The sequence below is a fragment of the Ailuropoda melanoleuca genome, unplaced genomic scaffold, assembly GCF_002007445.2.
Source record: "Ailuropoda melanoleuca isolate Jingjing unplaced genomic scaffold, ASM200744v2 unplaced-scaffold11384, whole genome shotgun sequence".
Lineage (NCBI taxonomy): Eukaryota > Metazoa > Chordata > Mammalia > Carnivora > Ursidae > Ailuropoda > Ailuropoda melanoleuca.
Genome location: NW_023179820.1, coordinates 2,525,172 through 2,597,260, shown reverse-complemented (window position 1 = coordinate 2,597,260; position 72,089 = coordinate 2,525,172). Strand labels below are relative to the sequence as shown.

Sequence of the window (72,089 nt, the reverse complement as noted above, 5' to 3'; positions counted from 1 at the left end):
AATCAGTAGGCTATTCCAGATTCCTCTCCATTTTTCTAGTTTTACTATGTAACACTTCCTGCACATAATAAAGTTTTGCTTAAATACTTATCCATAGTTTATGATTCATCAGGCAAATACCAGAGCTCTTCTCCAATTGCAGTACAATAAATCATTGTTGGCTGTTTTTTTGTACAAAGCATAAATATTATAGACCATGGTGACCTCTGACACTGATATATAGAATTTTTTAATGGAAGAGAAGTACAGCAGCATGCCTTAATCATCTGTGACTAGATAGACAAATCAAACCTAGTACTTCTTATTCCTAGCATGTCAGTAAATAATGACTTAAGCTGAAATCTTTATTTGAGATGAAGATGGGAAATCTGAATTAGAAAGATTAGCACTAGAGTGTGAAATCAAGCAGGAAATTGGTGTAGCTAAAATTCAAACCAGGTCTCAGTAAAACCACTTGGAAATCCCTAATAAATTAAATAAGCTATACAAGTAAAGAATAATAGCCATAGATAGGTTAGATTAGATTAGACTAGATAAGTAGATAAATACTGTTAACAAATTCAGCTGTGGTAATCCTCATTAGTAATCTACATTTAAAAAGTGGATTTCAGGTAAAAAATTTGCCAATACTCACTCTAAGTAGAACAAATGTCAACTAAACAGTGACGTGCATGAATTTCTCAACTCCAGTATTTGCAATTATTTTTCTTTTTTGTTTTAACAAAAATTGCCACTGTAGTTCAAGCTCATTTCTACCCCCATCTGAATTTCCTCCTCTTTGAAAACAGAAACCAAACAAACTTTTGAAAGCTTATATCATTTCGTGTAAGCAGCAACAAAAAATAGTAATCAAATACCAAAGAAATTTTAAGAAAAAATAGAGAATAAATATATCCTGACAAATAAGATCATTCCTCCAGCAAAATATAGCAATAAAGTGAAAAGTGTAACCTGATATTTTTAATTACTCAAAAGAAATTGACATTTTAGAACTTATGAGAAAAGGACAAATCAAAAAGAAAAATTACTTAGAAACTAATTCATTAATGAATGTCAAGGTGTGAAAAGAAATAGAGCTCAGGTAAAAGATTTTAAAGATTAGTGAAATTTTGCTAATTAAATTATTAAATTAGAAAAAAACATAAAACCATTAGGTAACGCAAAAATTGTGGCAAGTAAAATAGATGGAAATAAAAACAACTGAAAAGAAAAACAGAAAGAAATAAGAAACTTTTCAGAGAAATTGGATTGCATAGCAGAAAGACAAAAGGTCTCCAACATTCATATTTTGCAGTCCACGAAAAAAACAATGCAATGGAATAAAATGAATTTAAACCGTATATTTGTGAAATCTTTTTTTTTTTTTGACAGAAAGGAAGACTTGAATCTATATTTTGAAAGCACCAACTCTTTTTATGGAAAATCATCTGAGAATAATCAACATTGAGAAAAATTCCAGTAAAGTTATTTTTGTATAAAAATAAAAAGAAAATCCTTTGGGTAACCAGGCCAAAACATCAACTGAGTCATTCATGAAGATGAATGAAGGAAAACAGTATGAATGGCCACAGAAACAACAAAATTTTATATCAGAAGACAATGGATCATTATATTTAACATATTTTAGAAAATAAAATGTATGGCATAGCCTTATATTTAGAAAAACTGATAGAAAATATAGCTAAAGACAAACAGAAAATGCAAGGACACAGAATACCAATCTTATGAGCAACATCAGACAATCAAGAAACACAGTCATGTACTAGCAAAATTTGTCAACTGGCTTTCAGGAGGAAAAGTGCCAATTTGCAGTATTTGCTTATATTCATGGTGTAAATATTCCCACTGCGATTGACTACGCTAACAACTAAATACGAAACCTGGAAGAGATACTAACAATCAGCTCTCAATTGCCTGTATGAGATGGCTCCAAGTTGCCATGGGCAGGATTGGTGATAGGAATTAAATATAATTAGCTGCAGAACTAGATAAAATTATGGAGCTAAAAGTGACAGAATGTGAGAATGTTGAAATTTTCTTTTATTTTACAAGGTTCAATTGATTTTAAACATAAATAATTATTCTTTGTTTTTTTATTTAATTTGACTTTTCAATAATTCCTTTTCTTCCTTTGAAAAAATTTCATAAGATTTTTAATGGCTGACAACATTTAAATACCACATTTTATTTTTATAGTTGCTCTCTGGGGAGCCTAAATGAAAACAGAGTAATCAAGCAACAGTATTTCAGGTCCATGGGTATAGGTTTATTATCTGTCTTCCATATGTCAGGACTGTTCCAGACCGACAGCAAAAAAAGCAAGCAAGATACCATCACTTATATCCAGAAGCCAAAGCATATTTGAATTCTTCCTGTGTGCTTCGTACTACGCTGAATACTTTGGGAATATGAAAGTTCATTTATATGTACAGACATTTTAATTTTGTTAAGGATAAGAAATCAAAGATGCAAAAAAATTGAAAAAAAGCACAAAACAACATACATTTGTTAACAGCATTCTTAACACCATTTTAAAAGTGTGTGTGAAATAAAGAAGCTGGTGCAAACAGGGAGAGCACATTGATGAATATAAAAAGGAAAGCATTGAAAACAATTTGAAAAGGGGAGATAGGAAATGTAAAATTTCTCCTCAAATATAAAAATATGATCTGCCTCCTGGAAGCTTCCTTTATTCCTTCCTCCAAACACTATTCTGGTTGGAAGGTAAACACTATTCTGACCAGTATTCTTTTTTTTTTTTAATTTTATTTTTATTTTTTAATGATTTTTATTATTTTATGTTAGTCACCATACAGTACATCTGACCACTATTCTAATGACTATTCTATTAGATTTGCCAATTTTTGTACTTCATAAAATCAGACAATACAATACAAATAATTTTGTGTCTAAATTTTGTGTCAGGGCTTCTGGCTGGCTCAGTCAGAAGAGCATGCAACTCTTGTTCTCGGGGCCGTTAGTTTGAACCCCACGTTAGGTATAGAAATTACTTTTTAAAAAAGAAAAAAAATAAAAAATAAATTTTGTGTCAACATTGTGGTCAACCATTCCCATTTAGCGATGGCATTACAATGGTTAAATATATCACAGCTTACTTATACACTCTACTGTTAATGTGCATTTGATGAGTTTCTAGGCTGGGGTTATTAGGAATAGAAATGAAATGAATATTATAGATTGTGGCTTTTTGTAATAATATATATGAGTTTACATATTAATGAAATCTGGGTAATAGTGATCACATGTGTTCAGTTTTTAAAAAATTTAAGTACATTTCCACTGATTTTGACAAATATATACACCTTGTGACCACCATGCCCCTTCCAATAAATCACACCTATGCTCGGCATATGGAAACCACTGCTCTAGTTTTGTCACTATATTAGTTTGCCCACTGGAGATGCCACATAAACAGTACAACTTGGTATATACTCTGTTGTGCCTGGTTTCTTTTGCACTGCATGAAGTTTTAGAGTTATCAGTGTTGCACATATCAGTGTTTTGTTACTTCTCATTACTCAGCGGCAGTTCATGGTATTTCTATAACATTTCATGTTTATCGCTTGGAAACATGCTTTGCAGTTACTCCAACTTTTGGTTTTTATGAAGTTGTTACGCACATTCACGTACAAGTCTTTTTGTAGATATACGCCTTTATTTATCTGGAGTAGAATTATTAGGTCATATGGCACTGTATGTTTAATTTTATAAGAAATTCTTCAGCTTATTTTGTTAAGAACACAGTCTTCTCTATTGATATACTTTAGCTCTTCTAAGAAAAATTAAGATAATGTATGTTTAGGTCTATCTCTAGGTCTATTTTGCTCCATTGAGAAGTTTATCTATTCTTACACCAATACAACATTCTCTTGATTATTGTAGCTTTCTGGTTCTTGAAATTAGTAAGTGTAAGTCTTCCAATTTTTTTCCTTTTTTCAAGAATTTTTTTTTAGAGACCCATTCAGAAAGTTTTATAATTTCCATACAAATTGCGGAATCATATTGTGAACCTCTAAGAAAGTAATCTGAGGGATTTTGATCAAGATTACATTGATTTTTTAACCACTTTGGGACAATACTGAATCTTCTAATCCATCAATAAAATATACATCTTTTTATTAGATGTTATTTTTTATAAATGTTTTCAGTGTAAAGATATTACAAAAATTTTATCAAATTAATTCTTATTCTGTTTTTCATGCTACTGTAAATGGGAATTTTTAAAATTTAGCCAATTTTTTTATTGAATTTTGTATTTAGACATTTTAATCTCTTAATTTATTAAATTTATTTTTTTCTAGGTATTTTTTCTGTATTAAGATTTTCTACATAGACAATCATGTCATCTATTAATGGAATTTTACTTCTTCCTTTCCATCTTTAAATTGAACTGCACAACATTTAAAACTTTATTATGAAAAATAGCCATTAACAGGATAAAAAATCAGGATAAATATTGGGGGCAAATAGTCCCAAAGTACCTGGCACAGTAGTCATATCTAGAATATGTAAATAACTCTCAGAATTCAACATTAAAAAAGCAAACAAACAATCCAATTACAAAATGGACAAAAATGATGAGTAGACCCTTACCAAAAAGGATATAGCAAAAGCAGATACACACATGAAAAGATATTCAAAATCATTAATCATTAGGGAAATATAAATTAACACCACAATGAAATATCACCTATCAGAAGTTAAAATGAAATAAAAATAGCACTGACAATAGATGGTAATGTAAAATGGAAAAGCCAAACTGTAAGATAGTTTGGCAATTTCTTAAGAAGCTGTACTTATCAGATGATGCAGCAATCACAGTATGGAATGATAAAGGGAAACTTAATTCTGCATAAAACCTTCACAAGACCATTCATATCAGCTTTGTTTGTAATAACCAAAAGTGGAAAAAAACAAAATTTGTCTAATGAATAGATAAGCAAGCTGTGGCACATCCATACCACAGAACCTACTAGCAATGAAAAGTACCTAGATGTTCATGCATACTAACCCGGATGGAGTTTTCAAGGGCGTTTACACTCAACAATAGGAGCCCACATGAAAATGTCACATATGTATGATTCTATTTATATTGAGCACTCTTGAAATGACAAAATTAAAAAATGGAAAACTGAACAGTGGTTGCTGATGAATAGGGATTTGGGGGGAAAGAGTCATGTGAGACTCTAATGAGATTGTAATGGAGTAGCCCCAGGGAGATCTTTGTGGACAGAGTAGATATATATCTTGATTGCAAGGGTATTTCCGCAGATCTATACGTGTGACAGAATGACACAGAACTAAGCACACACATTATGTGGATTTTGAGTTCCTGGTTTTGAGATAATCATGTATGGTGTAACCGTATTGGGAAACTGGGTAAAGGGCATATGAGACCTCTCTGTACTGTCTTGGCAGTTTCCTATGAATCAAAAATTATTTAAAACTAAAAAGTTAAACAATGCAGAGGCAAATATATTCATTTTTAGTATAACATTTTGGTTTTCTTTCTTTCCATCACCGTCTATTTAGATTAGGGCTGCATGCTCCTTCCCAACCATAGCCTCCTACCTGCTCTTGGGCTCATGTTCAGGGACCACTTTCTCACTATGACTGGGAGACCTTCTGACCACTGGTGGGCCAGCACCAAGGTTGCTAAATGTCTTGCATTTAAAATTACTGACTTTCACTTAATTCAACACAGTGACAAGATCAGAAAACAGCATAATGCTCAAAATGCACCAGCTGACTAGAGGACCATCTGCTATTTTCTTCTTTGAACACAGAATCTATGTCTTATTTCTGAAACTCTTTCCATCCTTCTGGGATTGTCACAGCTGTGTGAACTACTTCACCACCTTGAAGCCATGCCACCCACATTTTTCGTACTGATTCCCACCTTACTTTATATTGATTTTAAAGTAGTAGATAATTTGGTAATGCTCTGTTCCTTCCTAAGCTTTTTTCTGCACTACAAATTCTTCTTTCACAGCAGTATTTTGATTAAAGTGTAGGAGGGAATGCTCTTATAATTTACACTTTCAATTCTCAGGTACCTTGAAATGAGACATCTTTTAAAGTATTCGTATTATACCTTCAGTTTTCAACCTGTATAATTTATAATCTGACCTTTCATGTAATTAACTATTGTATATCTTTCTGAAGCCACGGGTTAAAATGCCTCATAAAAGATGTTCACATTACTAGTTTCATTTTAGTAATGGGGAATTGCAGTTTTGTAACTACAGTGTACATGCAGAATGTATTGTTAGCAATAAAACAATTCAAAAACTGTTCCTAGGGTGGTTTATTTCTGATTATTTAAATTTGCATAATTTTGCAATTCTAATTCTACACTGACATTCAAAAGTTGTGTTTAATTTCAGCACATGTTGATTTTTCTCTTTTTCTCTTAACAGAGCTGTGTAATGTATTTCTATACTTTAAAGAATGCAGAGTATATTTCCTTGCAAACTGAATTATGATTATGTGTTCATTATAGACAGAATAAGCTGCAGATCAATATCAGTCTTGCAGAAAGTCCTCAAATCGAATATACCATAAACTCTTCCAGGCATTAATGGTTTCATGTCTTTCCTGATTTCCTAAAGCAACAAACACTGACTTCATCAATATTTAATGAAAAGATGCATATTAATATGTATCAAAAAATTGTAATGAAACAAAAACTTATTCATCTTTCCCACTCTTCTGTCTTCTGGCCCACATTCCATATACTTCGAAAATACACCTGGTAATAAGTTTTTGCCCAAGTGAAGGAATCTCCTGATGGTTTTTTGAATGGATTTTCTGGTTGGTGGGCAATGGAGGGTAGGTAGTAGAGGAAAAGAAACTGAGGAATCTGGCCTAATTTAATATTCTCAACTTTCTTACCACACTTAGGTTATCAGAATGTAAAAAGAATCGTGATCTTTTAATGTTAGATAGAAAATTTAATGTAAATTTTAAAGAAGACTGATTTAAAGAATTACAGCCTTTATTTTAGGGACTCTTAAAATGAATCAAGTAGTTTGTACATGCAGTACATGCCTCAAACCTAACTTATACATATTTCTATATTTTTAAAAATTTTCAATTAAAAATTAAATTATCTTCAGTAAGTCCAGGTTGCAACATCTCATCTAAACTCCTGCAATGTTATCTGTTGTGATTAAAGTAGAAAATCATGAAAAAATTTCCTTCACTTGTATGTCAGAGAACACAATAATGTGCCTAATCACTTGTCTCTCATGAGACTCAGAAAGGGAACACTATATTTATAAGGTAGTAATTTTTAGTGTAGAGTGAATTGTTGGATATATTTATTCTTTCTTTAAAACACCGCTTTAGGTTTCTATGACAGCAAATATGTTATAGTTACTGAGCACCAGTCCCTACTGAATTAGCACCAGCACCTGATGAACGATGATGATGCTGAATTTTGTTAAGGCAATCCATTTTAAATTAATTAATTTGCTTTAAAAATTTTTATGGACTATTATGTTCATTGTTTACTTTTGTCAAACATTAAATATTTTCAATCTTCATGAAATGTCTAATTTGGAAGAAAGTCTGTATAAATGTTAAAGAATACATTATGTAATCTCATTTAGAATATTTCTGCATTAGGTTGTGTGATATTATGAATTTGCCATTTAATTGGCTTCAACCTAAGGTGAGTCAATCCTACTAATCAAAAATTCATAGTACAGAGATGGTTAGCTAGTATTGTATCAGAAAACTCACATTCTAGATGATACTAGCAGAGAATCTAAACTTGACTATTTCAATCACCACTTGACGCATTGCTAAACCACAAACTGAATGTCAGAGATAGATCTTCATTGATAAATACAGAAGTTTGTTCACTGGTATGATGAGCGTTAGAATGAACTTTCATTGCTGAAATGAATGGTAGGAACTCAAGGTACCATGGATAATTGAAAGGCACCCTCTACTTCTGTGTGAACAAGGATAAAAATCAGCAGAGGAAATTATGGATACATGAAACAGCCTTTTTCAAAAGCCATAGAAAGCACAAAGGAGGAGCCTTAATGTCTATAATTAAAAAAAAAAAAAGTCATTTAGGATGCTGAGGAATTCCAGGATGTAATGCAGATGTGACAAAGAATCTAACTGTATTATAAATGTATGAAACTACATCACTCAAGGTGAGGGAGGTGAAGGAAGGGGCTGACCGAAGTAGCATAGGAAATGAATGTAGTCTAAAAAATTACAGGCTAAAGAAAATCTATAACCACTGTAGTGTAGTTGATAAAGTTGCTTCCGATGAATTGTTATTATAGTGTTAATATATTAGTAAAATAATCAGGTAAATGGATCACAGATGCTGGAAGTCAAGTTTTTCATTATTGGAATGGGAAATCCTAGACAAACAAGGGGAGGAGTCTGGATTGGTTCATGTAGTCCAAGATTAGAGCTGTGTATGACATTATGAACACCTGTGTAGCCTAACATAAATAGAGATGGCTACACATAAAAATATAAGCATGTATATCTATATCTATATCTATCTATCTATCTATCTATCTATCTATATATATATATATACATATATATATCATAGGCAATACACATGTATTTTCTTGCTCTATCAGCTGGAAAGATCTATAAGCAATGACACCACAGCAGATAAATACATCTATTGTACATATCTTGGCTTTTAATTTTTTTAAAAAAGTTTGAGAGAGAGAGAAAACAAATGGGGAGGAGGGTCAGAAAAGGAGGGAGAAGCAGGCTCTCTGAGGAGCAGGGAGCTGGATGTGGGGCTCAATTCCAGGACCCTGAGATCACAACTGGAGCCAAAGGTAGATCTTAACTGACTGAACACCCAGGCCCCCCCAAATCTTGGTTTTTATTATCATTCACCAATAAAGGAAACCAGGGTTCTTTGGAGAAATAGTTGACTTGAGACCCATCTGGGACAGAGAATATACAAGATGATTGTGGACTACCTTGTACCAGAAAGTAAGGCAGTAAACAGACAAACAGAAGATGGATTGTGTCAAAGAAACATAGGAGCCAACTGAAAGAGCTCCCAATGGAGAAACTGGAACATTTTGAGAAAGGAAAGAAGGAAGGAAGGAAGGAAGGAAGGAAGGAAGGAAGGAAGGAAGGAAGGAGAAAGAAAGAAAGAAAAGAAAGAAAGAGAAGAAAGAAAGAAGAAAGAAAGAAAGAAAGAAAGAAAGAAAGAAAGAAAGAAAGAAAGAAAAAGAAGTGAAGGAAGAAAGAAAAAAAGAAAGAACTATTGGATTATAGCACAATGTATAAAATTAATATTTGTTGGCCCCTACTGACATAAGTAATTGAATAAATAAATAGGGACAAAAAGACAAATCTCTCATGCAGAAGAATGCCAAATAATTTTCGCCACTATCACTAAGGGGATTATAATTCCCCAGTCCTAAGGGTGCGCTGCACATAGAGACTCCTTCCAAAGAGAAAAGACACGGACAGAGAAAAGCTAAGAATGACTTACCAGTGGAGAAGCCTGACAAACACTTCCCCAAGCTGATCAAGGTCAGTATCAACAGTGATAAGTCATGCAGATAGTGTGTGCCCTTGATACGTGATGAAAATGCACTTTACCTCTGTAGTCTTCAGCTTAAAACATCATAGCACCAATATAATTATGAGAAAATCATCAGACAAATCCCCTTTGGGAAACATTCTACAAAATACTTTACCAGTACCCCTCAATACTGCTAAGCTCAACAAGAATAAGGAAAGCCTGAGAAACTGACAGTCTTGAGGAACCTAAGGAGACATGATGACTAAATGTAATGTGGAATCCTGGATGGGATCCTGGAACGTGCCAGTGACACTCCATACTTTATTCTCGTTTCCTTTTGCTGTTCACTTGTCTTTTTCATTGATTGTGGCAAATGTGCACGCAATGTGCATTTTTATGTTAGAAACACAGGAAACTAGGTTTGGGGTATATGAAAACTCTCTGCACTGTTTCCACAACTTCTCTATAAGTCTAAAAGTGTTCTCAGATAAGAAGTTTAAAAAAAATGCCTAAATAGTACACCTTCAAGTTTGTGCCTGAAGTTTGATCTCTGAATTTTTCCATGCTAGTTCTTACCATAGTTCTGACTCTTGTTTTCCAATGTAACTCTTAGAGTCATAGAATCCTGCCCTGCGGAATTCTGTCCTGTCCACCTCACGTGATTCTTCTTGCAAGTGATGGTTGGAACTTGTAAAGGAAAAGAGAACTTGGGCTTCAGTAAACTTATATTGAAGTTTTTATGAATGGCTTGTGTGGGGGACTAGTCACACAATCAAGCAATACACTGTTGTATTCAGTCACTGAAATTCTAGGGTACTTTTTCTGCAATATAGTCTGATAGACCTCAACCAAACCATCCACTGGACACCTTGTGATATGTAAACATGTCATCTATAGTAGCGAGAATAACTTTGGATGGGATGGAGGATCTTAAATCCTGTCCATTTTAGAGATTTTCTGTTTTTGTAGAACATGCAAGAAAATATTTCCCAAAGACATGTGGTCATTCTGTTATGGAGGTTAGAGAAAGGTTTATACTGGAAATAAAGGATTCAGGGGTCCCTGGATATATACATTGAAAGAACAATCTTCAGGAAAGTAATTTTTTTCATCAACAAACCGGAGTAGAGGAAGTGGTCATATATATATAGAAGAGAAAAGAAATAGGTAACAATGTTATGTCCTCCCCTAAAAAGTGACCTCAACATGGGAGTAGGTACTTGGCATCCACACACTGCAACAGGCCTTTGAATGCATCAGTGGTGTTTATTTTCCAGAATTAGATTAGACTAGGGATACGAAACTCTGGTGCTCATTTTCTACTCTATTTTTCAATTTATCCTAGGAAATAGAGTCTTGCTTTCTCATAAATGCTTTTTTCTAAAACAACATTATCACCACAGGTATAGAAAATTAAAATGAAGAAAAAGTGAATTTCTAGGTACCTTATTAAAAGATAGAGAGTAAATCTCTGAAATTTTTCATGAGGTTTGTTGGTGGAGAAATTAATCAACAACATGGAAGAAGTAGGATACAGTGTTTTCCCAAAACTTAACTTATGTGTTCATTACTGCTATAGAGCCTGCTAAACTTGTGGTGAGAAATGTGTCTCTCAGTTTGAAGTACTTTGTCTTCTATGACAAAATTGACAATTGTTTGAATTTTTAGTCAGAAATTTTGTAAGTATAGATAGAATCATAATTCTGCACATTTTCAAAAATCTGAAGTGAAATGACATCTACATGTAAATTCTTATAAATTTGTAGCACTGTTTTGTTAATAATAATATTCAATATATTTCTATTCACTCTACTTTTACAAGTCTAATATAGATTTTGTCTACTTATGGATATTTTCATAATTTAGTAAAAGTCAAGTATCAGTATCAGTTTATACTGTATAATTAATTTACATAAAGTATTTTATATTGTTCCAAAAGACAGAAAGGCATTTTTATTTTACTTGTTTTCAGAATATTATTATGGGTTTTCCTTTCGAGCAATAAATGCTGGTGAAATGCTGACATGACACACAAAGTATCTGTATTCATGGAAGGCAAATGGAAAGGCTCACTCAGTTAAACATTCATAGTAACAACTGATTAGGACATGCACAGTGTAGGGGAAGAAAAATAATTTCCTTCTACCCTTCCGAGTTCTCAGCTGAAATCTTCCTGTAATAACAGACAGATTCACAGGAGGGAAAAAAATAATTATGTATGTATAAAAGCCTTGCAAAGACAAGAGACTCAAAAGGCAGTGGATGATTGAGACTTACATACAATCCTGAGCTAAGGAAAGAGGAGGGCCTGGGTTTCAAAGAGGGGAAGGCGATTCAGCAAGATGAGAAAAGTGTTTGCTAAACAATGGTTGCAGGTCTCACAGGTAAGTCTCTCAAAAGAAAAAGTTATCTCTGATAATAGCTCTCTCCCTTTCTAATGTAAATTCCCTTTATAATTGTAGATTTCCCTTACAAAAAGGTAACTTCTACTCTGTTTTAAGAGCTTCTTTTGAGTCTGTGGTTTCTTAAAAAATAATCATCTCAAAATAATTCTTATGCCAAGCAGACAAATTTTGGGGTGGCACAGTCTGTTCCCCTTTGATGGTATATTGTCCTCTGTCTTTAGAATATCTTTTTCTTGAGTGTGGTAGTTATATATGGCACAGTTTGCCCTATGAAACTTTCATCATATAATATTATTAAATATTTTAAAAATACTATGCTCTGGATCACAATCCAATTAATTTCTATTACTTCTATTTCTATTAATTTCCAGTTATATGAGGAAATATTTACTAGAGTAATTAAACATTTTTTAAATGATTATCAGAGAACAATTTTATGGGGAAATTAGGAAAGGTATAAAGCCTATAAGAACAGATTTTATTAACATTTTCTTAGCCCCTGCCCATGTTTAGGTTATAAGAAAACCACTGATATTTCTTAAAATAATGTAATTTTCCATGTAATGCAAACACAATGAAGATAAAACTTCCTTTGCATTTTAATGCCTTCAGGCAGAAACCTTTAGAAGTTTTAAAGAATTGATCTCACACTTGCAATTTTATTTTTGGAATAGGCTGTCCTTACTGGGAGAGGTGTCCTATTGATATTCTGCCTAAATATAGCCACTAGGAAAGAAAAACGCCTTCATAGAAATGTAATCAAGTATGTCATAAAGAAAGATCCCTAAATCTCATTTAAATCATTTAACAGAATTATTTTCTTATTTCTTTCCATAAATCTTTTTTTACAATTAATTAATGTGTTTTAGACACTGCTTTATCAGAAACACTGAGATTACTTATATCATAGTCTATAATAGATAAGTAATAAAATGTATATTAAATACTGTCCAGAGTGAAGATGTAAATAGAAGAATGACTTCTTATCTATATTTTTGGATGATATAACGGAGGATATAACCGATACACTTTTTAGCTGAGAATTAAATGTTTTTTGTATAATTACATCTTGAATTTATTCTCTTTTTTTCTTATATATTTCTAAGATTCTGAAGAGTACATGACTATTGTATTGTATGTCATGAAATTGATAAGTCTTTATAAAAATATGTTTTTTTCTTTGCAATTTAATAGGAAATCAACTGTTTAGCTTCCATAGGTGACTAAGTTTGCAAAAAAATTTCATATTCTACATTAGATTATAACAGACGCCAATAGGAAGGAGGACAGGCAACTGGGGGACTTCTGCTTCAATGAGCTAATGAACATGATAGTGGCTTGAGAGATTTTCCATATTTGGGAGTCAATATTGTTGTTAGAACAATTTTTTTCTTATAACAATCCAATTGTTTTTGCAGTTTCCAAGACTTCATTTAAACATTTGAAATTTTATTCCTAGCCACCTACCAGCAGAATGCAATGTTAGAAGGGATGCAGGGAGCATGAGTTTTGTTTAGCAGCATGATAGTGCACAAACACTTTTGATCTAGCTTGAGCAGGGGGCACAACAGCATGACTCTGGGTTACTATTGATAATATAATCCTCAGAATCACCCAGTGACAAAGAACGGAGAGTTCAGACCATATCACTCCATACCGCAACTGGAAAAGAACTGTCTGAGCCTCCAAATCTCACTGGTTCAGGTTTAGGAAAAGAAGTCCAATCACTGTTGGGATAGGCATGGTGAAAAATAATATGAATTTTAGAAGCCCATACTCTAAATCTTTGGTGGGTTTGAGAGTTTAGGACTTCATTCCACAAATGACATGGAGACAGAAAAATGGGATAGCTGTCCCTGAGCCTCAAGCAGAGACACTTTGGTCCTCTAGGTTGCTCTTGCATGGCATGATTTTTGATTCCGATAGGTTAACTTTAATGCTATTGGATGAAGAATTTGGGCATAAGAGGAAAAAGCGGGGAAAATATTTTATGAATATCTTTGGCATTTCCAAAATGTAGTTCTTATCTACTCTGACTTATAAGGAGGATGCATGATGATCCAGGATACAAGTCTCATAGAATGTGTTTGCCAGTGATTCTTTCTTTCCATAGTTCCTCCAGTAGAAAAAAAGCTTAAGGCCTAGTAGAAGTCAGATATCAGGATCCTCAGAAACAAGGCAAACTGCATTTCAGTACTGCCTTCAACATTAGCTAAAATGCCTTATTAGAAAAATACATTGCTCAAACATAATTTAAGATTTAAAAAGTATCATTAATCAAATTAATTTTTCTACTATTTGGCTTGAATTGTTTCTTAACCAATACTAAAGAAAATGTAAAAGCCATTTCTTGTCACGGTAAAATCTATTACCTGAATTAGTAAGAGAGTTTGAATAAACGTGTAAAATTCTTTTGAAACTGTTAGGTTAATCATGGTTGCCTATGGCTTTATTAACCCATAATCTAATCTTATTAACATATAATTAAAGTCTGCTCTAAATTGCTTTAGCACAAAAACAACTGTTGGGGAGGAGGGAAGAAAGTAATCTCTACTATCAGAAATTCTCATCTACTTCCTCTGAACATTGATTGAACCTAGGGTGGAACATGATGCAACCATTATTTGCTTTGTTTCCAGGAAAAGGAAAAGAAAAAAATAAAACAAAAACCAAAATAGTTTTAGGCAGCATTCTTCAAAGTGATTGCATGGAACTCCTTTATGGTTAATGTGGGGAAGCAAATAGGAAAGAGACAGATGGACAAGTGCAGGCTCAGGCCACCACATTTTTTTCCTTCTGTTGAATAATTTGTTTTGGAATATTTTGTTTGGAAAAAAAAATCTACATCTATTTTTTTTATCTACATCTATTTAAAAATTTTTGCCAACCACTGATGAAAACCATTATATAGTATCAAATAGAAAGATATTTAGTTTTATTGGCCAAAAAATATAACTAGATCTCTTCTGCTCTCTTTCCAAAGGTGAGGGGATTCTTTTAATATCTTCAAAATAAATAACTATGACTCACTTTTGAGTTTCAATCTCCCAAATAAAATTGCTGAAATGTTCCTTGTAACCTTTTGCAAAATAAGGGAATTAGTTGTGCTTTCTCATAGTTCCTCTTTGGGGAGCCGGAAGGAAGAGTGCTGCAATCATGGGCAAAAAAGACATTTCTACAAATTGCATTTTTCCCTCTAAATTCAGTTGGTTATGAAAATGTCAGTATCAATGCTAATTTCAAATGAAATATATTCCAGATCAGGGATTTTTGTTTTATTTTTGCTTCTGGGTAAGAAGTAATAAGGTCAATGTTTCCACAAACACCAAAGAGAAAAGCCAGATAAATTTAAAATCATTTATTTGAAGGTTTTATTTATTATTTATTTATTTATTTATTATTTATTTATTTAATAGAGAGAGAGAGCACAAGCAGGGAGAGGGGGAGGACAGCAGAGGGAGAGGGAGAGGCAGGGCTTGATCCCAGGACCCCAAGATCATGGCCTGAGCTGAAGGCAGATGCTTAACCAACTGAGCCACCCAGGAACCCCTTATTTGAAGGTTTGGAAGAGCTTTAATAGTTATAAAGACAAGATAGACTAGATTATAGAAAAGCAGGAACTATTCCCAAGATAAACTGAGGAGACAGCATCATCAATACCAGGGCCTGAGCTAAACTGCAAGGATCAAGAGCTGGCCCAGAAAAAGGACCATTACTAGAGAGAGGACAAGGCATCCAACTTTTTGAGGTTATGTAGCCGGGTGTGAAGATTTGAGGGACCTCTACCACAGCAATGGTTCTCACCATAAAACATTACTGCACTCTGAAGCTGCACAGAGAGCTTCACTGCTGTCCTGAAAACTTCCAAGAATGAGGAGGCTCCTGTGTTCTCCTGATTGTCAGAAAACAAAGACTTAACACAAGCATTATCCTAAAATAATATAAGCAAATCATGGAGGAGTGGTGAATTGTACAGAGGACCTATAGTTACTTTTACCAAGAGGAACTTAAGAATTCTGGGTGCTGCTAGAAGATGCAAGATGGCTCTCAGCTCCTAGAAAAAGGCACCCCTGCAGGACAGAAAAAGAACAAGGGTACTGATATTCATCTGGGCCAGAGTGGGAAGCTCAGACACTTAAGGAGGCACAAATGTAACCAATTCCCCACTCAAGACAATTGGAAAATTAAAGGCTTTGTGGAATAGAAGCATAAAGAGCTAACTTAAATTTCTCTGAAAGGGAGAACAGTTTCCTCCATGAGCCATTTAAGACTCATGAGACAAAACTTGACAAGCTTGCAACTAAAAGACCTGAAAGGCTACATTATAGAATCTAAAATTATTGAAGACAGACTGAGTTTTAGCAAAACTGCTAGTGTCTCCATCCAACCAAGTACATAATTGAATTGAAGTGATCAGTCCCGATGGAAGAAGAAACCAGGCATTAGCTACTTGAAGCACCTATAGATATTATACACAGTCTAGCATATAAGAGAAAAAAGTAATAGACATTAAAAGAAGCAAGACCATGTGATCAACAGTAAAAGAATAGGAGGAGTCACTGATGATCTGGGTGTCAAAGTTAGCAAATAAGAACTTTAACTATAGTTAAAATCTTCAAGAAAAAGATAATATAGATAAAAGAATGGAGAACTTAAAATAATTTGAATCTATAGAAAAATCTAGAAATAAAATATGTTGAAATTGATTTAGCTAACAGATGGATTTAATTACATATTGAACATACCAAACCCTTCTTTCTAAGAAGAATAAATTTACAATCACAGTGGAACCTTTCATATAGCTAATAGAATGAATAGAAGAAAAATATAATTAGGAAGTAGAAAATAATGAGTAACGCAATAAACACATAGACTGACTAAAAACAAAGAAAAAGATAAAATGTTAACATCAGTCGGATAAAAAAAAGATACATTATACACTGAGAAACAATGATACATGTTTTAGTTGATTTCTCACCAGAAACTGTAAAGGCCAGACAATGGAATAACATCTTTAAAGTACTGAAGGAAAGAAACTATCTGAATTCCATATCCAATGAAAATGCACTTCAAAAGTGAGGGTTAAATAAAGACATTTTCTGGTAACCAAATGGAGATATCTTTTCAAGGAACTTACAATACAAAAACAAAACAAAACAAAAAACAAAACCTGAAAGATGTTTTTGAGGTTGAAGGAAACGAATTTATAGGAAGAAAAAAAGATCACTGGAAATAAGAAAAGATTTGCCCTTTTTCTAATTTCCCCAGAAGATATCTGACTACTGAAAGCATAAAACAATAGCATTATGTGCTCTTAGTTATAATGTTGGCAGAAGTACAGGCATGCCTCATATTATTGCACTTCACTCTCTTGCGCCTCACAGATACTGTGTTTTTTAGAAATTGAAGGTTTGTGGCACACTTGCATTAAAAGTCTATCAGCACCATTTTTCCAACAGCATTTGCTCACTTATATGTCTCTGTGTCACATTTTGTTAATTCTCACAATATTTCAAACTTTTTCATTATTGTTGTCTTTGAATTGCTTCAAACTCATGATAAAACTTTAATGGAGGAGGAGTTACTTCTTATGAATGAGTAAACAAAAGTGGTTTCTTGAAGTGGAATCTGCTCCTGGTGAAGATGCCCTGAAGACTGTTGAAATGACAACAAAGGATTAAGAATAGTAGATGAACTTAGTTGATAATGCAGCAGCAGAGTTTGAAAGGATTGACTCCAATGTTGAAAGAAGTTCTACTTTGGGTGAAATGCCATCAAACAGCATCACACACTGCAGAGAAATCATTCATGAAAAAAAGAGTCGATCAATGTGGAAAACTTCACTGTTGTCTTATTTTAAGAAACTGCCACAGTCACCCCAATCTTCAGCAACCATCTGAACATCAATATGGAGCTAGCAACCATGGAGGCAAGCCATCAACATGGAAGCAAGACCCTCCACCAGCAAAAAGACTACAACTGATGTTGGTCAAGTTGAAGACAATCTCCCCAAGAACAGTGATCTGTGAGTGTGCCCTTCTGGATTCCACAAAGGGTATAAAAGAACTAATTTTTGAGGTTAATAAAATGGACTCCACTGAGTCATTCTACAGTCATCAAGATATAAGTAAAGAGTTATGGAACTCAGAATCTACATTAAGAAAATTAGGGACAACCTTGACACAGTAGCATCTGTGCCAACTTTTGGCAAAAAAGGTAAAAACATGCTGATGTCAAAGCTAACACGCTTTGGCTTAAGGAATGGAATGTCACCCATAAAAAGGACAATGCCGGTGGAACCACTGTGTATAGCTCTCTTCTGCTTGCTGCCACCAGTTTGTCCAGCCACCTTCCCCTCCATCAGCCTGTTTGGATATCTGCCAAACTGGTGGTATTAGACTGTTCCTATGGGCTAAGTGGAGACAAACCTGTGCTTTTATGTGTTCAACCTATCATATGTGAGAATGAAAATGCACATGTTATGCATGTGTTCTTAAATATTTTTCAAGTTGCGATAAGTCAACTAACTGTTCACATTACCTAAATATAATGTCCTGAATCAAAATGTCTGTTTTAAAAGTTTTTGATTGAATTTTGTTACTTAAAATTTGTAACATTTGTCAGTTAATATTACTCTTTTATACTTTAAACAGAGTACTTTTGAAAAATTTTTGATGTAAAGATTTTAATAGAATCTCTTATTGGAGGTGACCACTAGTTAAAATTGTCATACTCATTTTAGGATGTGAACACAAAATTCATGTTATTACTATTAAATAGCTATCTGCCAGTTGAATCTAAGGGTTCATTATTATTAGCATCTGCACTTGGAACATTGATGAAATTTTGGGAGAATTTCTTTCAATAAAGTTTGCTACTTCTATTACAATAGTAACTTCTATCAATAAAACTTACCTCTCAAACTTTCACTTGTAACTAGTAATGTAAATATAATTCTTAGACATTCCAAGAGAAATAAAGTTCAGTCAACATTTTTCCATTTAGTGATAACTGACATTATACAACGCAACATTAAGAATAAGGCATTTTTCTACTTTTACCAATTTTACTGTCAGGTTAAGAGTTTTGACTTTGGATAGGAAGACTTAGCTTTATCTTTCAGTACAGTTTCTTTTCAAATTCTGCTCTATTTGGCAAATTACATAATCATTCAGAAATTTAATTACTGCTCTATAAAGTGGGGATTTGAATACTTAGTACAAAGTGTGACCAATAAATGAGATAATACCTTAAGTGTCACAGTCCCCCTCCCCTCCAGGCAGTAAAGTAACAGAACAGGGAGTTATTAGAGAATGTGCTTGAATGACCCTGACTCCCTCTTTAACTAACTGTGTGGCCCTAGGAATTATTTAATATCTCACTTTACTTATCTATGAGGTGGTTAAAATGATAGGAATTACTCACTGATATTTTTGTGCGAATGGACTGAAAAAAATGTACATAAAACCCTTTTAAATTGCTTGTCAGATGACCAGTCTGTAAATGCTAGCCATCATTGGACTACTAGCTAAATGCTTATCAGAGCAATGTGCAGTGTATCTGCTACATACTGTAAAGAATAATAATAAAAAAAAGAATAACAGAGTAAAAGAAGACATGTTTTCTTCATTTAACAGTTAGAGATATTTTAAACACTTTTTCTTAAATATCAGTTGAACTTACCCAGGTATTACATTATTATGTATCGGAAAAATTTGTTCTAAAACTGTAAGTATGAAGTTTAAAATGTGATAATTAAAGCTCATACACATCAATTTGTAAAATTGCCTTCTGTGGATTTCATCAAGAAGTTGGCTAAATATTTTACAATACAATTTAAGAATGTATGGATGATTTTCTTATCAATAATCATGAGGCAGGGTTATTTGTCAAAAGCAAAAGATTTTACTCAATTGGCTTTTATTTCCATATAATATAGTCAGACAGATCTATAAAAAATTTCAATACTTTCCTTATTACAAAACTTACTAAATAACATATATTTATTTAAATATTTATCTTAATTTAATAGTAACCTAGAGAAAAAGAAACTAAGGTGGCTATCTTGGAAAGGATTTTAGAATGATATTTACTCAATTTCTGAATAATTTAAAACTAAGTCTGATTTGATTCAAACTATTGATTTGAAGCTATTATTTCCTTTTTACTATGTAGTATCCTTTTGGAGTATATTTCTAAATATAGAAACCAGAAAGATTAAATTGCAATAGATAATGATTAACACTCCAACTAAGGTGATTAGTAAAGATTTGGATGATGTCAGTGATTATACATAAATATCTCTCTCATTTTAAAGGTTATTTTAGGAAATTACATTCTGATTTGGCAGAGTTGAAAGGGTATTTCAAAGTTTAAAGATAAAAATTCCTTAAACAACAGTAAACCATTAGTGGAAGTAATTTATTGAGTTAGATGGCTTCTTTTACCAGACAATGGAATGGAATCATTAATAGGTTATATATGCTAACCAAGGCAATATATATAAAAGTTATAAAGTAGCACAAATATTCTGGGAAAGAATATACAAATCAGTGCTCTATCCTTCAATAAGGTCACAGGAGAAGACATGCAATACGACTCACTTCTTCAAGCAGAACTGCATATATCCAAACCTGTTTGAACTTTCCTTTAGGACATTATCTTCAGAGTCTATGGATAATTGTATGAATATTCTAAATAAGAATAGCTTTTTATATTTTGGATAATTTCATTTTGCAAAAGGTTTGCTTCAGAAGAAACTTGGTATCTTAGCTTATCAAGATAAATGTATATGAGCACAAATAGAACACTGTGTTCTTTGAGTAACATATCACAGACTGAAGGCAAACTTATATGTGAAGTTAGCAAAATTATTTTATTATTTTATTGATTGTTTCCTCAGACAAATATAAATTCATTGCCTACAGCATGCTGAATTGTATTTGGTGCTGACAATGCAGGGGAAAATAAATCAGTCATATTCAGGCCCTCATAGCTGAGTCAGGGCATGAGCTATTTAACAAATTAATCATTCAGCAATAAATACGTATTTACAAAATGGGATCATTGCTATGAAATTTAATTTAGATTGGAAAATCAGTGAGATGCTCTTTGTAATTATGACGTATAGTTTGAAAGAAAAAGTAATTAATGGAACTTCATTTTGTGAGAATGTAGGAAAGGCTATTATAGGGGAAAAAAAAATAGGAGTTGTGGAATCCCAAGGGTAAGAAAGAGTTTGCTAGAGTCCCTGAAGTGCATAGCAGACTAAGTAGTAACTAAGGAGCTGATGAGACACATGAACTCAATCACAGCTCCAGCATCATGATAGGAATTGTGGACGTTAACTCTACTCATTGGGAAGTCAACACTATTGTAAATTTTCATTCACCAACAGTCACAGACTTAAAGACATATTTATGTTTAGTTATTTGTTTAGGCATGTATTTTTTATACAACATTGAAAAACCATAATTCAGTTATACACACAGAAGTATGCTCTATAAGATGCTCTATAAGATGGATTGAACTGCAGATAAGAAATACATTGAAAAATTATAAATAATCCCTTTCTCAAGAAAACTCCAAGGTAAAAGCTGTAACTATTTGTGGGGATCATCCCAAAATGGAATTTGGCAAATTATACAAGCATAGAACTGGTTAAAAAGAGAAGTGGCACTGGGACAGTTGCCAAGATTCCTTTTTATCTGATATTACAAAGCATGTTACGTTTGACAAAAATGTTATTATTATATAGATCAAGTCTCAGTCATCAAGTGTGTGTTCTATTAGTCTTGAGAAAAATATCCAAATTCTAATGAAGAATTCAATATTAATTATAGTGTATTATCTCTATAATTGTTTTAATATTTCTTTATCAGGATTTTAAATATCTAAGCAGAAAAAGATCAATTAGAATATGATAAACATCCAGCCATGAGTAGCACCACTTACATATTAGGCTGGAAATTTTACATCCTGGCTTCTAGCTATACCTAAAATATCTTTTTTTTTAAAGATTTTATTTATTTATTTGACAGAGATAGAGACAGCCAGCGAGAGAGGGAACACAAGCAGGGAGAGTGGGAGAGGAAGAAGCAGGCTCATAGCAGTGGAGCCTGATGTGGGGCTCGATCCCATAACGCCGGGATCACGCCCTGAGCCAAAGGCAGATGCTTAACCGCTGTGCCACCCAGGCGCCCCTATACCTAAAATATCTTGTGACATTCTCACTCTGGCAATTGCTCTCCACCTAATTAATTTTAGTTCAGCTTTTGTGTATGTGCATATAATATACATACATTCACATATGATCTTATACTCATGCATGTTTAAATTGTACATTTTTTTATTTTAGTTTAAATTACACATATATCATGTTATGGGCATTGTGAACTCCCAAAATTCATACATTGAAGTCCTAACCCCTAACACTTCAGAATTTGAAAACAGGGTCTTCCAAGAGCTACTAATATTAAAATTAGGTCATTAGAGTGAGTCTTAATCCAATATGACTGGTGTCCTTATAAGAGGAGATTAGGACAGAGACACACTCAGAGAGAAGACCATGTGAAAACACAAGCAAACTAACACATATTCCATTTCTTTAAAAAATTATTTGAAGAAAAATAAAAACAAGAATCTATAATGATAAGTGAGATGGAAAATTATTTAAGAGTTATTATTAACACAATAGTAGTATTTATCAGCAATTCTGTTTAAATCACCAAAATTTGCACATACATTTTAGGTATTTATGCACCATACATAAAATTTTCCAATTGTATTGGATTTTTACTAGTCAGTTTCAATTTGCTTTATGGCTAAACACAATATAAAACTAAATAGACTCTCTGGCAATTTCCTGTCTGTATATTCATTTCCAAATCCATTTATTTATTAATATATCTCCAGAAAGAACTGGATATGTTTAATATTATATAAATATATAGGTGAGATCAGATTCTGTTGCAATGCAAACATACCAAACTGATGATTCTGGAACATTATTCCATCCATCATTTTACACAACTATATTCCTCTAAAAATTGAATATGTAAGAATCATGTAATTGATAATATTCTGAACAAATTGTATTCAAACAGGTAATACAAGTTGAAAGAATAAAACACAACACAATGATAATATGACTGGCTTCCACACGAATGCAGACGAGTTGAGTGATAACGCTCCATTCAAATGTGTTTCAGTATGAGCACTTTTGATTTATCCTCATTGGAGCTAATTGAACTTCTTGCACTGGTTTGTCCATTTCCTTCCTTGAAGTTAGGAAGTTTTCAACCACTATTTCTTCAATTTCCTTCATATTTCTCTCTTTTTGCTCTCCTTAATCAGTAACTTCAAATGATCTGTTTTTAAGTTTGTTGATTCTTCTGCTTAATCAAGTCAGCTATTAAATACCTCTAGTAAATTTTTTAATTTAGTCACTGTTTTCTTTTTTTTTTAAAATTCTGTTTGGCTCTTTTTTAATTGTTTCTCTATGCTGATATTCTCTTTTTGTTCATGCACCATTTTTCTAATGTCATCTTGTTGTCTATGTGTATTCTCTTTTAGCTCATTGAGCATCTTTAAGAAGGTTGTTTTGCACTATTTATTAGGCAATTTAAAATCTCTATTTCTGTAGGACCATGTTTTTTGAGGTTTATTTTATTACTTTTATTGGACCATCTTTCTTTGTTTCTTTTGTCTATTTTGTGATTTTTGTTGAGATCTTATCATTTGAAGGATAGCTTCCCTCCTCAGTCTTTATGGATTGCCTTCACACAAGTAATTACTTTTGTTGGTAAGACTAGCTAGAGATTCTGAAGACCTCTCAAACCTTTTCTGTGGGTATATCTTCCCTGGGCTTATGCATGTAATTTCCCAGTGAAGGAGTTTTGTTTCTGTTCTCAAGTGCCCATAATTTCTTGTTCCTTCTCTTGTCTCTCTGAAGTACCGTAATCTTTCTGGTGCTATTATAAGCTGTCACACTTACCTTTGTTCTCAGTGCCCCCCTGCCCAAACCAGCTAATACCACTATTCCCGTAGTGTTCTGAGTCAGGCAAGACAGAAACGAGTCCTTCGGGCAGCCCCTTTAAAAGCCAGAAAGTTGGATGCACATTCCACTCTTCTCTTTCCCTCCTGGGAGTTGGGAGTTTTCTTCCAGTCATGCCATATTGTTCCAGGGAAGAGGAATGGGCCCTAGCTGGCAAATGCAACAAACTTTCTTAACTACTTTGATGTGGTTTTTGGTTTTGTGTTTGCCTGAGGTACTGCACATTCTAAACTGGTTTTTGGAAATGTCATAAAGATAATTTGTCTCATATATTGTCATTATTTTATTTTCTCCATGGGGGTACAAGGGGCCTGGGCTTCTATTTTATCATCTTACTGATGTCACTCTCATTTTTTTTAGAGGAGGGGTAGAAGCAGAGGGAGAGGGAGACTCTTAAGCAGGCTCCACACCCACAATGTAGTCTGATGTGGGTCTCAATCTCATAACCCTGAGATGATGACCTGAGCCAAAATCAAGGGTTGGACACTTAACCCATTAAGCCAACCAGGCACCTCTGGTTCTTTTGTGTTTTAAATATCAAGTCTTAACTCTAAGACATTGACAAAAGTTATTGATGAACATATAAATAAATAAGAAGATAATTTTTTCTCATAGATCAGAAAAATAAATAATGTTAGAATGTCCATAATGCCCAATGCAATCTACAAATTCAGTGCAGTATCTACCAAAATCCCAATGGCACTTTCACAGAAATGAAACATAATAATTCTAAAATTTGTATGGAACCACAAAAGACCCCAAGTAGACAAAGCAACCTTGAGAAAGAACAAAGATGGAGGTATCATGCTCCCTGATTTCAAACTATATTACAAAGCTATAATAATCAAACACAGTTCAATAAAACATAATTGAGAGTCCCCAAATAAACTCACACATATAGGGACTATTATTTTATGACAAAGGAGTCAAGAACATACAGTGGACAAAAAACAGTCTTCAGTAAATGGTGCAGTGAAAACTGAATAGCCAAATGAAAAAGAATGAAACCAGAGCACTCTCTTTCACCATACACAAAAATTAACTTGAAATAAATGACAGACTTGAATGTAAGACTTAAAGCCATAAAACTCCTGGAATAAATTCTAGACAGTAAGTTTTAGTGATGTGTTTTGGATCTGACTTCAAAGGCAAGGGAAGCAAAGGCAAAAATAAACACATGGAAATACATGAAACTAGAAATCTGCATAGTGAAGGAAATGATCACCAAAATTAAAAGACAACTGACTGAATTAGAGAAGTTATTTGTAAATCATACATCTGATAAAGGCTTAATATCCAAAATATATAAAAAGCCCACAAAACTCAGCAATAAAAAAAATCCAATTTAGTGAAGATGTAGAGAAAAGGGAACCCCGTACACTCTATAAATTGGAACAACCAGTAGGGAAAACAATACAAAGTTTCTTCAAAAATAAAAAAAAAATATTATACAATCCAGTTTTTCATTTCTGAGTGTTTATCCAAAGAATATGAAAATACTAATTCAAAAAGATATTTTCACCCTTATTTTCATTGTAGCATTACTTACAATAGCCAAAAGTTTTAAATAATTTAAGTGCTTTGATGAATGAATGGATAAAGAGGATGTGGTATATAAAATGGAATACTACTTAGGCAAAAAGAAGAATGAAATCTTATCATTTGTGACAACATGGATGCACCTTGAAGGTATTATGCTAGTGAAATAAGTCAGAGAATGACAAGACCATATTATTTCACTCACATTGGAATCTAAAAAACAAAACAAAACAAAAGAACAAATAATACGAAAACAAAATTGCAGATACAGAGAGAGATTGATGGAAACTAGAGGGGAAGAGAATTGGGAGGTGGGTAAAAATGGGTGAAATGAGCCAATTATATGGTGATGGATAGTAATTAGACTTTTGGTGGTGATCTTTTTATAGTGTACACAGATGTTGAATTATAATGTTGTGTACCTGAAACTTATGTAATGTTATATATCAATTTTATCTTAATAAAACCCTAAACCTAAAAAACAATGATTATGTCTAAAAGGAACCAAGCAATAGACCTTACATAGTAGGTCTGAAGTGGAAGGAAAAAAGAAAAAATAAACATACATCTGTTATAATTTATATGAAAGTTGTCTTGAGAAGTTTTGTTATATTTTCTTTTATCTTTTAAAAAACTAGAAAAAGCAGAGGTAGATGAAAAAAATGAACATAAAATACCCACTTCTGGTAAACAACAAGTCTTAATACTAACCACGTAATCAAGATTTTCTAACATTCATGACTTTAATGAATTTGGGATATATGTCACAAGGAAAATCACATAATTGTAGAAGTAGAAGAAAGCTTAAGAGATATCAAGTCCAATCTTGTCTCTTTAACCATGGAGAAAGCCATTTCCAAAGAATGAGGTGAAAGTGTTACATAAATTCAAAGCTGGTGCTCTTTTGACAATTCCATAAACCCACAATTCCAAAATCATAAAATTGTCAACTTTAAGGCATATAGATTGCTTTGCTCCTCTATTCAAAGGACGTTTATATGAAGTTACACCTTTGATTATCTAAAGTGTAGAGATTTTTAAAAACTCTTGAGTTTCACGTTTGAAGCATTACAAAATACAACTTTAAATGTGGCATTTTGTAATTACAAAAGTTATCTTTTCAAAGGCATTTTAAGTCATCTATTTAAAAATAATTTTAAAACTTATTAAGCATAAAACATGTTTTTAAATGTGTTTTTAATATGTTTAGTTTTCTTTATGTTTTTCTTGTAGTTTAGTAATACCAAGTCATTCAGGTGGAAAATAGAGAGGTCAGAATTTCATGGTCTAAAAAAGACCTGATTAATAACCTGGTTTTTAGTCTTTGATCATTATTTCTAAATGATGGCATGTGATAGAATAAATAAATAAATAAAACCAGCAGCTTAATTTTAAGACACCTGCTTCATTTTTGACTCTGCAAAAACCAAATCTCAAAAAACATAGCTAGTAAAGACTCATCTGATAATCATGAGAAAACATAGTAACATCAGGTTATTAATTTCTGATAATATCCAAGTTTATATTCTTAAGGAAATGTGATGAAAGAATTTGGGGACAGTAAACTTGGGGAATATTTACTTTAAAAATTTTGATTATGCATAAAACTATTAAAAATTCTTACTAAATCCAATGGGAAGGAGAGAGTTTACAACCTAACGTCTGCTCTTTTTCATGTATCTTTTGACGGCCCCCATGGAAAGCAGAATCAATTTCCACTCCCATCTACTTAAAATTGGCTCAGATGTCAAGACTGATGATGTCACATCTAAACCAGAATATATGAAAAAAGGTTTATTACTTACATCAGAAGGCACTCCATGGAAAACACAGTGGTACCCACACTGATCAAAACTGGCTTGATGAAGAAAGGTGCCAGTCAGTGGCTTAATTTTTTTGGTGAGGACTGTACTGACATTAGGGTTCCCAAGCAGAATTTGCATTATTTGTAGTTCCTGTCCAGCATCAAAGGAAGGAGTTCTTGGGCTTTCTAATCAGCCTGATGAGTTATGGGGCAAAAGGGAATTGGGGAGACGTTGGGCTTGGAAGTGTCAGTAGTCAAACATCAAAAACAGATTTTGTCTTATGTCTTGTATTCTATCTATTTCACTCTCTGCTGGCTAAATGTTTTTGGTTTATCCTCCAATCTAGTGATTTGCTCCTCATTAGTGTCAGATTTCTATTTATTTGCTTATAAATTTAGTCTAGGAAGCAATTACAATTTAAAAAGTGTTTTCTAAAATAGTGCTTTCATTGGAAGATTTGTTCAAGGTATCTCATTCATAGCGCTTTTGAATTTGAAAGCCCATGTGACATTTCTATAGAGGCTTCTCCCTTAGGAAAAGGCGTGTGGTTGCCCTGCTTTGCCTGTAAGAAGTGCTACGCTTTCCTGATTCTGAGGTATTTATTAGCAATTCTCATTGACTAAAAGACTTCAGTCTATATTCTCCTATTTAGTTATAGAAGTTATAGAAATGAGCTTTTGCTTTCCATCTATTTTATCTCTTTGCATCTCTCTACGTATTCAGGCTCCAGGTTTAAAAAAAGGGCTATTTATTGAGGCCTCCCAAATCTTGTGTGTGGGTTGGTTACACTAAATAAGAGAAAAACACTGTCAGGTGGAAACATAATGCATGTGGAATGATAGAAGTTTCCATTCAGCCAGAGTGGGTAATGATTTTTTCTCTTGATGCATGTGAGAAGGCCATGTACAAATGTCTTATTCCAATCAATTTTTTTCATTATTATAATAACAGAAAAATACAGAAATATTGTTGTGAATGCTTTAAAATAAACAGAAAACTTAAATGATAATCAAAGGAAAATGGAAAAAGTGAATTTGTTTTTGAGTGCATTTATTCATTTGCCGACTAGAAAAAATATCTATAAGGTCTACATATTGACCAATAGAATTATAACAATAGTAGTTCTCTGATTTTTTTCACTTCTGAAAGATATTTATTTTTTTAGGTCTAAAAGCCAGTAAAGTTGCAGAAGTTGAAAAGGAAGAGAAAAACATTGACCACAGATTATCTAAATTTTTCTCTTCCCAAATATCTAAAGCATCCCATACACCACTGTTTTCAATGTGGCTTGTGAAACACAAAAATTCTGACCTCTCTTCACTAGTCTGAAATAAGTCCGGTAGGGCTTGTACTGGAGAGGTACAAATTCTGTTTCCTTCTTGTATAGTAAGAAATTCAGTTCTTTCCTTATCAAATTCCACACTTGGTTCTAGATTCTGTTTTATTTATTCCTGATAATAGTTTCACTTTCCAATGGATCTTACCAAAAATTAAACTATCCATATTCTTGATTTTCACATTCATTGGGGTCCTCAGGAGGACTTTGGCATGGAGTCTTTGCCTGAATTCTTAGCTGCTTCTGTGAACTGTTTATTGTTAACAGTCTGGAATCATGACCAAATATTGGGTGAAGGTCCTTTTCCTTCAGGTCCTTTGCTGGAAAAAGCAGTGTCTGACTTTGTTTTGGTTGAGATGCAGTGTGATTTGTATTGACGTTAGAAACTTGTACAGATGCCTGTAGCTTACATGCGCAGTGATCTGCCCTTAGTTCTTCTAAGTCATTTTCATTTATTATTAATTTATGTTCAAAAATGTCAAGAATGCATCCCTGTTCATTTTTATGTGGAGGAAGATTTGTAAAATTTTGTTTTGTATCATGTTCTGCTAGATTTTTAACATGGAACATACACTGGTTCTTTTTCATCAAGTCCTCTCAATTTGCTTATTGTGAAATAAACACAAACTTTTTTTCAGGTTTCCTTGTTTCTTCGTGCAGGAAACTCTGCTCAATTACTTGTATATTATTTCCTCTGAAGTCTTTCTGAGAAATATATTGCAATTCTAGCTTTTCTTTTGGTTCAGGTTTTTTTCAGGACAGTTGCAATAATACGAGAAAGGGATCAAATACTGTATTTTATTCTTTTCTTTTTAGGCATGTCCTTTTCCTATTCCACAAAGTCAAAAAATTAACTTAGAAACAATATCATCAACAACTTGGTCGTGATAAATCTGTGCAGTTTCTGTGTTCCTCATTTGGAAGAGGAGCTTCAAGAGCTTTATATTTCTGCAAGCAGTATTCATAGCATCCTTTTTCCTTCTCTTTCAAATGGTGTCGAATCGGGATTCCACCACATTTACTGCCATCTGTTTGGATTCTGAGTTTGCTTTTGGATGCTAAATGGCTTATCTACATCAAATGGACCGGGGTGCTTCTGATTAGAGTAATTTATAAAAGGCATATTGATCAGCTGAAGATAAAATGGTCTATAAAGTTGGCTTGTACCATCTTTACAAAAGGTTTTTTGAGTCCACTTGTTCTTGCTCTCTGGGTGCCCATACCTACTCTTTTTCCCATCAATATGGATGAAGAATTTTTACTCCCCATGAAACAGCTTTTGATAATATACTATTTGAAAGAATAAAATCATAGTCCTTGATACCTTTACAATCAATGATTTTCCTCTGCTCAAACACGCTGAATCTGGAGACAATAGAACTTCCACCATGGGTGGGATGAGGTGAAGCGGTTTGTGCCGTATATGCACATTCTGGACTTGGTACAGAAGCAATTCTTCCCAAGGTTTGTGCAAATTTAGCTTCCTTTTTATTTGAAATAAGATATCCGATATCTTTCCTGAGAAATTCTTCAACTTGCCCTCCCAGATATGGTGACAGAAGGTGAGTCACTGTAAAATACTTGTCCCCAAAGCGGCTTATATTTGGATTTTTCTGCTTTTTTTTTTTTCATTTTTGACCTGGAAATGTCCTCTGCTGTAGATCCTCATGGCTCCAGAATTCATGGCAGCTGTCAAATACCGATACAGCCACGAAAACACTGCTCCCCGAGGCATGCGGCTCTCCCCACCTACAGACTACCAGTAGTTTCCTCATTTTGATAATTCTACTATTTTATGTAAAAAAGTTCCTGTTTTTAGGAAACACATACTAAAATAATTAAGGCAAAGGGAACGCAGATCTGCAACTTATTTTCAGAGGGTTAAAAAAAAAGAAAATTTAGACGATATGTAGGTCAGATAGATAATATGATAAAGCACATATAAAATGTTGACATTTGAGGAATCTGGGTAAAATATATGGAAATTCTTGATGATATTTCTGCACATTTTTCTGTAAATATGAAATGTTAAAAAGTTTAAAACCAGAGTCATATCAGAGAAGCTGCTGATTTTCTCTTACTATTCATTCTAAAGGTTATTCTGATGCAATATTTAAATGAAGAAGGTAATTCTTATTTATTGTAGGATTTCTCATCACAATTATTTTACTCCAAGAACTGTCTGAATTAGTGTAAAAGCAAAAAACATAAAACAAAACAAAGAAAATAAAAATAAAATAAACCTAACATAAATTTTTAGTGCATTTTTTCCCTTGAGTTAATAATATTTCAACTATTTTTAGACACTCTTGACTATAACATGCCCCTATTGCTCTTCACCTGTGGATATTTTATTTGTATATCCATCTATATAATGATACGAATACAATCAGGGATTTGACTAGAACAGATATGATTAGATATTGTCTCTCCCATCATATCTCTAAGTTGAATGCTACATATTTTATTTTATTTCTTCTTTATTTTCATGTGCAATAAGACATTGGTAGTTCTTCAGAAAAAGAAAAAGAATTCAATTACATAACTTGTAAGGAATTAACACTTTTAGATCTTTGTTTCAATTGCATTCACATTTCCTACATTTAAACTTAGTGTTAATTAAATAATTCATATATGATTTGAAATCAAATACACAACTGAAGCTTTTGTAATTATCAGAACCACCATATATCTGTCCCTGAGATTCTCCTCCCTCTATGTATCTTATCCTTCTTAAAGGCTAAAATAAGTAACTTTCGAAGGGAAAGCTCCAGCAACCATTCCCTTCTTTAATTTAGAAGTTAGGTTGGAGTTAATAATATATAAACCTTCATTATGTATTGTCTAATTTAGACTAGTTTTGTAATATTAAAGGAAACCATAGAGTAAATAATCTGACAAATTTGTGAATAGCTCATCTTGCTTGAAACAAGGTGTTTGATGATTAGTATTTGATTTTGATACAGAAAGAGCTTGAGATATAGCTATAGTTATGTCTAATCATATATTCATGGTTTTATATAAAAGAAATTGTAAGCCCTCCTGCTGAAATATGACAGAAATAAGCCATTATAAGGTTCAGATGTAAAATGTAGATATTGTATCTGGTGTTCAGTCACTGGCATTAAGCAATCTGTCATTTTCCTCGATCATCAATATCCCATCTGCAGCTGACAGTTGCTGTCAGAGAAGGCTAGAAACAGGTGCTTCTTCCTAATTATGAGGAATATGAATAGAGAGATGTAAGAAAGACTAAGCTGAATAATTCTTGGGGCTGGTAGAAATCTGACTGCGATGGTAAAAACAACAGCCAAGTAAATTTTGGTGGAATACTTTTTAAAAAGGCTCACCCACACCTGAAGAATCTGCTGTCTATGCTCCACATAGGCGTGTATTTGGGTATTCTTCTAAATGTTAGGTAGATGTAACCAGGTTATAAAAGCTTTTATTTAAGAATTTTAGTAAAACTAGAAATGTATGGTCTCCTAGAAAAGATTTTGGGATGCCTGGGTGGCTCAGTCGGTCAAGCATCTGCCTTCAGCTCAGGTTATGATCCCAGGGTCCTGGGATCTAGTCCCCAGTTGGGCTCCCTGCTCAGAAGGGAGCCTGCTTTTCCCTCTGTTTGCCATTAGTGCTGCTTGAACTCTGTCTCTGATAAATAAATAAAAAAATAAAATCTTAAAAAAAAAAAAAGAAAAAATTTCAATAAGGTTTCTTCTGGATTATTCATTTGTTTCATTTAAAAATAAAGGATTGAACACACTTTATTTCAACAAGGTGATGGCCACTTATGGATTTCATTGCCTACAACTAAAAAAAAGAATTTTAGCAAACATTTCCTTCTTATTCTATGATTTTCTTATTTAGTATCTCTTTTAAAATATAAATGGACTTTCTACAAAGTGTGTTTAACTCTTATGTATTACTAGTGGGAATGCAAAATGGGACTGGTACCACCAATGAAAGAGAATTTGTCATATTTAAAAAATTATATATATATATATATATATATAATTTTTTAAATATGACAAATTCTCTTTCATTGGTGGTACCAGTCCCATTTTGCNTATATATATATATATATATATATATATAATTTACCCATTGGCCCAGCATTCCCACTTCTAAGAAATTACACCAAAGACAAACTGCCAAAAATATGAATAAATAAATGTATGCATAATACTATTCTTAAACACTACTTTTAAATGATAAACAAAAATAATTCAAATGTCCGTCAATAGAATACTGGTTTAATAAATTATGATATAGCCATCTAATGTAGTACACAATGCTATAAAAAGTGTGAAAATATCTCTGTGGACTATTACGGCAATTTCTCCATGATGTATTATTAGATTAAAAAAATCAGATTAAAGATATCCACAATTTGAATATTAGTATTTGAGTATCTAAGAAAGGAGAAATTGAAACATAAATATGTATTCACATACACATATACATGTATATTTTTGTTCAAGTTTATTTTAGATGACTTTATTAACAATTGACTATATTTAGCTTCCCTTCAAAGTAACTAGGATAGTTTGGAAGGACATACACTTTTGTGCAGAAAAACTGGTGACCCTGAATGACTAGGCAGGATATCAAGCTCTCTTGCAAATTATCTTTTTTTTTTAATATTTTTAGTTATTTTATTTGCATATAGTTGACACAAAACATTACATTGGTTTCAGGTATAAAACATAGTGAGTCAACAAATTTATTTATTTGAAAGAGAGAGAGCATGAGCAGGGGGAGGGGCAGAGGGAGAAGCAGACTCCCTGCTGAGCAGAGAGCTGACCTGGGGCTCCATCCCACCACTTTGGGATCACAACCTGAGGTGAACGCAGATGAAGTCAACTGACTGAGCCACAGAGACATCCCTCAACAAGTTTATACATTATGCTATGTTCTACACAAGTGTAGCTACCATGTGTCTTCTTAAATTGCTATTACAATGTCATTGGCTATAGGCTATGTCTTTTATTCCCATGGCTTATTCATTCTGTAATGAGAAGTCTGTATATCCCTCTCCCCCTTCACACATTTTCTCCAGCCTCTAACGCCTTATCCTCTGGCAACCATCATTTTGTTCTTTGCATTTATAGGGTTGATTCTTTTTATTTATTCATTTTTTTTAGATTTCACATCTGAGTGAAATCATATGGTATTTGTCTTTCTCAGTGTGACTTATTTCACTTAGCATAATAACCTCTAGGTCTATCTATGTTGTCTCATAAGGCATGATCTCTTTTTATGGCTGCACAATATTCCACTGTGTGTATATATATATATATATAGTTTCCATATCTTGGTTATTGTAAATAATTCTGCAGTAAATGTAAGAATTCATATATCTTTTCAATAAATATCATTTTCTTTGGGTAAATATTCACTTATATTTTGAAAAAATGGCTACTTTTACCTCCTATGATAGTATAACTGTACTAGAATTTCCCTGCGATTATAAATGAATTGACAAAATACACAAAACATCTATTTTTAGACCTTAAAAAATGATAAGCATAGGGCTATTTCTCAGAGAAGGGAAATTCATGAGGTGAGACCCATATATTCTTTGGATCTCTGCACAGACAAAAGTTCCTTGAGTTGAAACAATGTATAAACATGGAGCACAAGAAGAATGTGATATTCCACTGTACCAAGGAGACAGAAATCATTAGTAGGGGTCCTGAATTACCTGGATCTCGTAGGGCAGTTTATTGGAGAAGGACCAGAGCTGGGGGAGGGAAAGATGGAAATCTCTATGAGCATTCCTCAAGGACCTTTGGCTGAGTCATTTGGTCATACAGGTGCAGCTGCTTGGATTGAGAGTGGAATGAAAATGCTAGAGGCTGTGCACACTGGGAAACATTGGGGCTTCAGACCAGCCAGAGTGGGAAGATCTTACTACATACATGAAGTATTCAAATAAGACAGTAGAATGACCACATTTAGGAATAAAAAACTGTACTAAAATAACAGCTATTGAAGGTCTTAAGATGTTCTAAAACCAAGCCTCAACAAGATCATTTTAAGCTTCGAGGAATCTTCATACTGTTTTCCAGAGTGGCTGCACCGGTTTGCATTCCACCTACGGTGCACAAGGATTCCCCCTTCACCATATCCTCACCAACATCTGTTTTTCCCTGTAACAGTTAAAAATAGAACTACGCTATGACCCCACAATTACTCTACTAGATATTGACCCAAAGTTTACAAAAATACAGATTCAAAGGGATACATACACCCTGATGTTTATAGCAGCATTATCAACAATAGCCAAACTATGGAAAGAACCTGAATGTCCATCAACTGATAAATGGATAAAGAAGATGTGGTATATATACACAAGGGAATATTACTCAGCCATAAAAAATGAAATCTTGCCATTTGCAATGACTTGGATAGAGCCAGAGAGTATTATGCTGAGTGAAATAAGTCAGTTAGAGAAGGACAAATACCTGACTGATTTCACTCATATGCAGAATTTAAGAAACAAAACAGCTGAAGATAAGGGGAGAAAAAGAGAGAGGCAAACCACAAAACAGACTCTTAACTATAGGGAATGAACTGAGGGTGGATGGGGAGATGGGTGAAAAGGGTGATAGGTATTAGAGAGGGCACTTTTGCTGAGTGTTATATGTATGTGATGAATCCCTAAATTCTATACCTGAAACCAATATTACACTATATGTTAACTAACCGGAATTTAAATAAAAACTTGAAAAAGAAATAAACTGTGTGTAAACCAAGGTTTGGGGGGAAATATTCATATACAAATATCTGACAAATAATCAATATCTAAAATAAAAATGTTCAAAACTATTTAGAAAAAAATTCAATTAAAATAGTAAAAAAAAAAAAATCCCAATCAAAATGTGTAAAGATGTGAAGAGAAACGTCACAGAAGGTATATGAGCAACCAAAGTACTCTTGGAAAGATGCTCACCTTCTTTAGAGACCAAATAAATGAAAAGAAAACCCCCAATTTAATATCACATCACTTTCACTAGAATGGCTAACAATAAAAGTCTGGATAATGAAAAGCATTTTAAGGACTTTGAACTACTGACCTTATTAAAATTTTGATTGGAGTGTAAATGGTACCTTGGAAAGAAATTTGGTAGTTTTTCAGTAATCATAAGCATACACTATCGTAGGAACTAGCAATTTAGGAATTCTGCTTCTCGAATGGATCTAAAAGCAATGAAAACATGTGTTCTGAAAAAGATTTGGACCGGATTGTTCATAGCATTTTGATCAGAATTACTCCTAACTGGAAACCACCTGTTGTTCAATATGTGTTATGGATTGAATTGTGTCTCCCAAATTTTGTTGAATCCCAGCCTTCAATGTAACTGCACTTGGAGATAGAGCCAATAAGGAGATAATTAAGGAAATGAGGTACTTATGTGAGTGGGGCCCTTTTCCAATATGATTGATGTCCATATAAGAATAGACACCAGAGATCTCACTCTCTGCTTTGTGAGTAAACAATAAGAAGGCAACCATCTGCGAGCCAAAAAGAACGTCTACCAAGAACTGACTATGCTAGCACTCTGATTTTGGAGTCAGACCGCAGAATTCTGGGAAAGTAACTTTCTATGTAAGCCACCCAGGTTATGGTGTTTTGTTAAAGCAGCCTGAGCTAATACAAGATGTAAAAAGAAAAAGTAACTGTTATAAATGGACATTACTACACACATGAAGTATTTTTTTAAATCTGTCTATTGGTAATGCATGCGTCAATATAGACTGTCCCTGACATTATATTGAGTAAGTAAACCAAACATAAAAGAGCATGTATAGCATAATTTCATCTATATAAATTTCTACAGGGACAGAGGCCAGACTGGTGATTGAGAAGGATGAGGGTGGGTGATTGACAATAAAGGGGAAATTTCTGGGATAGTGAAATCCCTATCTTCCATTGGAGAACTGGTTACATGGATAATCTTTTTAGCAATACTGGACTTTTATGAAGCTACATAATTTTCATGGGTCAAAGAGAGACAATCCTAAATTTTAGAGCTGGAGAGGACTATAGACATAATCTGGCCAGCTTCTTTATTTTAATGAAGCAAAAGCAATTATTTCCCATCATTGTTTTACTGGCTGAAGCAGGAAAATAATCAAATTTTCTCGATTGCATGGTAGTATTGTTTCTTCTTTATTTTTTATTTGTTTTTACTTTGTAGTCTTTGACAAGACAGTGCATTTTACATATTTTTAATTGTTTTTTTTTTTTTAAAGATTTTATTTATTTATTTGACAGAGATAGAGACAGCCAGTGAAAGAGGGAACACAAGCAGGGGGAGTAGGAGAGGAAGAAGCAGGCTCACAGCGGAGGAGCCTGATGTGGGGCTCGATCCCATAACACCGGGATCACGCCCTGAGCCGAAGGCAGACGCTTAACCGCTGTGCCACCCAGGCGCCCCTACATATTTTTAATTGTTATCTGCAACATCGTAAAAAGAATAGGAAAAATTATCATTACTAAAAAAATCTGAAAATAAGAAAATAGAGTCATTTACTGTTGGCAGCATGGCACTGTCATTCAGAGTATGTTCTATTATTTACTGTCCATATGAGTTTGAACAGGATGTGTTATATCTCAGTGACTCGTTTCTTTTATTTACTTTTTAAATCATTGTCATCTGCAAAATGAGGAGAAAAGCAATATCACCTTAAAGGGTTCATTTTGACCTGAAATGAGATAAAACATATAAATCATATCAAATGATACTTGACATATTATAAGCACTCAATAAATAATAATGAAATAATGAATATTTGTGTATTATGAATTTCTATGCCAATTACAATTTTTGTAATTCTCTGAATCATATAAAAATGATTAAGCATGGTTACCTGGGTGGCTCAGCCTTTGGTTCAGGTAATAATCTCAGGGTCCTGGGATTGCACCCTGTGTCACGCTCCCTGCACAGCAGGGATTCTGCTTCTCCCTCTCCTTCTGCCTCTCCCCCCAGCTCGTTCTCTCTCTCTCTCTCAAACAAATAAATAAATCTTTAAAAAAATGATAAAGCTTCCTTCCATTCAAGTCAAAATAAAAAAAAAAAAACTAGTTCAGAATTATGGAAAGAGTATTTCCTTTGGAGAAAAAAGCAGTTTGTCAAATTATCTAGAGTATTTCAATTATTGAATGAGAAAATATTTTGAAATGCCTAACATATTAGTAAACCCACAAACAAGTTTCTTCTCATTCCTCTGCTTTTTTTTCAACCACAAACAAATAAAAGGCACTGTTTACATAATAACATAAATATGACAGCAACAATACAAGCGACAAAAAAAAAAGCAAGCTGCTAGAAGAAACACTGGAACTACCTCTAAAAGAAATCCTCTCAGCTGAATATTAAAAGACTACAAGGTGAAGGGACCCCACCTCATTCTGCCTCCCTTTCTTCATTCAATTGTTTATGGCTAGTAAGGGGAATAATCTATATCTGTAATTGTCTAACAAAAATGTGCTGAATTGATTAGGGATGTAAAATCAGAAAAAAAGGGAGAAAACTGAGGAGTAAAAAAATTGATATAAATTGGGCGCCTGGGTGGCTCAGTTGAATAAGCGTCTGACTTTGGCTCAGGTCATGTTCCCAGGGTCCTGGGATCGAGTCCTGCATTGGGCTTCCTGCTTTGCAGGGGGCCTGCTTCTCCCTCTGCCTCTGCTTCTTTCTCTTTCTGTCTCTTATGAATAGATAAGTAAAATACTTTAAAAATTGATTTAAATTATTAAAAATGCTAATTTTGGTATAATATGAAAACTTTAAGTTCAAAGTGATCTCAGTATTTGCTTAGATATAAACATAATGGATATTTATTGTCTCCCAATGACACTGGAAAGTAAGCATTTATAGATGAAGATATTGAAATTCAGAAAAGCTTAACAAATTGCTCTAAATTACACACTTGGTATTTACAAAGTCAGGGCTAGAATTCAAATTGACTGACATGAAAAATAGTAATGGATAACAACATAATCATTAAAATTCAGATGCATAAACAATCATTACATCATTGTTAAATCTGTAGAGATGTAAAATCAATGAAATACACATATACCTCCTAACCAGAATCAGTTTCACTTACTATAATAGTTTGAAGCTTATCTTACTGACTAGTCAGTATTGATGCCCTTTTGTAATTTATCTTGATAATAGTTGTTATTTTGTGTAATTATTGCTGAGGTCTACAGTTAATTGTCTTTTTGTTTAAAACTACAACCCAGTAAGCATTTCTAAACAGCTTTACAGTTAGGTAATGGCTTAACTGTTTTGAAGAAAGAGAACTTCTTTCACCGTTGATAAAGTTTGCAAGTAAATCAAACAATGATATACTGTTTGATCACTTGAAAAATAACTTGCATCAGGTGGAATATTTACTGACAAATTTTCATTTGAGTGAGAAGTCACTTCTAAAGACAGAAGACAAGGCCATTTTTATTTATTGCAGGTGGTGGTGAGGGAATAGCGGCAAATTTGTAATTTATATCTCAAGAGTGTTCTTCTATACATTTTATATTTCCCCATCTTGATCCTATTGGTTGTGCCTGAGCTCTGGCAGGCAAGGAATCTATGTTCACTTGTGGAGAATGGAGTACGGAGCAGCAGATATGGAGGCATACTAGGGAGGCCTGTGACAGACTTGGTCAAAGATGCTCTGCAGTGAGCTTGGAAAGAGAACATTAGATTGGAGCTGGAGCCACATAAATACGCTTAAAACCAAACTGGAGTATTAGGGATACGAAGGTACAAGAGTGTCTCTAAGGCTTTTCTGTTTTCCCTTTCCTTTCCTTTCTTTCCTTTCCTTTCCTTTCCTTTCCTTTCCTTTCCTTTCCTTTCCTTTCCTTTCCTTTCCTTTCTTTCCTTTCCTTTCCTTCCCTTCCCTTCCCTTTCCTTTCCTCCTCTCCTCTCCTTCCCTTTCCCCTTTTTCTTTCTTCTTTCTTTCTTTCTTCTTGCTTGCTTGCTTCAGCACTAGATTGTGTTGCTATTAACTTAGAAGAGAAAGACTAATTGTGGGAGAAAATGCAGCATTTGGTTTTAGATTTATAAAGTAAGAATGGCCTATTATTTGACTCTCTGGGTGTTGTTTTCTCAACACCCAAATCCCTTGCTTTCATAATCACCCTAAACTGTTGGTCAGGTCCCTTCTTCCCTGACAACAGCTCATCTCATATTGTTCTGAGAAGGTCTTACTTCTGGCTCTAAGATGTAGCCCAGACCCACGCTAGTCAGAAACTCCCATTTCCCATGCCCATTTACTCTTTCAGTGTTGGATATGACCAATTTTTAACCATTGAGCCTAGAGAAAACTAAAAGGTGTTATTTATGTATTTGAGAGAGAGAGAAAGAGAGGGAGAGGGAAAGAGTGTCCGTGTGTACAAGTGGGGGGGGAGCAGAGGGAGAGAATCTCTAAGCAGACTCCCCACTGAATGCGGAACCCCACATGGGGTTCCATCTCATGACCCATGAGATCATGACCTGAGCCGAAACCAAGAGTCTGATGCTTAGCTGATAGATCCCACCCAGGCACCCCTCTGGAGAAAACTTTTAATGAGGGTTTATGGGGGAATGAAACTTCCTTGCCTGTCTGAAAAAGGTTCCAAAAGCAACTTTACATCTCTCTGGATGAAGAAAAGTGTTACAAGATCTACTCGTGTTATTTAGTTAAATTCTGTCAGAGGAGGACACAGTTTGCACTAAATCTTTACTATCACATGACATATTACCAAAGACTAAAGAGCAGTCCTAATGCCTCCCATGTAAACTACCTGAAATTAGTCCTTATCAGCAAGTGAGTGTCTACCAAAGACATCGTCCTCTCAGGAATACAAAGCTCTCATTTGTCCAAGAAGCATGACTGCTGGCAGACTGGGAGCCTGTCCAAGAGACATTGAAATAGGACAAGATAAAGTCATGTTGCAAAGGCCTTAGCACTTTTCCACTGCTGTGAGAGAGAATAAATGCAAATTTTTCTCCCCAAAGACAAAGTAGAAAGCCAAGGTAATTGCTAGCATTCAAGTTGTGACCATAAGAGGAAACCAGTCTGAGTGAGAGACAGAAAGAAATTAGGTCTCTGTGTTACTGTTGAACTGCTGAATCAAACCAACCCTGAAGCTGTTCCTAACTCTGATGTGTAGTCCTTTATTGCCTAAGCCATCTGGAGTTGATGTTTCTGCAACTCATAAGAAAATAAAGCCTAACCAAAGCAATATACAAAAGAAGATATCATTCAGACCACTAACTACAGTATTAAAGGCATGGACTTGAAAGAATACCACGAGATGTATGTAGACATGGAGGAGCAGAATGATTTTCTCTAATCAGTATGTAAGGGTCATTTTGCTGCTTTGAAAGGCTGTGCGATCCCCAAACCCACTGGCAAGTTAGCAGGCAGAACAATTAGTTTGGGAGTAGAAGTCTTTATAGAAATGTGGCTAAAAATTAGTCATGTAGACATTCTTAATTCTCCTTTTTTATTGGAAAAATTAGTATGCTGGCATTTATCTTGTCTGAGGGGGTTATTATGATGGTTGCAGATATATTTGTATGCTTACTATTATTACACCATAGTTCAACCATAAGTTGAACAAATACTTTATATTTTATATAATCTGAATGAAACCCACTATTTCCTATACCTTACACCCTTTCCTCTATCACAATTTCACTCATGATTAAAAGTCTTAATTGCTTAATTTAGAAAACATAATACTTCTCACATTATTTTAGCCACCAAGCTCTCTCCACTTAGCTTCCTGGATTTCCCAGGAGATTCATTTCCTCACCTCCATTTCCCTAATCACTCTCCATCTTCCTAACAGGTGCTATTCTTGATGCTTTCATTTCCCATCCAACTTTTTGGATGATTACCAGAATTATTGTTCCAATTCACATGATTCCCCTACCTTAAAATATTAAAGAACTTTTATCACTTGCACTATAAAATTTAAATTTCTTAGCTTTTAACGAAAAGCTCATGAACTCACCCCAACTTAATGTGGCTTAGGGAGGTCACAAAATTATATTTCAGGCATAGGAATACCTTCTGGGTGACAAATGCAAGAACACTTTCAAAGAATGTATATCTGAAATGGTAATAGCACTCATTGACAGCCCTTTCCCCAACATTTTTTGATGACTAATCTTATACAATTACCTTGCAAGACCCTCTCCAGATGTGCTGTCCTTTGTGCAGGGTTGTCTCACCTTGTTCCCCACAAGCAAGAGAGAGAAAGTATTTTCTAGAGAAACAAAAGCTGAAGGAGTTCATCACTGTGAGACCTACCTTAACAGAAATGTTAAAGGGAGCTTTAAGCTGAAACAAAAGAACATAAATTAGTGATAGGAAAACATAAAAGTATAAAAATCACTGGTAAAAGTAAATATATAGTTAAAATCAGTATACTCTAATGTTGAAATGGTGGTGGATAAATCACTCATAACTCTAGTATGAATGTTAAAAAACAAAAGTATTAAAAACAACCAGTGCTACAATAATTTGTTAAAGGATACCAATGTGGAAAGATGGAAATTGTGAATTTAAATTCATAAAATATGTGTGGGAGAAGGTAAAAATGTATAGCTTTTTTATGTGTTTGAATCTAACTTGTTATATCTTAAAATAGACTGTTGTAAATAAAAGAAGTTTTATATAAGCCTCATGGTAACAACAAAACATATAGTCTATAGAAAAAAAAAATAAAGAGAAATGAATCAAAGCATTCACTGCACAAAATTATGAAATCACAAGGGAAGAGGACAAGAGAAGTACAAGAGAACAAAGAGATTACAAATAAAAAGACAAAATGACAATAGTAATTCAAGCCTATCAAAAATGATCTTAATTGCAAATAGACTAAATTCTCTCAATACGCTGCCTAAATGAGATTCACCTCAACTTTAAGGACAAACAGACTGAATGATGTAATTGAAAAAGATACCCTATGCATGTGGAAACTGAAAGAAAACGGGTAGCTATACTTATTTCAGACAAAATAGACTTTAAGCCAAAGACAGTAATGAGAGACAAAGAAGTTCATTATATAATGGTAAAAGACTCAATTCATCAAGAGGATATAACATTAGTAAATATTTATACAAAAAACATGGGATCAACTAAATATATACAGTAAATATTAATAGATCTGAAGATAGAGAATGACTGTAATACAATAATAGTAAAGAGCTCCAATACCTCATTTCAACAACAGATAGATAATCTAATCAGAAAATCAGTAAGAAAACATTGGACTTAAACTATACATTAGATCAGATGGACCAAATAGACATTTATAAAATATTCCACCCAAGAGAAAAGAATATACTATTTTCTTAAGCATAAATGGAACATTCTCCAGGATAGATCACGTTAAGCCACAAAAAAAGTCTAAGAAATATAGGTAGATTGAAATCATATCAAGCATCTTTTCCAATCATGATGGTATAAAACTAGAATAAATTGTAAGAAGAAAACTGAAAATTCACAATTATGTGGATATTAAAAACATGCTCTTAAAAACAAAACAAAACAAAATAAAACATGCTCCTGGACAATCAATGAGTCAAAGAAAAATTCAAAAAAGAAATAAAAAAGTATGTTGAGACAAATAAATATGAAAATACAAAATACCAATACTTATGTAGTAAACTGAGATCTAATAGGGAAGTTTACAATCATAAACACTGATATTGAGGAAAAAGATCTCTAATAACAACCTATTTCTCAAGAAGCTAGAAAAGAAGAAACAGTAAGCCCAAAGTTAGTAGAATGAAGGAAATAACAAAGATCAGAGCAGAAGCAAATGAAATAGAGATCAAAAAACAATAAAAACAATCAGTGAAACTAAGAGCTGTTTTTTTTAAATAAACAAAATAGACAAACCTTTAGCTAGACTTAGGAAGACAAAAAAGGAGACTCGAGTGAATGAAATCATACATGAAAGAGGAGCTAAAGAAGCTGATATCACACAAATGGAAAGGATAATAAGAGACTTTAATCAACAACTATGTGTTAACAAAATGTACAGCCTAGAAGAGATGGATAAATTCCTAGAGAAATAAAGTGTACCAAGATTGAATCATGAGGAAATAGAAAATCTGAACAGACTGATTAGTAGTAAGAAAATTGAGTCAGTAATTAAAAACCTCCCAACAAACAAATTCAGGACCAGATGGCTTCAACTGGCAAATTCTAGCAATCATTTAAAGAAGACATAATCCCAATCCTTCTCAAACTCTCCCAAAAAAATAAGAGTTGAGAATACTTCCCAACAATTTTTGAGGCCAAGTATACATTCCTAAATACTTAGGAATACATTTAACCAAAGAAGTAAAAAAAAAAAAAATGTACACTGGGAACTACAGATATTGATGAAAGCAGTTGAAGACACAAATAAAGGAAATATAGTCCACTCTCATGGATTAGAAGAATTAATATTGTTTAAATGTCCATATTACCTAAAGTGATACACAGACTCTGTGCAATCTCCATGAAAATTACAATGGCGTATTTAACAGAACTGTTTTAAAAATTCTAAAATTTGTTTGGATCCACAAAAAACCCAAACAGCCAAACAATAGAAGAAAAAAACAAAGTTGGAAGCATCACACTCCGATTTTAAGATGTACTACAAACCTATAGTCATCAAAATAGTATAGTATTGCATGTAAACAGGCACAGAAATTAATGGAACAGGGGTGTCTGCCTTCTGCTCAGAGTGTGATCCCGGCATTCTGGGATCGAGCCCCACACCAGGCTCCTCCACTGGAAGCCTGCTTCTTCCTCTCTCACTCCCCCTGCCTGTGTTCCCTCTCTTGCTGGCTGTCTCTCTCTCTCTGTCAAATAAATAAGTAAATAATAAATAAATAAATAAATATTAAAAAAAAAAAGAAATTAATGGAAGAGAAAAGACAGCGCAGACATAAACCCACAAAAATGTGATTAATTAATTTATGACAAGGGAGTCAGGAATATACAATGGGAAAATGATAGTTTCTCTAATAAATCGGGCTGGGAAAACTGTATAGTCACATGCAAATGAATGAAAGGGGATATTTATCTTATATTTTACATAAAAATCAACTCAAAGCTTCTGAAATAAAACCTAGGGAGAAAGTTCCCTTGAGATTGGTCTTGAAAATGATTTTATTTCTTTTTCTTTTCTCTCTCTCTCTTTTTTTTTTTTTTTTTGATTTAACACCAAAAGCAGAGGCAGAAAAAGCAAAAATAAAGAAGTGGGACTACATTAAATTAAAAAGTTGCACAGCAAGGGGCGCCTGGGTGGCACAGCGGTTAAGCGTCTGCCTTCGGCTCAGGGCGTGATCCTGGGATCACGTGGGATCGAGCCCCATGTCAGGCTCCTCTGCTATGAGCCTGCTTCTTCCTCTCCCACTCCCCCTGCTTGTGTTCCCTCTCTAGCTGGCTGTCTCTATCTCTGTCAAATAAATAAATAAAATCTTAAAAAAAAAAAAAAAGTTGCACAGCAAAAGAAACCATCAACAAACTGAAAAGGCAACCTATGGAATAGGACAAAATATTTACAAATCGTATATCTTATAAGGAGTTAGTAGGGAAATATATAAGATCTTATACAACCCTACAGCAAAAAAAAAAAAAAAAACATTAAAAATGGGCAAAGAAATTGAATAGACATTTTTCTAAAGAACACATACAAATGGCCAACAGGTACAAGAAAAGGTGTACAACATCACTAATCATCAGGGAAATGCAAATCAAAACCACTGTGGTATCTATTACCTTACACCTATCTGAATAGCTATCATCAAAATGATGACAGATAGCAAGTATTGGTGAAGATGTGGAGAAAAGGAAACACTTGTGCACTGTTGGTGGAAATGAAAGTTGTTACAGCTACAAAACAGTATGAAGGTTTCCCCAAAATCAGAAATAAAATTACTATATGATCCAGCGATCCCACTTCTGGATACATATCCAAAGGCAATGAAAACAGGGTATCGAAAAGACATCTACATGCCCATGTTCATTGCATGGCTATTATCCATAATACCCAACATATGGAAATGATCTAACTCCAATAATAGTTGAATGGTCTATATATATGTAAAAATGGTAGAAAGAGAGCAGGAGGGAGAGAGAGCCAGAGAGAGTGAGAGAGTGAGAGCAAGAGAGAAATATTATTCATCCAGGAGAAGGAAGGAAATTTTGCCTTTTGCAACAACAAGGTTGTATTTTTATTACACTAAACTAAGTGAAATAAGTCAGAGAGAAAGACAAATACTGTACGAGCTCAATTATATGTGCATTCTAAAAATCAAGTCATAGATAGAGACTATAATGGAGGTTTTCAGGGGCTGGGACTTGGGGGAAATTGGGAGTTATTTAAGGGGAACAAACTTCCTGTTACAAGATGAATAAATTCTGGGGTTTTAATGTACAGAATGGTGATTTTAGTTAATGGTACTCTACTATATACTTGAAAGTTGCTGAAAGAGTAAGTCTTAAATGTTCTTACAACAAAAAAGAAATGGTCATTATGTGACATGATGATGGTGTTGGCGAACACTAAATATGTATAAAATGAACAGGTTTTACACCTTAAACTTTCCCAATATTATATGTCATATATGTATCACTGAAGCTGGGAAAAAGAGTAATACATTACAAAGATAAATCCTTATTTGCTTACAAAAATAAAATCATCAATTAATTATTAATTTTAAAATGTTCATTTTGCTGGAATTAGAGAACAGCAAATTAAAACAATAAACTTTTTTTAAAGGAATACAATTATAAGAGCTATGTAGGAAAGTGAAGATTGTTGTAGACATTCCATGTGCTTATTCATTCAATGTCTTTCCCATTAGACTGTAAGTCTGTGAAAACAGAGGTCATATCTATTTTATTAATTTCTGAATCTTGAGAATTTTGCAAATAGTAAGGCTTTAATTAATGATAATTTAAACAAATCAATTGATGAATAAGTGTTGACATGCCTCTACTAAATTAATAGATGCTACGCAGCATTCTTTCAGCTTCACAGAAATTATCTGAAGATTCTCATTCATTCAACAATCCTTTACAAGCATCCTTTTAAAATTGAGATATACTTGACAAGTAAGATTGTGTAAGTTTAAGGTGTACACAAGTTGGTTTGAAATACTTGGAATATTTCAATATGATTATCAACATAATGTTAGCTAAGACAACTCTCATGTCACATAACTACTATTCTTATTGTGGTGAGAACTTTTAAGATTTACCGTATTAGGACCTTTCAAAAATACAAAAAAAAATATTGTTAACTATAATCACAATGCTGTGCATTCAATCCTCAGAGCTTATTCACCTTCTAAGAGCAATTTGTATCTTTGGTCGACATCTCCCCGATTTCCCTACCCCCCAGTCTCTGGTAATCACCATTCTACTCTGTTTCAATCAGATTGGCTTTGCAGATTCCACACGTAAGTGACAATATAGTATTTGTGTTTCTCTAACAGCATTTAGCATAATAACATCAAAGTCCATCCTAGTTATTGCTAATGACATCACTTCCTTTTTTTTCTCGTGGCTGAATAATATTCCAGTGCATGTGTGTGTATGTGTGTGTATACCACAAACATTCTTTTTTTTTTTTTCTGAAGGACTGGAGAGACTTCATTAGATTTAACAGTGTGTGGAGAAGGTCAAAGACTATAAAATATAAATAGTATGTTCCAGAGATAATGAAGACAATGATTTGGTTGAAATGGCAGAATGGTTCTATGAAGTCATATCAGATAAGGTTGATAAGTAAATTGAACACATATAATAATGGACCTTAAACTTTAGTCTCATAATTTTGAGAACATTTTGAAAATGCGGGAGAATCACAGAAAATGTTATGGAGGGGAAAAGAACCTGAGCCACCCAATTCAGCAAATGAAAATAACTGTTTCTACCATGTTATAATTTCTGTTTTAAGTGCGGAGTAGATACAAAGATGAGAAAGAAACAGTTTCTAAGTGAGTGTTAAGACAAATTTCAGCTCCAGGAGTCTACAATAAAATTGCTCTTATTGGACAATTATTCTGTATGCAAATGTTGAATAGATGAAACATGAAAAGAAAGGAAATAGAAATGACAACAATAAATGCACACAAATGAGACACATGGAATGGTTGGCAATAAAACTGAAGGTACATGATAGAAAAAAGTGATTCAAAGAAGGAATTTTAACTTTCCACACAATCACTTATAGTTTATGGTCTGAGCATTAATTTCTTCTTATGTACATTTCTTTATTTTCCTCACTAGATTACCAGACTACCTGAAGGTTGGACATCATATATTAAAACTTGCCTCCCTTGCAGTGTTTACCACAGTATCTAATGAATAGTAAGTATTGAAAAGCGCTGCTTAATTCATATAAAGAATATTTTAGCAATTTGAATGGATTAGGTTGGGAAAATTGTAGACTCTGACAAAAAAAGTATTGTGGTAAGAAATATTTAGAGAATTATTTAATTGGTGAGATCACAGAAACTTTTCATTTATTGAAAAGGGAAATGTAGAGAAAAGATTATATAAACTTTTTAAGTTTAATATATAATTTTGATACATAAAAATCTGTTACATAACTAATAGAATAATTAACTTTTTCTTGATTATTGGCAATTTTATTTGATGAGATGTTTGAAAAAAGGCCAAATCTCTTCCATATAACATCTTGAAAATTATTAGTTTAAATGCTATATGACAGTAACAATTCATTTAATACCTTTCAAAATATACACAAAAAGAAACAAAATTAACACCTAAGGCAATTTCTCATTAATCAAGCTAGGACAGAGACATACATAACATTTCAGTAGTATACATACATAAGTCAGACTCTTTTGGGGCTTTAGGTCTTCAGATATTTTCTTTCTTTTTTGGAGGTTGACTTGCCCCTCGGGCTTACAACAGCAGTTCTAGCCTCCTGAAGTCAGCGCCTCTATCACACACACTTTGAATTTGTAGATAGAAAATGTAGTGCAAAGGGGTTAAAGAGAAGAGCAGCCAAGGACCGAGTATGAGATTTACATACAAACAGACACATAGGGAATGAGAACTAAGACATACATTTTTGATCTTAGGGGTAAATGAGTCAATGGCACTTCCCATAATCTTCTAATGTAACTGTCTTGATAGAGGTGAAACGATCAGACATAGGTCAACCAATGAAAGATAAGAGCCCTCCTTCTCTTTTCCTTTTCCTCCTACTCCTATTCTTATTTTGTTTATGATGCTGTTTGCTCAATGTACTTGAATAGCCAAAGTGTGTTAAAAGAACTCAAGGAGCTAATGGGGTTAAAGAAGACAGAGTCCTTCTTTTCCTAGGGTGGGATTGTAACCTGCCACAGAAAATATCTCATTTAACCACTTTCATGATTCCAATAAATGATTTTTATGAGTTCTTCCTTACTTATTCTTTTTGTAATTTTCAAATCCCTAAGCTGATCTTTTTAAATTATTTCCAGAAGTCCCTAAATACATTTTCTCCAATCCAATCCTGGAGAACATCCTCTTCACAGCAAAAAATGTATACTTTACTTTTTACTTCTAATCTGCACAATTCTTAGAAGACAGAAATATCCAATGTTTTCGGCTTTATACAAGACAGTCTAAAATACATCTCTTTTCTTCTTATTCAGTTAACAATACTTGCATTATTGCATTTAGTCTATGCTTTAATTCTAATAATAAGAGCAATTGACCATTACTGATATTTTTTCTTGCATAAACTCTTATATATTACATTTTGTAACTTAAAATTATTTCTTCTGTATACATACTTTTAAGATTATTCTTCCCTACATATGTATTTTATACACAACTGATGGGTAGACTTGAATAAAAGAATAAATTTTTAATAAAGATTATCAGTTTTTTTAAAAGATTTTTTAATATATTTATTTGACAGAGATAGAGACAGCCAGCGAGAGAGGGAACACAAGCAGGGGGAGTGGGAGAGGAAGAAGCAGGCTCATAGCATAGGAGCCTGATGTAGGGCTCAATCCCATAACGCCGGGATCACACCCTGAGCCAAAGGCAGATGCTTAACTGCTGTGCCACCCAGGCACCCCAAAGATTATCAGTTCTAATAATGTTTAAGAAACTTATCAATCTTGCATGTATCGCATGGAACAGTGGGTGTTATATGCAAACAATGAACCATGGAGCACTGCATCAAAAACTAATGATGTAGTGTACTGTATGGTGACTAATATATCATAATAAAAAAGAAGAAATTTATTGATCTTGATTCCCTACCCCAAATTATTGTGTCAAGTGCAATATGTTATCCAAGCACTAGTAATTTACATATTTGCCTGGGTAAGAGAAGGTACACTAGAGGTAGGCCAAGTTTCTATTTGTCTATTTTGTTTTGGTATTTTTTTTTTCCATTGGAAAGTCCAGAATTAAATATGCTTTCAATTGTAGAATTAGAGACAATAATAAGAGTTCACACAGAGATGAGTGTGCTTGCTCTGGAGTTCAGTAACTTGTGCATTAAATTAAGACTCCACTCTAACTTACTTGTGTCTATTTAACAGCACAGTAACTGGCCAGAGCTATTCAGTGACGGTTGCTGCTACTCAAACTATTACTGTTATTAGTATCACCACTAAACTGACTGCTACTAAATGATTGCTTATTCTTGAAAATATATTCATTCTTAAAGAAAAACAAACACTTTATTGATTATGAATGGAAAATTTAAGTTATTCTTCTGAAACAAATTAGAATATTAGAAAGTTAATAGTAAAAATGCTCACAATATTTAAATGTTAAAGTAGTTTTGATTTTCTATTGCCTGTTAAGATTTGTTTTTAATTTTACTATTGGGTAGCTTTTGTTTCTTGAAATATGTAATTACTGATACTACGTTATTTCTTTTAAGTTAAATTCCTCAAGGTATTTTAAATTACTTTAGCCCTTGTATACATTTATCAATATTCTGTTTCCAATACCAACAATATATTCTAAATATATACAGGGAAATCAACATAAGAATAAAGCTGGTTTCCTCTGGGCAGCAGAGTGATATAAATGACTTTCATTTATATGCCTTTCTGAGGCACTTTGGCAATAGTAAGGAAGATGGTTGTACATATTATGGAGTCTTAGGGTCCTTTCAATACTTTCTAACATAATACAGAGTTTATAATGCTACTTCTCCTCCATTTCTCTTTCATTGTCTATAGTTATGCAAATTGATATATGTAGAGATATTTTGATGGTGTCCTTTCTCCATGCTCCAGCCTTCTGTCAGTACAGAACATTTAATTTGCCAAACTGAAATGCACTTCTCAGAAGACAGGGGAAATTCTGGGCTCATACAGAGCATCTCTATATATAGTATGAAAATATTTCTAACATACCTTTCCATGACTTTGGTTGTGAACAGTTATGCATCCAATTGCTGGGATCCAAAATCAGCTTTTTACTTAGACATAGGTTTTTTTACTCCAATTTCCTAATATCTCCTCCATCTTAACTGTTTCTTAGATTTTATATCTTTTTCTTGTATACTTGAAATGCCTAGTTTATAATTACTTTTTTAATAATTTCAAACATTATGTAAGCTAGTTTATAAATGCATTCTAGTATACAATGTTATGTATGATACTGAAGATTGATAATTATATTCGGGTTTGACAACAAACCTGGATATATCAGCAAAATTCTATACTTTTTTTTCTTACACTACTGGTGGGAATGCAAGCTGGTGCAGCCACTCTGGAAAACAGTATGGAAGTTCCTCCAAAAGTTAAAAATAGAGCTACCCTACAACCCAGCAATTGCACTACTACGTACTTACCTAGTATAATACAAAAAGAATACAAAAATACAGATTTGAAGGGACAAGTGCACCCTGATGCTTACAGCAACATTGTCAACAATGGCCAAATTATGGAAACAGTCCAAATGTCCATAGACTGATGAATGGATAAAGATAAGTAATAAATATAAATAAATAAATATATATATATATGAATGAATATTACTCAGTTATCAAAAATAATGAAATCATGCCATTGTGGATGGAGCTAGAGTGTATTATGCTCAGTGAAACAAATCACCAGAGAAAGAAAATACCATATGATTTCACTTACATGTGAAATTTAAGAAATAGAACAGGTGAACATAAGGGAAGGGGGTAAAATAAAGAGAGGGAGGCAAACCATAAGAGACTCAGCTATAGAGAATAAACTAAGGGTTGATGCAGGGGAGGTAGGTAGGGGATGGGCTAAATGGGTGATAGGCATTAAGGAGGGCACTTGTAATGAACACTGGGTGTTATATGTAAGTGATGAATCACTAAATTCTACTCCTGAAACCAATATTACACTATGTGTTAACTAAAAAACTTGAAACAAAGCAAAACAAAACAAAACCCAGAGCTTCTATAAATTAATAAGAAAAAAGGACTCTTAAAAAAGGTATAAGGCTTGATTAGAAACTTCAAAAATGGCACATTAAAATTATTATTTAACATACAAGAAAGGTGTTCAATGCTGTTACACATTGGAGAAATGCAAATTAAAACCTTAATGATTTACTAGTATGAACCTATAAGAAAGGGCAAAAGTAAAAAGAATAAAATATATTTTGCTTATGGGAGATTCACTTTAAGAAAAACCAACAGTTATCATTCAATGAATATATTTAACAAAAATACATAAATATGTACATCAAAAATATTCACAATAATTATTACTGCATTGTTTGTAAAAGCCCAAGTGTAGGAGACAACCCAAATGCCAACTTGGAGTAGAATTCCCACATGCGTGTACTTACATTACATACCTGTGGTTCTTACTTGCATTGGAAGACTGCCTCTATGAAAATGCAAACGATATCTTTATATGCACCTAAGTGGGAAGTACTCAGAAAAAAATTAGGGAATAAAGAAGGTAGGCACAAAAGTATATACATGGATAATTCTCTTTAATGTAACTTTCAAAATAAACACAATCAAACTAAGCTGCTAGAATTCAGGAGGGAAAGTCCTTTGGGAAGTGAGGGATTGAACATTGGGAGAAAACATGAGTTGAGATTCTGGGCAGTGGGCAATGTTCCACCTGGCCTCACAGGTATAAGTTGTTCCCTTGAGATAATTCATTGAGCTAGACATTTGTATTTTGTGTACTTTTCTGTGTCTGTTTTGGTTTAATCTAATAAAGCCAAAATCCAAAGTTTATTTTTGCAACATAGCTATGGGTTTTCTTGAATCTCAATTTAAATACATCTAAACATTCTTATATGAAAGGCTTTCAATGACAGTTTTCTCTTTCCTTACTCATTTCTTTTTTCAGACATTCAGAACACATCTCAGAAGTATAATGAAGACCAAAATATAATTTGAAATAATACCTTAAAATTTCTGTACATCAAAGAGAAAACAAATAAAAGTTCCATATAAGTAATGATGTTTCTTAAACTTTCCTTCCACAGTCTCTTATCATAATGTTCCACTATGATACTTCCATTTTCCTAACTTGCTGCACATATCAGAGATATTATCTTCTCCTAAAATGTGGTTTTATTTTCAAGTGCTTTGTAAAATTTATGAGGAAATATAGTTCAATTTGATGAAGAGGCTCATAGAACTCTATGCCTAAATACCACATCTTAATAAAACAATTAACTTGAATTGACAGCATGAACCCATCAAGATTACTGACATTTAGGGTAAAAGTATCTGCACAATCACTTGTACTCAGCCAGGACCTTTAAAGAATACATCCACCTGCTTATCTAAGAATAATTGAATAACATGAACAGCATGAACAGCAGTGATTTTGTTTAGCATACTTACAGATTCTTCATCACTAGGCTAAATAAACTTTCCAAGAAAGTGGGGAGAAATGACTGACTTAATATGTAAGCTTTTAGGGGCAGATATTGCATTTTTTTTTGTATTTAGTATATAACGGATACTCAAAAGGTTTTTATTATTTTATATTTATTTATTTATTCTTTATTTAAATACAATTTAGTTAACATATACTGTATTATTAGTTTCAGGGATAGAATTTAGTGATTTATCAGTTGCATATAACATCCTAGCTCATTAAATGAAGCACCCTCCTTAATGGCCGTCGCCCATTTATCCCTTCCTCCAACTCACCTCCCCTCCAGCAATAACTCAGTTTGTTTCCTAGAGTTCAATGTCTCATGGTTTGCCTCCCTCTCTATTTTCATCTTATGTTTCCTTCCCTTCCCGTTTCTTCCCTTTTCTTTTTTTTACAATTTTATTTATTTATTTGACACAGAGAGAGAGAGCACAAGCAGGGGGAGTGGCAGGCAGAGGGAGAGGGAGAAGCAGGCTCCTTGCTGAGCAGGGAGTCCAATGTGGGGCTGGATTCCAGGACCCTGGGATCATGACCTGAGCCAAAGGCAGACGCTTAACTGACTGAGTGACACAGTTGCCCCCTTTTTTTTCCCTTAAATTCCACGTATGAATGAAATTTAAGAAAAGGTATTTGTCTTTCTCAGACTGACTTATTTTGCTTAGCATAATACCCTCTAGTTCTATCCATGTCATTGAAAATGGCAAGATTTCATTATTTTTCATGGCTGAGTAATATTCCTACACATCTAGATCTATATATCTATCTATCTATATCATCTATCTATCATCTATCTATCATCTATCTATCATCTATCTATCTATCATCTATCTATCATCATCTATCTACTAACTATCATTATTATCTATCTATACCATTTTTATCCATTCATCTGTCGATGGACATCTGGGCTCTTTCCATAGTTTGGCTATTGTGGGCATTGCTGCTATAAACATAGGGGTGCATGTGCCCCTTCTAATCACTATATTTGTATCCTTTGGAAAAATACCTACTAGTGGAATTGCTGGGTTAGGGTAACTTTATTTTTAACTTCTTAAGGAACCTCCAAGTGCTCGTCACAAGTGCCCTCCTTAATACCCATCACCCATTTAGCCTATCCCCTACTCACCTTTCCTGCATCAACCTCAGTTTGTTCTCTATAGTTGAGTCTCTTATGGTTTGCCTCCCTCTCTTTATTTTACCCCCTTCCCTTATGTTCACCTGTTCTATTTCTTAAATTCCACACGTAAGTGAAATCATATGGTATTTTCTTTCTCTGGTGACTTGTTTCATTTAGCGTAATACACTCTAGCTCCATCCACAATGGCATGATTTCATTCTTCTTGATAGCTGAGTAATATTCCAGTGTGTGTGTGTGTGTGTGTGTGTGTGTGTGTGTGTGTGTGTGTATTACTCTTCTTTATCCATTCATCAGTTGGTGTATATTTGGGCTCTTTCCATAATTTGGACATTGTTGATAATGTCGCTATAAACATCAGGATGGATGTGCCTCTTCAAATCAGTATTTTTGTATTTTTTTTTTATATTCTACTAAGAATGGACCTAGTAGTGCAATTGCTGGGTTGTAGGGTAGCTCTATTTTTTTTTCCTTTTTTTTCAGGAGGAGCGGGAGAGAAAGAAGCAGGCTCCCAGCAGAAGAGTCTGACTTGGTGCTTGATCCCAGAACTCCAGGATCACGCCCTGAGCTGAAAGCAGACGCTTAAAGACTGAGCCACCCAGGTCCCCCAGGGTAGCTCTATTTTAAACTTTTGGAGGAACTTCCATACTGTTTTCCAGAGTGGCTGCACCAACTTGCATTCCCGCCAACAATGCAAGAGGGTTCCCCTTTCTCTACATCCTCACTAACATCTGTTGTTTCCTGAGTTGTTAATTTTAGCCATCCTGACTGGTGTGAGGTGGTATTTCATTGCAGTTTTGATTTGATTTCTCTGATGCCAAGTGAGATTGAGCATTTTTTCATGTGTCTGTTGGCCATTTGGATGTCATCTTTGGAGAAATATCTGTTCATATCTTCTGCCCATTTCTTGATTGGATTCTTTGTTCTTTAGGTGTTGAATTTGATAAGTTCTTTATATATTCTGGATACTAGCCCACTTACAAGTATCTGCTCCCATTCTGTAGGTTGTCTTTTAGTTTTGTTGACTGTTTCCTGCTGTGCAAATCTTTTTATCTTGATGAAGTCCCAAAACTTCATTTTTGCTTTTGTTTTCCTTGCCTTTGGAGACATGTCTAGAAAGAATTTGCTGTGGTTAAGGTCACAGAGGTTGCTGTCTGTGTTCTTCTCTAGGATTTTGATGGCTTCCTTCTCACATTCAGGTCTTTCATCCAATTTGTGTTTATTTTTGTGTATGGTCTAAGAGAATGGTCCAGTTTCATTCTCCTGTATGTGGCTGTCCAATTTTCCCAGTCCTATTTGTTGAAGAGACTGTCTTTTTTTCCACTGGATATTCTTTCCTGCTTTGTTGAAGATGAGTTGACCATAGAGTTGAGGATCCTTTTCTGGGTTCTCTATTCTGTTTCATTGATCTATGTGTCTGTTTTTATGCCAATATCATACTGTCTCGATGATTACAGCTTTCTAATACAGCTTGAAGTCCAGAATTGTGATGCCTCCAGCTTTGGTTTTCTTTTTCAGCATTCCTTAAGCTATTAGGGGTCTTCTCTGATTCTATACAAATTTTAGGATTGCTTGTTCCAGCTCTGTGAAAAATGTTGGTGGTGTCAGACAACAAAAATAAATAAAAGGCATCCAAATCAGTAAAGAAAAAGTCAAGTCAAACTTTCACTCTTCACAGACAACATGATAATCTATGTAGAAAACCCAAAAGACAGGAATTTAGCAAATCCCAGGGTATAAAATCAATGCACAGATGTCAGTTGCATTTCTATACACTAACAGTGATGCAGAAGAAAGAGAAATCAAGGATTTGATCCCATTTACAACTGCACCAAACCCCATAAGCTGCCTAGGAATAAACTGCACCGAAGAAGTAAAGGATATATACTCTGAACACTATAGAACACTTATGAAAATAACTGAGGAAGACACAAAAAAGGAAAAGCATTCCATGCTCATGGATGAGAAGAACAAAAGTTAAAATGTCTATGCTACAAAAGAAATTGACAAATTTAATGTAATCTCTATCAAAATACCATCAAAAGGTTTTTAAAAACAAAAAGGCCTCCATGTCCTCCCTCAATAAACCCTGTTCATTTTATATTTCTAATTTCTATGGCCCCTTTTCTTCTTATTATAACATTTAAATCTGGAGTACTTTATAAAATGATGTTGTTTAAGAGAAATCAATTGGAGAACCAGTTTTATAACATCTAAAAATATGACACCTTAGCATTTCGTAGATGGCCTACTCTTTCTTTCTAATCAAATTCTATTGAATATTACGTGAAATACCTTTCAAATATTTTCTAATGTGGAGCTTGGTGAAAATAAAGCAGAGTTCATGAGTCTTCATCCTGTTTGGAATATAAACGTTCAAAAATGATCCAAAGAGAAGATGATGGCTTTCTCTTTTACTTGAGCAAGTAAAGGCTTGGCTCCAGTTGTGGAAACATGGCACTGAAGGTCACTTCCTTGCACTTCCTCATCTTTTCCTTTTTCTGATGACTGTTTGATGCCACTATTGTGTCCAACATTTCAATTATTGTTTAATCACAACTAGTGTTAGATGAGCCTGGGCCTGGGCCTGTAGGGTAGATAAGGTGATTGAAACACCACATGCCTAGAGATGCTTGGCTCCCCTCAAAGCAAAACAAAGACTAGCCAGTTTCTCTAGAGTAGTTGTAAAGGACAGGTATATAAAAAATACTCTTGCAAAATACGGATCAGAAAATTTGACAAGACCCCATATTGTGCTTACAGATAACAGATAGCAACAACCTCTCATCATTTTAGCTGGGCCTTGAGGGCCTCAGAACCTTTTCCATGTTGTTGGGATCCTGTTGTGTCTCTGCTCTGAGGAGTCACACATAATATTTTACTGTTTGCCTTCAGTAAAGTAACATATACCCTTTGCCTCTGTCTCTCTATAGTATTAGAGTTACATTTGCAAAAATCCTGAATTTAGCCAGGATGTAATTTTTAATGCATTATACAAGGTTTTCTGTATGAATCCTTTTATTTATATAGATTAATGAGATGATACATGTAAGGCACTCATCTAATATTAATTAAATTTCCAAGTATACTATTTATATTATTGATCCTGGTTTTGATTAGGGTTGTATTCCTAAAGATGTACTTTGTGTTACAAAGTCTTAGATTTTCTCATATGAAGAAGCTAGGAATGTTAGGTATTCTAATTTTGGATTGAATATTATATTCAAATTAGGTAAAACTTTACAGTAAATTATCCCTAGGACATTTTTCTTCAGCAATTAAAATAGGAATGTTGAGAATAGCATTACGTGTTTATTAAACAATATTCTAATTGACTGTTATGAAATTTGAAAGGTATTGGGGACCCAAGTATGACAACCCTGGTCCAAGCAACTAAATAAGTATTATAGTGCTTTCCAAAATTGTTTTTAGTCAGGTTTTTTCAAAAAAGTCCAGCAGAAAAGAATTAGTATTCACACTGCACTTTGGCCCTTATCTGTCTCTTCTGAGTGAGTTCGATGTACCTGTTTTGCTGAAAGAACCCTTTCCTTCTTAGGCAAGTTCAAGTGACTACACCATAAGGGGTTTCATGAGTAAGTTTACCTCTCCTGAATACCAGAGGAAAAACATGACCTGCTATTGTCACAAGGAAGGCTGTCACCTGAGGCTTCCCTTCAGGATGTCTCACACTTTTGGTTTTCACAACCTCAGAAAAATTCATTTTCCCTTGTTGGTAATCTCAAGTACACACATGACCTTTGCCTGATGTAAACCATCATATAACTTGGACCATATATGCATTACACATTCTCTGGAGATTAAAATTCTGACAAGAAATACATGTATTTTTTTTAAAAAAGCAAGACTTGTTTAAATTTATAAAATCTCTTTCAATTTTACTATATTGGTCAAAGATGGTTTCTATAGATTCCCATCCATTGACACCCAAAGCTTGCATGTTATATGAATAGCACAGTAATTATAATAAAGAACTACGGCATATTTAGGCATTTAATTCATTTTGAATTCATTTTTGTGTATGGTGCAATAAAGTGATCCAGTTTCATTCTTTTGCAGGTTGCTATTTAGTTTTCTCAACATTTGTTGAAGAGACATTCTTTTTCCCAGTAGATATTCTTTCCTGCTTTGTTACCATATGGTTGTGAGTTCATTTCTGTGTTTTCTATTCTGTTCTATTGATCTATGTGAGACCTGAAACCATAAAAATCCTAGGAGATAACACAGGCTGTAACTTCTTTGACATTAGCCATATCAACTTCTTTCTAGATATGTCTCCTGAGGCAAGGGAAACAAAAGCAAAAATAAACTACTGGGACTTCATCAAAATATAAAGTTTCTGCACAACAAAGGAAACAACCAACAAAGCTAAAAGTCAACCTACAGAATGGGAGAAGAGATTTGTTAATGACATATCTGATAAAGGGTTAGTAGCCAAAATCTGTAAAGAACTTATACAACTCATCACCCCAAAATGATTAATCCAATTAAAAAAATGGGCAGAAGGCAAGAATAGACATTTTTCCAAAGAAGGTATATAGATGGCCAACAGACACATGAAAACATGCCCAACATCACTCATTATCAGGGAAACGCAAATCAAAACTACAATGAGGTGTCACCTCACACCTATCAGAATGGCTAAAATCAACACACAAGAAACAATAGATGTTGGTGAGGATGTGCAGAAAGGAGAACATTTGTATACTATTGGTGGGAGTGTACCATGGTGCAGCCACACTGGAGAACAGTATGGATTTTCCTCAAAAAGTTAAAAATAGAACTATCCTATGATCCAGCAATTGCAGTACTTAAGTATTTACCCCAAAAATATAAAAACACAGATTCAAAGGGATACATACATACTGATGTTTGTAGCAGCATTATTTATAATAGCCAAACTATGGAAACAGCCCAAGTGTCCATCTACTGATGAATGGATAAAGAAGATGTGATCTACACACACACGCGCGCACACACACACACACACACACACACTATAATATTACTCAGCCATAAAAAGGATGAAATATTGCCATTTTTAACGACATGAATGGGGCTAGAAAGTATCATGCTAAGCAAAATAAGTTGGTCAGAGAAAGACAAATACTATATGATTTCAATCATATGTGGAATATAAGAAACAAAACAAATAAGCAAAGGAGAAAAAAAAGAGAGAAAGAGAGACAAACCAAGAAACAGACTCTTAATTATAGAGAACAATCTGTGGGGGATGGGTGAAATAGGTGATGGGGATTAAAGAGTGCACCTGTGATGAGCACTGGGCCTTGTATGGAAATGCTGAATCATTATATTGTACACCTGGAACTAATATTACACTATATATTAGCTAACTAGAATTTAAATAAAAAATTAAAAAAGGAACTCTTACATATTTTGTAGAAGAACATTCTGTTGAAAATCTGTAATACATGTTAATATATTCTTTTTAAAGGGAAAATTGGATTATATTCACTGTCTACCTATTGTTTTGGGTAGTTTAATTTCCAGAGACATTTCTATCAATTAAGCACAGTTGAAAGCCTTCAAGCTTACTAGTCATAAATACACTTAAAAGCTCTAAAATTAGGGACACCTGGCTGGTTCAGTCAGAAGAGGTTGTGGCTTTTGATCTCAGGGTCATGAATTCAAGCCTTTTGCTAGGGGTGGAGGTTACTTAAATAAATAAAACTTTAAAAAAAGCTCTAAAATTGTTCCTTTTAAACCTATTTCAAGGTAGTGTATTACCAGTAAAATGCTCCACAGAAAACATTGTTGTGTGGTCACAGAGGGAACATTTTGTTCCACAGAATAAAGTCAGCTACTTTTGTACAAGTTATAATAAAATAATTTCCCCTCCAAAAAACAAAACAAAACACTGTCACTTTTCATATAAAACTTATTAAAAATTACTTTAATTTTGTCTTTCATTTAATTAAAAAGAATCAAGCAATCAATTTGAGCTTATTAGCTTATTAAATTTATTAGTGAATTTTTTAGTTTATAATAAGGAAATTTCTTGTATTTGTTATTTTGGGAAGTAAGAGAAAAAAATTTTAAAACCCTGATGAAGTTAAAGCAGCAGTGTATGTTTATTTTTTGTAAATCTTGACCTCCATTTACTGATCAATCCTCTATAATCTTACATCATTTGCCAAAGCTCTATTTCAAACTAAAGTATATTTAATGAGACCTAAAATTGTTTATGTCTTCAACTGTTCCCATAATTTGCCAATAATTTCTCATAACATCCTTGCTAAAATATTCTGCAATGTTCTTGAATTAGACAAAGGTATTCATTTGAGAAATATTTATTGATATGACAGCCATCATGCTTCTCCTATTCGAGTAGACCTCTAAATCAATCAGCCTTGAATATCATATTTTAGAGTTGCATTGCCACTCTTCATAACAATTTCTTTAATATTTGACTAATTATTATAACACTCATTTTATTCTGAGAAATGGTTGAACAAGATACCTAATTATTTTTAATAAAATTTAAAATATTGGTTGATCCTAGTTAAAGAGTACTCTGAGTTATAGGACTTAGGAGATTTGAGAAGAAGTCTGATGTGAAATACCTATAGTATAATTTTCTTTGATTTAGGTATACATTCATCTTTATTGACATGTATTAGAAAAAAATAGGTGAGTTAAAAAAAACTAAGGAAGGTTGTTTGAAGACAAAAAGGGAAAGCAGAAAACATAAGAGATATAGAGGACAGAAGAAGATCTTATATATGTATAATTGGTGTCTTAGAAGAGGGCACTAGAATGGGCCAAAAAAATAATTGAAGAGAGAAAGGAGGAATATCTTCCTAATACAAGACATCAAGTGATACTTTTAAGAAGACATATGAACCAATGCAAAATATATTCAAAGAAAACCACACATAAACACATCAGAGTTAAATTTCTAGAAAAAAAAAGAAAGAAAGAAAGAAAGAAAGAAAGAAAGAAAGAAAGAGAAAGAAAGAAAGAAAGAAAGATGAAAGAAAGAAAGATGAAAGAAAGAAATTAAAGAAATTCTCAAGAAAGTCAAAGGGAAAGAAGGAAAGTAATATTCAAAAACAAAGGATAGACTAGTTGAAGCCTCAAAAATAATAATATAGGCCAGAAGAGAACAAAACTCAAAGTGCTGAAAAGAAAATAGGACAAACTGGAATTTAAGACAAGGATATACTGTCTCATAAGGAAGGTGAAATAGACATTTTGAAATAAATGAAATAAATGAAATAAATGAACTCTCTGAAATGGTTACCAGCAATAAGAAAATAATAAACTACAATCAGTTTTGAGAGAAATTGAGAAAATTCCAATTAAATTGTTTGCGACAGCATGTTTATGGATTAAAACGCTTAATATGTTAATTATTTCCAATGGAACTCACAGAGGCAATGCAAGCCTCATCAAAATTCCAACAGAAAATATAATTTCAAATTTATATGGATATAAAAATTGCCCAAGATACATAAAGACACTTGAATTTGTTCCCCCTTGCTACTTAACAAATTAACACATATAAGGAATTTAAAAAAAACCCATAAATTTATTAACTTACTGTTGTGGAAATAAGAAGTTCTAAAATCAAAGTGTCACTAGAGTTGCATTTCTTTTGGAAGCTCTGAGACAATTTATTTCCTTGCCTTTTTCCAGCTTGTTGAGGTCATCTCCACTCCTTGATTCATAGTATCATATTGCACCAATATGGACTTTTATTGTCACATCTCCTTCTCTGACCTACTTTTCCTCTCCTTCTCATGTAAGTACCCTTGTGATTACGTTGGACCAACACAGGTGATCGAGGATAATCTCCCCCTTTCTTAAAATCCTTAATTTAATCACACCTGAAAGTCCCTTTTTCTACCATTTAAAGTAACATATTTATAGGTTCTGGGAATTAGAATGTGTACATCCTCTTAACTATAGCGAGCAAACTGATAGCTACCAGAGAGAATGTGGATGGGGGGATGGGTTAAATAAGTGATGGGATTTAAGGAGTTTACTTGTGATGAGCACCGGGTATTGTCTAGAATTGTTGAATCACCAATTGTACACTTGAAACTAATATTACACTGTATGTTAATTGACTAGAATTTGTTTATTTATTTATTTATTTATTTATTTATTTATTTATTTAAAGTTTTAGGGGTGCCTGGCTAGCTCAGTCAGCAGAGCATGCAAGCATAAAAACTTAAAAAAAAAAGTGTACACATGTGGTGAGACCATTTTTCTTTCCATTCCAGTGCTATTCAGAGTAAGTTGGGAGAGTCTGCTTTCTACATTCCAAGACTTTATTATAAATTCCAGAATTCTAGATAGAATGGATGCAAGGATTTAAAAAGTACAGTAAAATGAGGCAGAACAGCAAGTCCCCAAAGAGACACACACATATTTGAACATTTAATTTGTGACAATGGTAGTTGTATAGAGCAGTGTGCCAAGTATAACTTTCATAAAAAAAAAGTGTGGTATCAATAGAATACCATTATGAAAACAAGTGAAATAAACCTAACTTCACAAATCACTAAAATTCAAACACTGGTAGACTGAAAATCTAAAAATGAAAAATGGTGAAGTTTCTATAATTAATACAGAAAAAATCTTCATGATCTTAGGGGAAGATAATGTTTTTTTACTTGGGCATAAAAGGCCCTATCAAGATAGGAAAATGTTGGTGGATTAATATTAACTTAAAAGTATTTCTCAATCTCTTTAGTAATCATGTCAACTAAAACTATGATGAGATATCATGCTACATCATCAAAATGGATAAATTAAATAGCAAGGGTAAGAAAGGTTGTTTGTTAATTAATAATACTCAAACACTACTAAGGTAAGTGTGTATCAGTACAGACTCTCAGGAATTATATCCTAAATTTGCATATATGTACAGCAATGATTCAGAAATCTCTTTCTTAGTTTTATATCCAAGAAAAATACATAAATAAATTCACCAACCAACAAGGGTAATGATGTTCTTATCAGCATTTTTTCTAAAAGCTAAAACAGAAAATAATCAAAATATCCATCAACTATACGAAGGTTAAATAAATTGTAGTTAAATCATGCAATTGAATACTATACAGTAACAAAAATGAATACACATATACAATGTGTATTAATCTCAAGAAATATACTATTGAGTGAAAGAAGCCAGAAACAAAATAATACACATTTTATGATCCCATTTATATAAAGCATAAAACCAGTAGAAGAGAGGTTTATAAGTTATATTAGCAGGTACTTTCAGGGAGGACAAAGGTCCAGTGATTCGTATGATAATTTCTTGAATACTGTCATCCAATAACTTGGGCTGGATGCTGATTTCCCAAGATGATAATTCATTAAACTGTACGTTTGTATTTTGTGCTCCTTTTTTTTTTTTAAAGATTTTATTTATTTATTTGACAGAGATAGAGACAGCCAGCGAGAGAGGGAACACAAGCAGGGGGAGTGGGAGAGGAAGAAGCAGGCTCATAGCGGAAGCCTGATGTGGGGCTCAATCCCATAACACCGGGATCACGCCCTGAGCTGAAGGCAGACGCTTAACCGCTGTGCCACCCAGGCGCCCCTTGTGCTCCTTTTTTATACATGCTATATATTTCAGTAAAAATATTTTTGAATGATTTTTATAATGGTGAAATTGTAGTTTTTTTCACTTTTTATATTTTTAAATAAAGACCTATATTCTTGTAGAACAATTAAATTTAGAGAAAAGCATATAGTGTTTATATTCACACATACCCAACTCTGCACACATAATACTCAATGCATACGAAAATATTTCAGACAAAACATAACCATAACATGGTAGAAATCTAGACATTGATCTCTCATTTGGGAAATATTATGCACAGGCAAACACAATATTTTCCATAGTTATATTGTTTCCCAGGCAATGAGACAAGGAAAAACACTGTGTGTGTAATGAATACACCAGCAATTTTTAGTACTAAGACAAGAATTCATATATCATGGTGAGATCCATGTCCATTGTGAAATATAGCAGAAAAGAAGTATTTTGATCAAGAGTCTTCTAGAAATAATCTGACTCATTGATTTTTATTACAATATGTATTCATAATAACAACATATCATTTGTTGTTATAAACAAACGTGGCTCTGTTAAGGAAAACAAAACTACTTAGTAATTTGTTGGCAAACAAGTAAGAAATAGATTAAGTAAAACGGGGGCAAATAGACAGGTATTTTTCACTAAAAACAGTAGAAAGGCAAAATGAAAATAGGATTACTCTAGCATAGTTCAGGGAAGGCAATCTTGGTAAACAGTAGGATAACATTAAATACAAAAATTTAGAATAGTAAAAAAGATACGATAATTACAAAAAAGCTAGTATAAATTGCAAATGATTGGTAACATGGAATTTACGTCATGGGGCTTCTTAAGAAAGCAAGAGTAAACTAGACAAGTCCAAGTCTTGCTTTTCAGTGCAGTTTTGGGAGGAAAAATTTTGCTCTGCTACTGCAATTCTGGGGTGAATGCCCAGGTTGTTTAACAAGGAGTCTTGACCTTGTTGATAACACCAACTTTCCCCAGGCTGTGCAAACTGGTGGAATTATTATATTTCTGGTCCCCTTTTTGCCTGCCACATGATGTTTCACTCTCTGTATGTGGGACTCGGTGTTAGTGCCACACACCGTAAGGGTTCTTTATGCAGATTTTTGGGCTTGTTTGCAGGATTCCTTACTCTTTATTACTCCAGCACTCAATTCCCATCCACCTTCTCCTTCCCTGACTCCTCCCCTAAGTATCCTGGGCGCCAAAGCTTTGGCTCTCTCCTTGGGGATCTCCCCACCATCCCGCCCTGCCCCAAGGTCCAGATCGGCTTCTGAGAGTGGGCAGGCACTGTTGTGGGCTCCCTTCCATTGTCTTCTTTATGGATCACAGTCCGGTGTGCCTCTTGTCCAACACGTGAGAAAGTTTTATCACATATTTCGCCCAGAGCTTTGGTTAGAGGGAGGAAAGATAGTGCCATCATAGCTCGAACCACCTCATTAAAGATGAGAAAATAGAAACTGGAAATGTCTATTTGGCTTTTTATTTATTATTTTTTAGAAGTGTTTATTTATTAATGCAACTTTAGGTATGTTATGACAACATGGATTAAAATTCTCATACTATCTATATTTGTTGTTTGTTTAGTTTATTTTGCTCTGATCAATGTAAAATAGCTAAATTAGCTTTATTAAATTCATGTAGTGTCAGAGTATGTTGTTAGTGCTTGAACACTATAGTGGCCTCTACCAATAACTTGGAAATGATTTTGTCCTCTGAAAGTTACATTTTAAGCATAAAACAAATGCAGTAATGGTTGGGAGAGGTCATCGAAGAGGGGTGACTGCAGATTGACCTGTGTGCTGTGCCTGGGCATTCAGAGGCTCTCCATCCTCCCCTGTCCCCACGATGTGGTTCTGCTTTGCCTCTCCCACTCTCAGAGGCTGCCCTGAGACAGAGCTTTGAGAAGGTATGTGTTGAAAACACCTGCATGGTGTGTGGATACTAAAACCAATGAAAGCCTCTTTATAAACTTTTAAGATGCAGAGGCAGATGTGGAGATCTGTTCATCTAGCTGCCACTTAAGACTAGCCTCCTGTATAAGTTTTCTTTGCTTATTATAACTTCTACCTTCCAACCTAAAGGGGCTGCTTCTTTTTCAGTCTCTCCTTGCTTTGTGCCTGTGCCAGCTGGTCTGAGATTACAACAAAGAAGCTCCTGAGAGTGTTGCAAACTGATGGTAATATGTTAGAACTAGAGAATAAGGTGCTGGCCTGGTAATCTTGACTGTATTCTGATTAAGATTATTGACATTTCCAAAGAAAGAACAAGATATTCTGAAGGGGACTGATTATTTGTTGAAAGAAAAGAAAGAAAGAAGAAAGAAAGAAAGAAAGAAAGAAAGAAAGAAAGAAAGAAAGAAAGAAAAAAGGAAAAAAAAGGAAAAAAAGAAAGGAAGAAAAAGTAATGTAATCACGAAGACAAACTTTTCCATTAGTTATGGACATTTTTTTTAGGGGAGGGAAAACCTTTCCAACTAGCTTCTTTCCTTATGGGAAACACCATGCTACCTCTAAACACTAAAGTACCAGATTATTTTACCTGATAACATTAAATGATCGAGTCTGTAAGTAAAATTTAATTCTAGTTTGTTTTCCCAGAGCTTTGCAATCGTGATTTAGCTTCTCAAACATGTCTATGCGTATGAGACAACAATACTGGTGCTCTGCCAGAACCACTTGGATTCCTTTTAGTCATTTTATGCACTCCCAAAGCTTCTGTGTGATTTTTCCAAAAGCCAGTGCCTGCAACTTGCTCTTTCTGGAAGGCTGCCCAAGGGTCATGGGAGCCCACCTTAGTTGTGTGAATGGAGAACAAAATTGCCTGGGAATTAGCATAAGGCTTAACTAGTGATTGACAGGTACAATGACTGGTGTCCCAGAAGCCTTGTTCCTGGGTGGGACAATTCTGAGTTTGGGCACAACCCAAATTTCCTCAGAGACTCTGAAAGTCTATCAACAGTCCCCTCACTTCCCTGTACCACTTCTCCCTCCCTGACTCATTTCTTCTGGGAAACTTTCATAATTACTTATACATAGGTTCTTATCTCAGAGTCCATTTCTGAGGAACTCAAGCTAACACATCCTGCTTTTAAGAGAAAAAAATGGACTATACCATCATGAGAATTTGAGTCCATCTATAGTAACACACCTCATGTGCAATCAGTAAATAAACATGTAGTTTTACTGTACCAGTTCACAAATTAGATTAACACTGTCATAACCTAAATACTTTCTTTAAAGTCAGGTTTGTGAGTCTCAAAATTAAAGAAAAGCAATATCCTGGACAATGATACATTCACAATAAATCCCTGTGGATATTTTGGAGAAAATTCCCTGTTCTAGGGATCTCTCTAACCCTGTTTGATTCTGTATAAGCCTTTCTTTGTTCTTTGATTTTTCTACAGTACGTTATTCTTTTGGCTTATATTCTGTTCTATAGACTTTAGATGAGTGAACTGCTACGTGTTTATGGAAAACTCAATGTAATCTAATTGTTCAATAAGATTAAGGAAAATTATGCCTGTATTATATATTAAATTTCAATAGTGATTTGTACATTATCAAAGTAAATTCCATGTGTGGAAATCACCATAAATATCATCATCATCTCCATCATTGCCATCATCATTATCATCGCCACCAGTATTGTGATCATAATTGGTCAAATTAAATAATATGGAAAAACAGCAAATGAGAAAAACCTAAATATAGCTAATCAGTATTTGTATATATAACTCAGGTTTAATTTGAGTATACTAGTACTTAGATTTTGTTGTTGTTGTTATTTCTGGGAGAGTCAAATTCTGATATTTCTAATTTGAGTCTAACATCCAAGATATAAACCCATCAGTTATACTGGGTGATCCCTATTCCTTGGGGCCCATTCCAGTAATTTCTATTACATGATTTTGGAACATTCATTCAATTAGTAGCCTAGAATACTCAAAAGAACATTTTGAAATCTACCAATTCCCCTCATCATATATTTATAAATGGCTTCTAATTTCTAATTGGCCAATGCTTGTTATTCCAGTAGAAAATATGTCTAGGAGAACATTAACTTCCTTTATTCACTCAGTAAATACTGATTGAGTGTCCATTCTTTATCAGATATTACACAATGGGCTATGGCAAAAAACAAAAATAAAGAAAAAAAACTTGCAGAACTTGTTTTCAAATAAATAGCTCAATATTTTTGGAGGATATAAAAATGTAAAACCAAAAGGCAATAAGATAAATGCTATGGTAGTGCTAGGGAAAAAATAATTTTCATTTTCATTTTGGTATTACAACTTTATGTCACCCAATGAGTCTGTTTAGGGAGCCATTAGAAATCCTTCTTCATTGTTCTCATTTTGACAGAGCATTCTGATCACATTGTCACATTCTTCATGTTCCCAGATGTCCTGCTTAACTTTATTGTCCTGAATTTTAAAGATCTCGTATTGTTCCTGAAGGAGCCCTAAAGATTCTACATTTTGTGACAGACTGCAACTAAAAGAAAAGTGATATAAAGGCAATAATTTCATTAACATGTAGATGGTACAAATAAGTTTCATATTTGTAATAAAAGTCTTTAATCCCACAAACTTTTTGTCTCCAAAACCTTTTGAGATAGTTTGCAAAAAAAAATTTTTGTATTATATCTAAAGTTGTTTTGTACACTGAGGGAACATGAAGAGTCAACAGGGTCTAGCTTCCATAGACCAAGTCAGAAAGGGCTTTGACCCAATTTGACTTCTATGTTGATTTTAACATGAAAACAATTTATCAGAAATAGTAGAGTTGAACTTTATTGATTTTTTAATTGCCATGAAAAATATAGTGCTCTAATTTTTCCAGGTATGATAAGAATAATCAGTTTTTACTGTTTTAGGTTATGTTCAGGAGTAAACTGTGCTAATCATTATTCATTATAATCTCAAGGTCAGAACATTTGGCATACTATTTCATCAAAAGCATTACATCAATCTATTGTAATTTAGTCATCAAAGACTATCATATCACAATATTTGATATGCAAGAATGTTTTAATAGATTCATTCTATGTTAGCACCTGTTGTATATAATTAATAGAAAAAATCTTCAGAATTCAGTCAATTTGAACATTGTTGTTGAGATTGTAAAGTTTTGGTTAACATAGTGGGAGGGAGAGTGAAAAGAGAGTAAATTGTGGTGGAAGACAGCAGAATAAGAAGGGGAAAGAGAAACTATTTGTTGCTTGTCTAGTACTTCACAGTATTTTGTTTAACAAAAACGTTATAATGACTAAAGTAACACTATATTAATTATAAATCTATATTTGAGGATACATTTATAAAATTTTCAGGTTTTACATTTACAGTCTTATCTGTTTAAACTTACATTTTTGAATGTCAGTATGATTTTATCTTAATAAAGTGTACTGTATACTTGTAGTTCTGGGTAGTGGGTGTTGTCATTGTCAGCTATGCCTAGTGAATCATCTTTAAATACCTTCAGTATAAAATGGGGGTTGGAAGTTTGAGCATAGCCAGGAAGCTTATTGGAGCATAAAAATGGATTCTTCTGGAAAATGTAAGCAAGATGGCAGACAAGAAGTTCCAAGCCTTCACTCCCATGGAAAGACTAAATAAAAACCAACATACAGATCAAAGTAGCTTTGTAAGAACTCCAGAGAGTAGTTGCAGCAATCAAGCAAATGCACAACCAGTAAAAAGCCACAGTTAAAATGCCAGGAAATTTCACGGCATTTTTGCTTGCCCTTGCCCTATCCCATCCCTGGTGGACTATAGTGCAGTGGGAAATAAAATACTCAATTTCAAGCTCCTCTTTTAAGTATAGAAGGAAAAAATTGGCACTTCCGATATTTTGACTTCTCCAGGGGAACAGGTTTATGTTTGGCTTGGAAAGCAAAGGAGAACAGTTAGCAAAGGTTGGATATTAGGTTAGAGGCTACTGAAAGCAGTGGTGAATGCCATGATGCAAGAAAGCTTCAGAAGTACTGCAGACACTTTGGGAGACTGGGAGGAGTAGCTATTTTTTCAAATTTCCAGTTGTCAACAAAGATAACAAGGCATACAAAGAGATAAAGAATATGGACTATTTAAAAGAACAAAGTAACCCTAAAAACTACAGGTTTATGTATCACTTGACAAAGACTTTTAAAACATCTGTCTTGAATAGCTTAATGAGTACGGAGACACATAAAATAAATGAAATCAGGAAAACTATGAACAAAATAAAAATATCAAAAAAGATATAGAAATTATAAAAATGAACCAAACAGAAATTCTGGAGCTAAAAAATTACAACAGCTGAATTGAAAAATCCACTAGAGAAGTTCAACAGCACACTTGAACAGGCAAAATTAAAAACCAGTGACCTTAATGCAGATCATTTGAAATTATGGAGTCTGAGAGCAAAAAGAAAATGAAAAAAAGTGAACAGAGTCAAAGGAGTTATGGGATGCCCATCAAGTAGACAAATGTATATATTATGAGAGACCCAGAAGGAGAAAAGATAAATGTGCACAAAGCTTATCTGAAGAAGTATGTCAAATTTAAAGAATACAAAATATGCCAATCTGAGGAAAGAAATGGATATACAAATATAAGGATCTCAGTGATCTCTAAATAGGGAAACTGAAAGAGACCCACATTGGAGACACATTTTAATCAAACTGTCAAGGGTCAATATGAAGAGAAAATCTTGAAAACAGCAATAGAAATATAGTTTGTGATATATATGGAAGCCCTTAAAACATGAGTAATGGATTTCTCAGAAGAAAACTTGTAAGTCAGAAAGCCATTGATAGATATAGAAGGGATGATATATTCAAGCATTGAAAGAAAAAAAACTGTTAACCAAGTATTCTATGGTTAGGCAAAACTGTTCTTCAAAAATGTGGAAGAAGCTAAGACATTCTCAAACAAAAACTGAGGGAGTTCATTATTAGTACACCCGCTCTACAAGAAATGCTAAAGAAAGTCTTAAAGTTAAAATGAAAAAGTAACCAAGAATAACTTGGAACAATAAGGAAATAAGAAGCTCTCAGATAAAGGTAACAATTTTACAAAAAACACTATCATTTAATTTTGGTTTATTAAATTAAAATAAATTTCTTATAAAATTGAAGAGATAAAAACATTAAAATAACTGTACATTTTTAATCAGTATGCAATATATAAAAATATAATTTGTGACATTAATAAAAAACTGGGTTTTTTTGATTTTTATGTGATTGAAGTTCATTTGTTATCAGGTCAAAATAGAGTGTTACAACGTTGGTATGTTTTATGTAATCCTCCTGGTAGTGTATATAAAATAGACACTAAAGGAAATGAGAAAATAATCAAAATGTGTCACTATGAAAAAAATCAACTAAACACAAAGGAAGCCAACAAGGAAGTGACAAAAAGCTAGAGACATACAGAAAACAACAGAATAGCAAAAGTAAGCACTTCTCTATTAGTAATTATATTAAGTGGAAAAGAATTAAACTCCCCAGTCAAAGGAATTTGCAAAATAGATTAAAAAATAGGATTCAACTATACTGTTCCACATTAGACCTGAGGACATGCCTAAGTAAAAGTGAAAGGATAGAAAAAGATATTCTATGCAAATAAAAAGCAAAAGAGAACAGGAGTGGTTATTCTAGTATAATATGAAATAAACTGTTAGCTAAAAATTGTTACAAGAGGCAAAGAATATTATGTAATGATAAAAGATTCAACTGAATAAAATATAAAATTGCAAACATATATGCATAACAAAGATCATCAGTGGA

At 33.6% G+C, this 72,089-nt stretch overlaps 1 pseudogene; it reads right to left on the bottom strand.

The window, feature by feature from the left end:
• Positions 1-28,493: 28,493 nt before the first annotated feature.
• LOC100465149 lies at positions 28,494-30,377 on the bottom strand (annotated as a pseudogene).
• Between the last annotated feature and the right edge of the window lie 41,712 nt (positions 30,378-72,089).